At 36.3% G+C, this 61,787-nt stretch overlaps 3 protein-coding genes, 1 non-coding gene and 1 pseudogene across 5 annotated transcripts; 2 read left to right on the top strand and 3 right to left on the bottom strand.

The window, feature by feature from the left end:
* Positions 1 to 13,761: 13,761 nt before the first annotated feature.
* On the bottom strand, positions 13,762 to 14,154 carry LOC107636186 (uncharacterized). The gene has a single exon (XM_016339709.1). The coding sequence runs from the start codon at positions 14,152 to 14,154 to the stop codon at positions 13,762 to 13,764; it is 393 nt and encodes a 130-aa protein (XP_016195195.1).
* Positions 14,155 to 14,692: 538 nt separating this feature from the next.
* Positions 14,693 to 17,194, bottom strand: LOC148566835 (uncharacterized). Its single transcript, XM_088484451.1, has 4 exons — positions 16,205 to 17,194; positions 15,912 to 16,111; positions 15,063 to 15,286; positions 14,693 to 14,871 (listed from the first exon to the last, which is right to left on the bottom strand). Exons 1-4 carry the CDS (start codon positions 17,192 to 17,194, stop codon positions 14,693 to 14,695), a joined length of 1,593 nt encoding a protein of 530 aa, XP_088340577.1.
* A 19,193-nt stretch (positions 17,195 to 36,387) lies between these two features.
* On the top strand, positions 36,388 to 39,386 carry LOC107639063 (transcription initiation factor TFIID subunit 13). 2 transcript variants are annotated; one of them, XM_088484060.1, is made up of 8 exons: positions 36,388 to 36,464; positions 36,564 to 36,642; positions 37,077 to 37,105; positions 37,688 to 37,782; positions 37,934 to 37,971; positions 38,073 to 38,132; positions 38,260 to 38,334; positions 39,016 to 39,386. In XM_088484060.1, exons 1-8 carry the CDS (start codon positions 36,403 to 36,405, stop codon positions 39,145 to 39,147), a joined length of 570 nt encoding a protein of 189 aa, XP_088340186.1. In that variant the 5' UTR covers positions 36,388 to 36,402; the 3' UTR covers positions 39,148 to 39,386. The 2 variants fall into 2 exon arrangements, with proteins under 2 accessions (XP_088340186.1, XP_016197963.1); XM_016342477.2 differs by having other exon boundaries at positions 36,418 to 36,464; positions 37,679 to 37,782.
* Positions 39,387 to 46,126: 6,740 nt separating this feature from the next.
* On the top strand, positions 46,127 to 47,130 carry LOC148566834 (chloride channel protein CLC-f pseudogene; annotated as a pseudogene).
* A 6,066-nt stretch (positions 47,131 to 53,196) lies between these two features.
* Positions 53,197 to 53,304, bottom strand: LOC148566833 (small nucleolar RNA R71). Its single transcript, XR_015881775.1, has one exon. It is a non-coding gene; the product is annotated as a small nucleolar RNA R71 (small nucleolar RNA).
* Positions 53,305 to 61,787: the final 8,483 nt, after the last annotated feature.

Genomic DNA, 61,787 nt, shown 5'->3' with positions numbered 1-61,787 from the left:
CCTTGTTGGCTCTCTTTGTTCATGCTTTGCTTCCCTTTTGTTATCATTCACCTACAATTATCAAGAAATCAAAGCACTTAAAGTACCAATTGAATAATGTATAAAAGCACATAATTATCAAGCAAAAGTTATCAATTCTTTATAAAAAAAAACACCCAAGAAAAGTACTTAAAATGCTCATGCATCACAACACCAAACTTGAGATTTTGCTTGTTCTCAAACAAACAAAGAGTCATGATTTAACATTAAAGAGTTCAAGCTTAAAATTCAAGGGTGAATGGTAGCAATTCAAATGGTTTTGGTTAGCCTTTTCACTTATTCACAATTCAACCCAAATGGTTAAAATCTTTCAAGGCATCTATCCTGATTATATTATGGAACCCTTTCTTGAGGCACTACCTTGAAGCAAGCTTATTTCCTTTTCTTTCATAGCTTATTTTTTTATGGGATGCTTTGTACCTTGAGCTTAGCTTTGAATCTAAATGCTTTGTTTTCAAGCTTTGCTTGATACATAAGCCCCATAAACACTTGACTGAGAGGATCTTTGAGCTTATATTTCTTTTACTTTCCTTAATCAGTGGTGCTTAGAACCTTGGACTTCTCTTTCTTGGGGGTGCTTTGCATCTTGAGTGTAGCTGTGACTTCTAAATGCTTTATTTCAAACTTTGCTTAATACATAAACACCACAAGCACTTGACTAGGAGGCTCTTTGAGCTTATGTTTCTTTTCAACATTCCAGTTAGTGGTACTCAGAGCCTTTGGCTTCTCTTTTAACCTCTTTTTTATTAAGTGTTATTCAATATATTTTGCTTCGTCAAGGCTTTGTCAATTGTAAGGATTCTATAATAGTCCTCTAGATTAAAGCCTCAAGCAATTTTGCTCAGTTTGTGTTGAACATTCTGAGTTAGTTTGACCTTCCAAACTCAAATAGTCATGCTCTTTTTGTTCAACCCCTTTTTTCTTTTTATTTCATTCTTGGTACATGATCTTTGCTTGTTTTATGTAATAAGCACAATTACATTGATGGGTGGTAATAAACAAGACATAATAAGTAATTGAAGGAAAGAAATCACAAATGCATTAGATAAGACAAATAAAATAACATACATGCAAACAATTAAAAGGAAAGAAGCACATATAGCAAATAGAATAGAACTCAACCACCTTAATTGTTATTGCTATTATCTCTATCATCTTCCTCATCATCATCTTCATCTTAATCATCTTCATCATCCTCATCATCATTACCTTGGTGTGGTTCTTTGGCTTTCCACATCTCTTGTTGTGGGTCAAGAGATTGCTAATTGATGTTGACATTCTCATGGAAGAGTTAATTATGAATTCAATCACCAACCTTTGGATATGGTGCCATTGCTAGATTAGATACTTATATTTCCATACATAGCTAGGTAGTTCACTTTGCACTCCATGACTTGCTTGAAATTTTCGAGTATAGCCCATTGATTTTCTTGTTCATGTATGATATGATTGATAAGTCTCCCTTGGTTCAATTGTTCCATCCTAAGTTGCTCAAGTGATATGGTCAGTTGTTGCCAATATTTAGGAGGTGGTAGCGATAAGACTTGAGGGATAGAGGATTCTGCTTCTTGAGTTGGTTGCGGTGGAGGCAGTTGTTGAGCTTCCCTTCTTAGTGGCCTTGGCCTTTGCATACATGGGATGAGCATCACTCTTTTTATTTGTGTGTAATTGGGTGATCCAATCTGATTGAACACATCTTCATCAAACTCAACCCCTGCTTCTTCATAGAGTCTATGAATGAGGTTTGGGGATCTAAGTTTTACTTTCTTTAATACACTTTCAACCATGCGTTGGAGGGGAAATTATTTCCTCCACACTCACCTCCTCTTTGGTCATGATATAGTTGATTACAATGGCTCTTTCTTTAGCCACTTTAGAGTTGTTAGAAGAAAGGATAATGAACATCCTCACAAACTCAAACTAAGCTCTTGCTGCCAGAACAAGATAACTTCTTTTCAATTGGTTTGGGTTCCCTTCGACATCATTTTTTATTGGGTCCCAATATGCAAATATCATTTATGATATCATCGTACCTTGGATAGTTACTTAGTCTCTGCTCACAGCTCATTATAGAAAAAGAAGAAGAAGATGGATCTCCCAGTTTTAAAACTCTTCATATCGCATTGGGTCCAAAGTCCACAGGTTTACCTCTTACATAGCTCATATAAGAGGATTCTAGTTGTCCATCCATTGCAGGGTTTGCATAGAACTCTTGGACTAGCAAGAGTCCCACTTTATTAGGTGGGTTACACAGAGTTGTCCACTTTTGCCTTTGAATTTGTCTGCGGATGTCTGTATAGAGCACTCTTTCTATCTCAAATCCCACATCAGATATTACTATTTTATGGATGTCCACCCATAGAATTGATGTTCATGGAAGGGAGAGAGAAACCTTTTCTCTTCATGTTGAGATTTAGCAGGTGCCTTGCCCTTTCTTTTCTTTAATGAGAATGCATCGGATTTGGGAACCATGGAATGAATAAATATGAATGAAGTAGAACCACAACACCAAACTTAGAAAGTTTCTTGTCCTCAAGCAAGAATATGAGTGTAAGAAGGGAAGGGAGGAGTGAAGAGAGGGTGAGGTGGGGAAGAAGGATAGCTTGTGAATGTGAAGAATGATATGAAATAAAGAAAAGAGAGAGAAGTTTGGTGATGTTTCAATTGGTAAAAGAAGTAGAGAATGAGTGAGGAATGAAGAGTGTGAGTTGCATGAATTTATAAGAAAAATAGTAGTGTGGATCGTGTGGTAAGGGATGAGAGTAGAGATCTAATGGTGTGCATGTATGGGTTGTAATCGAAGATCTTTATAAGGAGTGTAAGATGATATAAGAGTGTATAAGAGAATGTTATTGGTTGTGGTTTTCGATGATAGTGAGTGGTGTATATATGTGAGAAGGCTAAAGGACAAAGTGTATAAATGGATGGAGGCTTTAGGATAAAATGTATAAGTATGAAGTGATGGTGAGTGATTGGCACAGTCAAAGAGGTATTAATGGAAGAGAACCTATGCATGTAGTTGTATGATGACAATGAAGGACTAATGCATATGTTCTTGGTAGATTAATTATCAATGCATGTGATGCATGAGGAATGCAATATAGAGATAGTAATGTGGCATGAAGTGAGTCAAGAGTTAGGTGCACCTAAGGAATGAAATAAGCCATGCATGCATGCAGGGGAGGGTATTGCATAACCTATCCTCTTTTGCAACAATTGCATATGAAAAATACTTAAATTGAATATAAAAATAGTTGAAGAAATATGGAAGATAAGATGCTGGTGCACAAATTGTGAATCACACGTTTCACAACTCGTACCACTAACCAGCAAGTGCACTGGGTCGTCCAAGTAATACCTTACGTGAGTAAGGGTCGAATCCCACGGAGATTGTTGGTTTGAAGCAAGCTATGGTTATTTTGTAACTCTTAGTCAGGATATAATATCAATAATAATTCTTAGTTTTAATTGTAAAAAGTTAAAGGGCATAAAACAAATACTTGTTACTCAATAATGGAGAATATGTTGGGGTTTTGGAGATGCTTTGTCTTCTTTATTTCAGTTTTTCTCTTGTACTCCTCTTCACACACGCAAGGCTCCGCCCATGGCAAGCTGTATGTAAGGTGTCACCGTTGTCAATGGCTACTTTCCGTCCTCTCAGTGAAAATGGTCCAGATACTCTGTCACAGCACGTCTAATCATCTGTTGGTTCTCGATCATGTCGGAATAGAATCCCTTGATTCTTTTGCGTTTGTCACTACGCCCAACAATCACGAGTTTGAATCTCGTCACAGCCATTCAATCCTTGAATCCTACTCGGAATACCACAGACAAGGTTTAGACTTTCCGGATTCTCATGAATGCCGCCATCAATTTTAGCTTATACCACGAAGATTTTGATTAAGAAATCTAAGAGATACTCATTCAATCTGAAGTAGAACGGAGGTGGTTGTCAGGCACATGTTCATGGATTGAGGAAGGTGATGAGTGTCATGGATCATCACCTTCTTCATAGTGAACCGCGAATGAACATCTTAGATAGGAACAAGCGTGTTTGAATGGAAAACAGAGATAATTGCATTAATTCATCAAGACGCTGCAGAGCTCCTCACCCCCAACAATGGAGTTTAGAGACTCATGCCATCAAAGAGTACAAAGTTCAGATCTAAAAATGTCATGAGGTACAAAATAAATCTCTAAAAGTTGTTTAAATACTAAACTAGTAACCTAGGTTTACAGAAAATAAGTAAACTATGATAGATAGTGCAGAAATCCACTTCTGGAGCCCACTTGGTGTGTGCTGGGGCTGAGACTTAAGCTTCTCACGTGCCTGGGCTGTTTTGGGCGTTCAACGCCAGGTTGTAACCTGTTTCTGGCGTTGAACTCCAACTTGTAACTTGTTTCTGGCGCTGGACGCCAGACTGCAACATGGAACTGGCGTTGAACGCCAGTTTACATCATCTATCCTTGAGCAAAGTATGGACTATTATATATTGCTAGAAAGCCCTGGATGTCTACTTTCCAACGCAATTGAGATCGCACCATTTGGAGTTCTGTATCTCCAGAAAATCTACTTTGAGTGCAGGAAGGTCAGAATCCAACAGCATCAGCAGTTCTTTTTTAGCCTGAATCAGATTTTTGCTCAGCTCCCTCAATTTCAGCCAGAAAATACCTGAAATCACAGAAAAATACACAAACTCATAGTAAAGTCCAGAACTGTGATTTTTAATTAAAAACTAATAAAAATATACTAAAAACCAACTAAATCACACTAAAAACTAAGTAAAAACAATGCCAAAAAGCGTATAAATTATCCGCTCATCACAACACCAAACTTAAATTGTTGCTTGTCCCCAAGCAACTAAAAATAAAGTAGGATAAAAAGAAGAGAATATACAATGAATTCCAAAAACATCTATGAAGATCAGTCTTAATTAGATGAGCGGGGCTATTAGCTTTTTGCTTCTGAACAGTTTTGGCATCTCACTTTATCCTTTGAAGTTCAGAATTATTGGTATCTATAGGAACTCAGAATTCAGATAGTGTTATTGATTCTCCTAGTTCAGTATGTTGATTCTTGAACACAGCTACTTTATGAGTCTTGGCCGTGGCCCTAAGCACTCTGTTTTCCAGTATTACCACCGGATACATACACGCCACAGACACATAACTGGGTGAACCTTTTCAGATTGTAACTCAGCTTTGCTAAAGTCCCCAATTAGAGGTGTCCAGGGTTCTTAAGCACACTCTGTTTTTTTGCTTTGGACCTCGACTTTAACCGCTCAGTCTCAAGTTTTCACTTGACACCTTCACGCCACAAGCACATGGTTAGGGACAGCTTGGTTTAGCCGCTAAGGCCAGGATTTTATTCCTTTAGGCCCTCCTATCCACTGATGCTCAAAGCCTTGGATCCTTTTTATTACCCTTGCCTTTTGGTTTTAAGGGCTATTGACTTTTTGCTCTTGCCTTTTGGTTTAAAGAGCTTTTGGCTTTTTCTGCTTGCTTTTTTTTTTCGCATTTTTTTTCTGCAAGCTTTGTTCTTCACTGTTTTTTCTTGATTCAAGAATCATTTTTATGATTTTTCAGATTATCAAATAACATTTCTCCTTTTTCATCATTCTTTCAAGAGCCAACAATTTTAACATTCATAAGCAACAAATTCAAAAGACATATACACTGTTCAAGCATTCATTCAGAAAACGAAAAGTATTGCCACCACATCAAAATAATTAAACTATTTTAAAATTCAAAATTCATGTACTTCTTTTTATTTTTCAGAAAATAATTTTCATTTAAGAAAGGTGATGGATTCATAGGACATTCATATCTTTAAGACATAGACACTTAGATACTAGTGATCATATAGTAAAGACACAAACATAATTAAACATGAAGCATAGTAAACGAAAAATAGGAAAATAAGAACAAGGAGATTAAGGAATGGGTCCACCTTAATGAGGGTGGCGTCTTCCTCTTCTTGAAGAACCAATGGTGCTCTTGAGCTCCTCTATATCTCTTCCTTGCCTTTGTTGCTCTTTCCTCATAGCTCTTTGATCTGCAGTCAATTGCTCTACCACTGAATTATGGAAAAACAAAAGCAATGCTTTTACCACACCAAACTTAAAAGGTTTGCTCGTCCTCGAGCAAAAGAAGAAAGAAGTGGAGAAGATGGAGGAGATGGAAGTGTGTGAATGGATGGGTTTGGGAGGGGAATGGTTTGAATTTGAATGGTGAGGTAGGTGGGGATCCTGTGGGGTCCACAGATCCAGTGGGGTCAAGGATTTAGCATCCCTGCTCCAATTAGGCGTACAAAATGCCCTTACTGTGCAATCCTGGCGTTTAACGCCAGACTGCTGCCTATTTCTGGCGTTAAACGCCCAAATGTAGCCTGTTTCTGGCGTTTAACGCCAGACTGATGCTTGTTTCTGGCATTAAACGCCAGCTTGGTGCTTGTTTCTGGCGTTAAACGCCAGACATATGCTTGTTTCTGGCGTTTAAACGCCAGAATGATCTTCCTCCGGGGTGTGCTATTTTTCATGCTGTTTTTCATTCTATTTTTGATTTTCCATTTGTTTTTGTGACTTCACATGATCATCAACCTAAAGAAAACATAAAATAGCAATGGAAAATAAATAGATATAATTAAATAACATTGGGTTGCCTCCCAACAAGCGCTTCTTTAATGTCAATAGCTTGACAGTGAGCTCTCATGGAGCCTCACAGATAATCAGAGCAAGGTTGGGACCTCCCAACACCAAACTTAGAGTTTGACTGTGGGGGCTTTGGTTGACTCTGCAGTGAGAGAAGCTTTTCATGCTTCCTCTCCATGGTTACAGAAGGAGAACCTTGTGTCTTATAGTTTGCAATGTCTTCAAACCACAGAGCTTCCTGAATAGCAAACAATTGCTCATCCGGAAAGGTTTCAGAGATCTCAGTAGGAGGGAGGGATGCTCCTGCTATTGGTTCTATCCGGGACAGGTGATCAGCTACTTGATTCTCTGTCCCTTTTCTGTCTCTTATTTCTATATCAAACTCTTGCAGAAGCAACACCCATCTTATGAGCCTGGGCTTTGAATCCTGCTTTGTGAGTAGATATTTAAGAGCAGCATGGTCAGTGTACACAATCACTTTTGATCCTACTAAATAGGATCTAAACTTGTCAATGGCATAAACCACTGCAAGTAATTCTTTTTCTGTGGTTGTGTAATTTTTCTGGGCATCATTTAAAACACTGCTAGCATAATAAATGACATGCAGAAGCTTGTTATGCCTCTGTCCCAATACTGCACCAATGGTATGGTCACTGGCATCACACATTAGTTCGAATGGTAATGTCCAGTCTGGTGCAGAAATAACTGGTGCTGTGACCAGCTTAGCTTTCAGGGTCTCAAACGCCTGCAGACACTTTGTGTCAAACACAAATGGCGTGTCAGCAGCTAGCAGATTGCTCAGAGGTTTTGCAATTTTTGAAAAATCCTTTATAAACCTCCTATAGAATCCTGCATGCCCCAGAAAGCTTCTAATTGCCTTAACATTGGCAGGTGGTGGTAATTTTTCAATTACTTCAACTTTAGCTTGATCCACCTCTATTCCCTTGTTTGAAATTTTATGCCCAAGGACAATCCCTTCAATCACCATAAAGTGACATTTTTCCCAGTTTAAAACTAGGTTGGTCTCTTGGCATCTTTTCAGAACAAGTGCTAAATGGTTAAGGCATGAGCTGAATGAGTCTCCAAATACTGAAAAGTCATCCATGAAGACTTCCAGAAACTTCTCTACCATATCAGAGAAGATAGAGAGCATGCATCTCTGAAAGGTTGCAGGTGCATTACACAGACCAAAAGGCATCCTTCTGTAGGCAAACACTCCAGAAGGACATGTGAATGCTGTTTTCTCTTGGTCCTGAGGATCTACTGCAATTTGGTTGTAACTGGAATAGCCATCCAAAAAGCAGTAATATTCATGACCTGCTAGTCTCTCTAGCATCTGGTCCATGAATGGTAAAGGAAAATGATCCTTCTTGGTGGCTGTATTGAGCCTTCTGTAGTCAATACACATACGCCATCCTGTAACTGTTCTTGTAGGAACCAGTTCATTCTTTTCATTATGAACCACTGTCATTCCTCCCTTCTTAGGGACAACATGGACAGGGCTCACCCAGGGGCTATCAGAAATAGGATAGATAATCCCAGCCTCTAGTAACTTAGTGACCTCTTTCTGCACCACCTCCTTCAAGGCGGGATTTAGCCGCCTCTGTCGTTGAACCACTGGCTTAGCATCATCTTCCAATAGGATCTTGTGCATGCATCTGGCTGGGCTAATGCCCTTAAGATCACTTATGGACCACCCAAGAGCTGTCTTGTGTGTCCTTAGCACTTGAATTAGTGCTTTCTCTTCCTGTGGCCCTAGCAGAGCTTATGATTACAGGAAAAGTGTCACCTTCTCCCAGAAATGCATATTTCAAGGATGGTGGTAGTGGTTTAAGCTCAGGTTTAGAAGGTTTCTCCTCTTCCTGAGGAGTTTTCAGAGGTTCTTTTATTTCCTCTGGTTCCTCCAGATCAGGCTGAACATCTTTAAAAATGTCCTCTAGCTCTGATTCGAGACTCTCAGTCATATGGACCTCTTCCACCAGAGAGTCAATAATATTAACGCCCAAGCAGTCGTCTGATGTGTCTGGATGTTGCATAGCTTTGACAACATTCAACTTAAACTCATCCTCATTGACTCTCAGGGTTATCTCCCCTTTTTGGACGTCAATGAGGGTTCGTCCAGTTGCTAGGAATGGTCTTCCTAGAATGAGAGTTGCACTCTTGTGCTCCTCCATTTCCAGCACTACAAAGTCAGTAGGGAAGGCAAATGGCCCAACCTTGACAATCATATCCTCAATTATGCCTGATGGGTATTTAATGGAGCCATCAGCAAGTTGAAGACAGATCCAGGTTGGTTTGACCTCTTCAGTCAAGCCAAGCTTTCTGATAGTGGATGCAGGGATTAGGTTGATGCTTGCCCCAAGATCACATAGAGCTGTCTTGGTGCAGTTACCCTCTAATATGCATGGTATCATAAAGCTCCCGGGATCTTTAAGCTTTTCTGGGAAGCTTTTTAGAATGACTGCACTGCATTCTTCAGTGAGGAGAACCCTTTCAGTTTCTCTCCAATCCTTCTTATGACTCAAGATATCTTTCATGAACTTGGCATAAGAGGGTATTTGCTCAAGTGCCTCTACAAACAGAATCTTTATTTCAAGAGTCCTGAGATAGTCTGCAAAGCGGGCAAATTGCTTATCCTGCTCCTCTTTGCGGAGTTTTTGAGGATAAGGCATCTTGGCTTTGTATTCCTCAACCTTAGTTGCTGCAGGTTTATTTCCTACAGAGGTAGGTTGGGAAGCCTTCTTGAGGGACTTATTATCAGCACTTGCAGGTGTCTGATCCCTCACTGGCATTTGAAAGCCAGGGTTGGAAGCTGGAGTGGCGTTAGACGCCAACTCCTCATCTGTTCCTGGTGTCTGAACGCCAGAACTGTGCTTCCTTTGGGCGTTCAACGCCAGTTCCTTGCTTGTTTCTGGCGTTGAACGCCAGTCCTGAGCATGGTTTGGCCGTTCAGCGCTAGCCTTCCACCCAATTTCTGGTGTTTTAGCGCCAGAATTATTTTTTCCTGGGCTCTTACTGTCCTTAGATGGAATTTGGGTAGTTTGCTCATTTCTTGGCTTCCTGCTGCCTTGAGGTGGGGTATTTAATATTTTCCCACTTCTTAATTGAACTGCTTGACATTCTTCTGTTATTTGTTTTGACAGCTGCTGCTTTGTTTGCTTTAATTGTTCTTCCATATTTATATTAGCCATCCTTGTCTCTTGTAGTCTCTCCTTGAATTCGGCTAACTGTTTTGTTAGAAAATCTAATTGCTGATTGAATTCAGTAGCTTGTTCAGCAGGACTGAGTTCAGTAGTCACTGTTTTAGCCTCTTCTTTCATGGAAGGTTCGTTGCTTAAGTACAGATGCTGATTTCTGGCAACTGTATCAATGAGCTCTTGAGCTTCTTCAATTGTATTCCTCATGTGGATAGATCCACCAGCTGAGTAGTCTAGAGACATCTGAGCTCTTTCTGTAAGCCCATAATAGAAGATGTCTAGCTGAAGCCACTTTGAAAACATCTCAGAGGGGCATTTTCTTAGCATCTCTCTGTATCTCTCCCAGGCATCATAAAGAGGTTCATTATCTCCTTGTTTAAAGCCTTGGATGTCCAGCCTTAGCTGTGTCATCCGTTTTGGAGGAAAGTATTGATTCAGGAATTTCTCTGTCAGCTGTTTCCATGTCTTTATGCTAGCCTTAGTTTGGTTATTTAACCACCTCTTGGCTTGGTCTTTTACAGCAAATGGAAACAGTAATAATCTGTAGACATCCTGATCTACTTCCTTATCATGTATTGTGTCAGCAATTTGTAAAAATTGTGCCAGAAACTCTGTAGGTTCTTCCTGTGGAAGACCGGAATACTGGCAACTTTGCTGCACCATGATAATGAGCTGAGGATTCAACTCAAAGTTACTGACTCCAATGGAGGGTATACTGATACTACTCCCATATGAAGCAGTAGAGGGGTTAGCATATGACCCCAGAGTCCTTTTGGACTGTTCATTTCCACTTAGATCCATGATGGAGAAAGGGAGATGATGTAAAAAAAAATTATTTTTATTTATTTAATTATTATTTATTTCGAAAATAAAATAAATTAAAATAAAATAAATAAAAATGGGTGAAGATTTTTGAAAAATGGAGAGAGGGAAAAGAAAAAAAAAGAAAAAAAATGGTTAGGGAGTTTTGAAAAAGATATGATTTGAAAAAGATTTTAAATTTTGAAATAAAAATCTGAATTTTAAAAATAAATTTCGAAAATTTGTTTTAAAATAGAGAGAAAAGATATTTTTGAATTTAAAGAGGAAAGAGAAAAACAATAAGATAGCACAAGATTTAAAATTTTTAGATCTAATGCTCCTTGTTTTCGAAAATTTTGGAGGGAAAACACCAAGGAACACCAAACTTAAAAATTTTAAGATCAAGACACAAGGAAAACTCAAGAACACTTTGAAGACTCACAAGAACACAAGAACATGAAGAAAGAACACCAAACTTAAAATTTTTAGTAAACCAAAATAAAATTTTCGAAAAACAAAAAAAAATCAACAAGAAAACACCAAACTTAAAGTTTGGCACAAGATTTGATAGAAAAATTATTTTTGAAAAAGAAGATTTTGAAAAGAATATAAAAGATTCTGACCCAATTGCCAAGAACACAGACTAACGCTCTAGCCAACTGAGTTATAAATGTAACACTTGTTTTGAAGAAGTATTTTTAAATAACTAAGAATGAAAAATTTATTTTTTTTGAAAACTAATGTTTTGAAAAGGCACAAGAAAAACAAGAAAAATCACAAAACAAGAAAAACTAAAGATCAAACAAGAAAAAAAAATTCAATTATAAAAATATAATTTAAAAAAAAAATTTTTTTGAAAAGAAAAAAATAAGGATTCTAAAATTTTAACCAAAAACAACATTAGAAGACTCTAAACCAAAAAGAAAAAATTTTCCTAATATAAGCAACAAGATTCACCGTCAGTTGTTCAAACTCAAACAATTCCCAGCAACGGCGCCAAAAACTTGGTGCACAAATTGTGAATCACACGTTTCACAACTCGTACCACTAACCAGCAAGTGCACTGGGTCGTCCAAGTAATACCTTACCTGAGTAAGGGTCGAATCCCACGGAGATTGTTGGTTTGAAGCAAGCTATGGTTATCTTGTAACTCTTAGTCAGGATATAATATCAATAATAATTCTTAGTTTTAATTGTAAAAAGTCAAAGGGCATAAAACAAATACTTGTTACTCAATAATGGAGAATATGTTGGGGTTTTGGAGATGCTTTGTCTTCTTTATTTCAGTTTTTCTCTTGTACTCCTCTTCACACACACAAGGCTCCACCCATGGCAAGCTGTATGTAAAGTGTCACTGTTGTCAATGGCTACTTCCCGTCCTCTCAGTGAAAATGGTCCAGATGCTCTGTCACAGCACGGCTAATCATCTGTTGGTTCTCGATCATGTCGGAATAGAATCCCTTGATTCTTTTGCGTCTGTCACTACGCCCAACAATCATGAGTTTGAATCTCGTCACAGCCATTCAATCCTTGAATCCTACTCGGAATACCACAGACAAGGTTTAGACTTTCTGGATTCTCATGAATGCCGCCATCAATTCTAGCTTATACCACGAAGATTCTGATTAAGAAATCTAAGAGATACTCATTCAATCTGAAGTAGAACGGAGGTGGTTGTCAGGCACATGTTCATAGATTGAGGAAGGTGATGAGTGTCACGGATCATCACCTTCTTCATAGTGAAGCGCGAATGAACATCTTAGATAGGAACACACATGTTTGAATGGAAAACAGAGATAATTGCATTAATTTATCAAGACGCTGCAGAGCTCCTCACCCCCAACAATGAAGTTTAGAGACTCATGCCATCAAAGAGTACAAAGTTCAGATCTAAAAATGTCATGAGGTACAAAATAAATCTCTAAAAGTTGTTTAAATACTAAACTAGTAACCTAGGTTTACAGAAAATAAGTAAACTATGATAGATAGTGTAGAAATCCACTTCTGGGGCCCACTTGGTGTGTGCTGGGGCCGAGACTTAAGCTTCTCACGTGCCTGGGCTGTTTTGGGCGTTCAACGCCAGGTTGTAACCTGTTTCTGGCATTGAACTCCAACTTGTAATTTGTTTCTGGCGCTGGACGCCAGACTGCAACATGGAACTGGCGTTGAACGCCAGTTTACGTCATCTATCCTTGAGCAAAGTATGGACTATTATATATTGCTGGAAAGCCCTGGATGTCTACTTTCCAACGCAATTGAGAGCGCGCCATTTGGAGTTTTGTAGCTCCAGAAAATCCACTTTGAATGTAGGAAGGTCAGAATCCAACAACATCAGCAGTCCTTTTTCAGCCTGAATCAGATTTTTGCTCAGCTCCCTCAATTTCAGCCAGAAAATATCTGAAATCACAGAAAAACACACAAACTCATAGTAAATTCCAGAAATGTGATTTTTAATTAAAAACTAATAAAAATATACTAAAAAACCAACTAAATCATACTAAAAACTAAGTAAAAACAATGCCAAAAAGCGTATAAATTATCCGCTCATTAGATGCCATGCATAGAATGCATTAAAAACTTCCTAAAGGAATAACTTAACTATTGTGATTGCATAGAAAAAATGTGGTGCAGCTAATGAATGCGCCTTGCATAAATGAAATGTGCCAACACCAAACTTAGTGTAGTAATACCAAATTTAATGTGGCACATTCACTATAGAGCTAGGCCAAGTATCCAGTCGAGTGAAATTCGATTAATCTTGGTGGGAGAACACCAAACTTACTCCATACAATACATACATACTAAAACAAAAAATAATTAAATGCTAAATGAAAAGAGCTAGAACAGAAATTACTAAATGATGGGTTGCCTCCCATTAAACGCTTCTTTAACATCACTAGCTTGACGGTGTAGCTTCTTCAAGTGAGGATTTGAGTGGTTCTCTGACAATCTATATCACCTCTAAGGTAGTGCTTCAATCTCTGGCCATTGACAGTGAATTTCCTCCCAGAATTCTCTTCCATAACCTCAATATGACCATATGGTGACACTTTGATGATAGTGAAAGGCCCAGACTATCTAGACTTCAACTTTCCTAGGAAGAGCTTTAACCTTGAATTGAAAAGAAGCACCATTTGTCTAGGATCAAATGTTCTTGTGGAGATCCTCTTGTCATGCCACATTTTAGTCTTCTTCTTGTAAAGCTTAGCATTTTTATAAGCCTTCACTCTAAACTCATCAAGCTCATTTAGTTGAAGCAACCTCTTCTCTCCCACAGTCTTTGTATCAAAGTTAAGAAACTTTGTTGTCCAATATGTTGTATGCTCCAGTTCCACTAGCAAGTAACAAGCCTTGCCATAGACAAGTTGATAACGTGGAATCCCAATGGATATTTTGAATGCCGTTTTGAAAGCACAGAGAGCGTCATCAATCTTCTTCGCCCATTCTTTCCTTGAAACTCTCACCATCTTCTTAAGGATTCTCTTGAGTTCTCTATTTGAGATCTTCACTTGGCCACTAGTTTGAGGATGGTAGGGGTGGCCACCTTATGCTTGACTTCATATCTTTGGAGAAGTGTGTCCAATTGTTTTTTACAAAAGTGGCTACCTCTATCACTAATCAAGGTTCTTGGAATACCAAACCTACTGAATATATACTTCTTGAGGAAGCTAAACACCACTTTAGCATCAATGGTAGGCAAAGGTACGGCCTCTACCCACTTAGAAACATAATCAACAATCACTAAGATATAATTATTGGAGTAAGAGGAAGGGAATGGTCCCATGAAATCTATTCCCCACACATCAAACAACTCCACTTTCAGAATAGAATTTTGTGGCATTTTATTCTTTTTGGGCAAACTCCCAACTCTTTGGCATTAGTCACAATTTTTCACAAATTTTCTAGTATCTTTGAAAAGTGTGGGACAATAAAAATCACATTGGAGGACCATTGTTGCAGTCCTTTCTCCACCAAAATGTCCACATATTCAGAACCATGGTAATGTCAGAGAACTTCTTTAGTCTCTTCATCTGAGATGCATATCTGGATTATGCCATCTAAACCCCTCTTGAACAAGTAAGGAACATCCCATAAGAAGTATTTAACATCATGATGTAACTTCTTTGCTTGTTGCTTAGTGAACTCCTTTGGAATGATCCTCCCAGCCTTATAATTTGCTATGTCTGCAAACCAAAGTGTATTGTGTATTACAAAGAGTTTCTCATCAGGAAATCCTTCATTTAAGGGGATTTGATGAGCTTGAGATTCCACTGGTTCAAGTCTAGAAAGATGGTCAGCTACTTGATTTTCAAAACTCTTTCGGTCTCTAATTTCAATATCAAATTCTTGAAATAGGAGCATTAATCTAATCAACCTTGGTTAGCATCTTGTTTGGTCAAAAGATACTTAAGAGTATAGTGATCAGTGTAGACAATTACTTTTGAACCAATTAAATAGGACCTAAACTTATCAAATGCGAAAATCACAGCTAGAAGTTCTTTCTCTGTTATGGTATAATTCTTTTGGGCATCATTAAGAACACGCTTGCATAATATATTACATGCAATAGCTTCTCTTGTCTTTGCTCCAAAACTACTCCTATTGCAAAATCACTTGCATCACACATTAACTCAAAGGTGAAGTCCAATTTGGGGGAGCAATAATGGGTGCAGAGACAAGCTAAGCTTTAAGAGTTTCAAAAGTATGCAAGCATTCATGATCAAAGATAAAAGAAACATCAGCAACCAAGATATTGATAAATGATTTAGCAATTTTTGAAAAGTCCTTTATAAATCTCCTATAAAATCTAGCATGATCGAGGAAACTCCTTATTGCTTTCACATTCACACGGGGTGGTAATTTCTCAATTACCTCCACCTTGGCTTTGTCAACTTCTATCCCTTTGTTTGAGATGCGGTATCCAAGATCAATAACTTAATTTACCATAAAATGACATTTCTCCTAATTCAAAATAAGATTTATTTCTTGGTACCTTCTCAAAACTAAAGCTAGATGTTGTAAGCAAGCTTCAAAAGAATCACCAAAAATAGAGAAATCATCCATAAATACCTCAATGAATTTTTCAACTATGTTAGAAAAAACCTTTAAAAGTAGTAGGAGCATTGAAAAGTCCAAAAGACATGCGGCGGTAGGCAAAGACACCAAATAGGCAAGTGAATACCGTCTTCTCTTGATCTTAGGGTCTACTATAATTTGATTATACCTCGAATAACCATCCAAGAAGCAATAAAATGCATGTCCAGCTAATTTCTCAATCATTTGGTCAATGAAGGGTAATGAGAAGTGGTCATTCCTTATAGCGGTATTGAGCCTTCTATAGTCAATACACATCCTCCAACCGGTTATGGTTCTAGTGGGGATGAGTTCATTATTCTCATTGGCAACCACTATGACTCCTCCTTTCTTGGAAATAACTTACACCGGACTCACCCAAAGACTATAAAAAATTGGGTAAATGATTTTGGCTTCCCATAGCTTCATGACCTATTTTCAAACCACCTCTTTCATGATCAGGTTGAGCTGCTTCTGTGCTTGCACCACTGGTTTGGAGTCTTCTTCAAGTAAGATTTTATGCATGTACATTATTGGGCTTATTCCCGTAAGATCACCAATGGTCCACCCAAGAGAACTTTTGTGATCTCTCAACACCTTGAGCAAATCTTTTTCCTCATTCAAGCCTAGAGAAGAGCTTATAATCATTGGATATGTATTGTTGTCACCAAAGAAAGCATATTTAAGATTGGGAGGCAGAGGCTTTAGCTTAAGCTTGGGTGCCTCCTCCTCCTTTGCTGGAACATGTGAGGCTTCAAATTCCTTAGGTATTGGGGACTTCTCATTTTTGGCTAAGTCTTTTTCTTTAAGGGGTTCAAGAGAATTGTTGATCTCCTCCTCTTCTAGAGTCTCTTGTAACAAGGGGTCGATTATATCAATCTTCATACACCCTTCAGAATTATTGGGATGTTGCACGGCCTTCAATATATTGAATACAATATGATCATCATGCACTCTTAATATCAACTCACCTTTTTGTACATCAATTAAAGCTTTCCCAGTGTCAAGGAATGGTCTTCCCAAGATAATGGAGGTATTGGTATTTTCTTTCATGTCAAGAATTACAAAATCAGCAGGGAGTATGAATTTACCCACTTTCACCAACAAGTTCTCAACTACTCCATGTGGGAACTTAATGGAATGATCTGCAAGTTGAAGAGAGATCCTTGTGGACTTCAATTCATCAATTTGCATCTTCTTCATCAAGGAGAATGGCATGAGATTATTGCTAGCCCCCAAGTCACAAAGAGCTCTTTCAATAGTAATCTCACCAATGGTGCAAGGAATCAAGAAACTCCCGGGATCCTTCAACTTTTGGGGTAAATTATTTTGTATGATTGCACTACACTCCTTATTAAGGACCACTGTTTCATCCTCCCTCCATTTCTTCTTTTTTGCTAGCAACTCCTTCATAAACTTTGCATAGAGAGGCATTTATTCCAAGGCTTCAGCAAAAAGAGTATTAACTTGTAGCTTTCTGAAAACCTTCAAGAACTTAGAGAATTGCTTGTTCTTGGTCTTCTTTTGTAGTCTTTGAGGGTATGAAATTTTAGACTTGTATTCTACCACTTTAACCTCCTCTATTGGTTTCTCTTTTGAAGCTTGAATTGGTTGTGTAGGGGAGTTTGTAGGGACGTATTTTCCTTGAAGAATGACCTCTTCCGTGGCTTTTCCATCTTTCTTGTCATTGCTTGTGGCTTATTTACCCACCATTTTTTCACTCTTCAAATTGATAGCCTTACATTCTTCTTTTGGGTTTGAAATTGTGTCACTGAAAAAGGAATTTGTGGGTATTTCAGCAATTTGTTGGTAAGCTAGCCTATTTGAGCTTCCAAGTTTCGGATGGAGGCCTTGGACTCATGCATAAAATTTATGGTAGATTGGACAAAAGTGGAGGTGTGGTGGGAGAGTTTTTCTAGGGCAATTTCAAGAGAGGAAGGCTTTTGAGGAATTTGAGATGGTTTTGTTGATTGTTGTAGTGGTGATGGTTAGTAGGGAGTGTTGAAATTATTTTGATGAGGGTTGTTGTTGAAGTTATTTTGTCTCTGTCCTTGATTACCTCATCCAAAGGTAGGGTGATTTCTCCATCCAGAATTGTAGGTCTGACAAACCCCAATTTGACGGTTTGTTTTGTATTGATTTTTTGGGATTTTATCACCTTTTACCCACATTTATTCAATGAAATAGCATGGTTCTATAACTTCTCCCTTAATTGTGCTTAAGAGTGAAAACATGCTTTTTAGGACTCAAAATAGCTAAATTTAATTCACCTTGATTCTATTGGATGCCTTGATATGTTTGTTAAGTGATTTAAAGTTCAGGAGGCAAAGATTGGATCAAGGGAATGAAGAAAGAAAGCATGAAAAGTTGGAGAACTCATGAAGAAATGGAAGAACCGGAAAGCTGTCAAGCCGACCTCTTCGCACTTAATCGACCATAACCTGAGCTACAGAGGTCCAAATGATGCGATTCTAGTTGGGTTGGAAAGCTAACATCCGGGGCTTCGAAACGATATAAGATTTGCCATAGTTTCTACACGTATGGTGGCGCGCACGCGCAAAGTACGCGCACGCGCCGTTGCTGCCACCTAGTCACTTAAAGCAAAACGTGGCCAGCGAATTCTGAAGCCTTGTGGGCCCAATCTAACTCATTTCTGATGCTATTTAAGTCAAGGATTGAAGGGGGAATGCATAGACTTTTCATACTTTTCATACTTTAGATGTTAGTTATCATTAGTTTAGTTTTAGCTTAGTTTAGCTTTGTAGTTAGTTTCTAGAGAGAGAAGCTCTCACTTCTCTCTAGAATTAGGATTAGGTTTAGTTCTTAGATCTAGATTTTAATTCATCTTCTTCTACTTCTATCTTCTCAATTCCTTGTTGTTACATTCATTCTTCTTCCATCCTTTTGTTGTAATTTCCTTTATGTTGTTCTTGCATTTTGTTGTAGATCTACTTTTGTTCCTTCCTTTCTCTTTCAATTCAATTCAAGGTAAATCATAATAATTGTGTTCATTTGATTTGTTGTTGTTTAATTCCTTGAAAATTGAGTAGTGTAGATTTACTTTTCTTGCAATTTTACTATGCTTTCCTTTTATGCCTTCCAAGTGTTTGATGAAATGCTTGGTTGGATTTTAGAGTAGAGTTTTATGTTCTTGGCTTGGAAAGGTAACTTAGGAACTCTTGAGTTACTAATGTCCAAGTAATTGATGATTGGGATTCATTGACTCTAGTTCTCACTAATTGAATTAGTGGAGAGTTAGGACTTGTGGACTAGGATTGATATAGCTCATTTGACTTTCCTTTACTACTAGTTAGAGGATGATTTAATGAGATTAATCCTTGCCAATTCTCATATTGTGGTTAGTGATTAGGATAGAGATCTTCGACCACCAACCCTTGCCAAGACCTTTTTTAGCCATTAGTTTACTTTCTTACCATTTATCTTTCATGCTTCATATCAAAACCCCAAATATAACTCACAACCAATAACAAAACACTTCATTACAATTCCTAGGGAGAACGACCTGAGGTTTGAATACTTCGGTTATTAATTTTAGGGGTTTGTTACTTGTGACAAACAATCTTTTGTATGAAAGGATTATTGTTTGGTTTAGGAACTATACTTGCAACGAGAATTCATTTGTGAAATTCTAAACCATCAAAAATCCGTTCATCAAAATGGCGCCGTTGCCGGGGAATTGCAATGGTGTTATGTTATTGGTTATTGTACATATGTGAATAGTGTGAATATCTTCCTTTTTTTGCTTTATTTGCTAGTTGTAGAATTTTATTTCTCTTATTTTCCATTATCTTTTGATTTTTGTTTTCTCTTTCCATTATGAATTCTCATTTTGGCTATGAGTGTGATTACAACTATGTTGTAGGTGATGAGGGCTATAATGGAGATGTGTATCAAGGATGGGACAATCAAAGGTGGGAAGAGCCATATGCTTATGATCAATCATCATGGCAACAACCCCCACCAATGCACTATGAGGAAGAGCCATTCTTTGATGCATATCAATCAAATGGCTATGGTGGATCTCCTTGTGATTTCCAAGAACCACCACTATATGCCTATGAGTCATATCCTCAACATGACCCTCAACCACACTCACAAGCCTATTTTCAACAAACACCTCCATATGACCATGATCCTTACCCACCATACCAACCTCCTTTTGAACCATATGAGCCATACATGGAACCACAATTCCAAGATTACTACTCCCAAGAACCACTTCAATACACACCACCACCTCACCAAGAAGAACTACCTTCCTATAATGAACCCTTTCTCCAAGACAATGAACTTTCTTATCCACTCCAACCTCTAATGGATGGAACCCTTGGTGTTCTTCTTCAAGGACATGAGGAGATGACAAGGGATGTGCAACAATTCATGACCGCCTTGGATGCGGTGGTAAACCGGTTAGCATCCCAACTTTTGGACACTCAAGGAACTCCCATGGCTCAAGAAGAGCATAGCATGAAGGAGAGATTGGAAACTCCGGTGGAAAAGGAGGAAGGCTACTTTGTGTTAGAACAATTGGAGGAACCTATGACCATTGAAGAAGAGGAAGAAGTGGTTGAAGACTTAGGAGATGCGGAACTTCCATGGGAAGCTAAAATCAAAGAAAATCCCTCCAAGAAGAGTAAATTTGATGTTGAGGAAGAATGTGCACAACCTCCAAGGCATATTCTATATGAAGACTTGGAGAGAATGAAGCAAGAATTGAGTTCCCTTGGTGATGAAGATCATGCATCCAACCATCTTGGTGGTGAATCCTTTGAATTTGAAGAACCTTCTCCCAATGAGATAGAAAGCAATGTGGAGGTAGATTTCTCTCAACCTCCCATTTATGATTTGAGTGATGAGGAAGAGTTAGATGAAATTGATGAACAAAGGATTGGAAGTGAAGAAGCTTATGAAGAGGTGGTGATTAATAAGGAAGAACACAAGGGAGTAAAGCTTGCTAGCACGTTGGAGATACCTCTCCCCAAGCCACCACTATCCATTCTTTCATTCAAGTGGGTAAATTCCTTATACTCAAGCTTTATTATTCCCCTTGAATTTGGTTTGCTTGAGACGGATGGTCAACTTAGACATATTTGTGGCTTTAAAAGCAAAAAGGAAATGGCTAGTGGTTGGAAATATTATTCTAGGCTCATTATGGTTGCATGTTCAAAGCTTAATTGCACGGTTTGGCATAGAGCTAGATTGTTTGGGTCTAGGAGAATGTTTGGTCACTTTATTGAGAATTCTAAGGTCATGCCACCCAAATGGAATAATGATAATCAACTTGAAGATGGGTGTGGAAATAAGATATGGGATCCGGGAATATATGAGGATCAATTTTGGGAGCCCATGGTTTGTGAAGAACTCCATCAAGGCTTGAAGATATTAAAATTGAAGAATGGAGCTTATTGGAGATTCAAGCATTGGTGGATGTTCAAGGATAGCTTCAAGCACAAGCCACCTTGAGAGGAGCTCCCCATAAGTCCAACTTAAGGACAATAAACAAAAGTGCTAGGTGGGAGACAACCCACCATGGTAAAATCCTTTCATTTTCTCTTTTGTATATATTGGTAGAATTAGTTTAATTTCATATTTTGTTTAGTTAGTTAAGTATGTTTGGTAGTTTAAGTATGTTAAATAGGGTTTTATGGTGTTTTGGTAGCTGTTTGGAGGTTTGGAATGCTTGGATTGGTGCAAAAACATAGAAAATTTTTTTGAAAAACAGAGCACCATCCACGCGTACGCGTACATGGCGCGTACGCGCACTTCCAGCATTTTCGACCATCCACGCGCGCGCGCCATGCGTGCGTACGCGCGGATTGAGAAGTTCCAACCTCCATACATTTTCCAGAGAGTTGTGCTTGCGCCGCGCCAACGTTGTGCCTCTGGCACAAACCCTACTTGCGCACACGCGCACATGACGCGTACGCGCCACTCTCGAAATAAGCTAACGACGCGCGCGCGCCATGTGTGCGTACGCGCGGATTTCTTTTTCCCATCCACTTTTCTTTTCTTCTCCTCTTTCCAATTCTTTCCTTCTCCTTTCTTCTTCCCTTCTCCTATCCCTTATCCAACACTTCCAAACACCATGGATAACCATTTATTTTAGTTAGTTAATTAGTTAGTTGGTTAGTTAATTAGTTAGTTTTAGTTTAGCTTTCATTTTATTTTCTCTCTTTTCATTATACGTGTTGGATCATTGACTTTGTTTATTATACGTTGCTGCCCTTATTGCCTAAATGCTATTTTAGCATGAATATTTTTAGATAATCTTTGTTGGATTCTATGATTGAGGTTATATTTTGTTACTTGGTTTTGAGTTCTTCATGCTTACCTTTTGAAAAATACCAAGTGATGAGAATTGTCTTCGAGCTTATAACTCTTTTGAATTGCATGTTGTAGCTAGCCATCATGTGATTTGAACCGTATTCTTTGATTAGGCAATCTCTTGATGGATGATGTTGAGCATTTACCTTAATGCATTGTATTTCATGATTATATCCATCCATATGTTTGACTTGAATGCTTTCATGCTTCTCTAATGCTTGTCTTACCTTACAAGCTTACTTAAAGCATCTCAAGCATACTAGGATAAGTGACGTGCATGCTTCTTTTGTGACATAGCTTTTCTGCTAATGTGTATTCTAAACCGCACAATTTAGAATTCACACACCTAATATTTCTTAATGTCACACTAATTCACTCACCTCATTCTAGTGATTTACCTCATTCCAACAATGTATGCTTCCTTGCTTTTATATCTTCTCATCTTATGGTGTTATATTTTTGTTTTTCATAACGAATGCACCACAAGCAACCATGGAAGCGGAAGACAGAACACATAGCAATCCGAAGAGTCGCCGTACCCCCTTGCTCATCTTTGAGTGCACCGAGGACGGTGCAAACTTTTAAGTGTGGGGAGGTCGTCCGACCAGTCGGCGATTTTGGGTGACAAATTTCTAATCCCAACACTTTTGCATTTCATTTTAGGATTTTAGGACTTTTACTTGCATTTTCTTATTTTTGCATATGTATACACAATAAGCTTAGTCAAAATAATGAAATTTTTCAAGGATTTCTATCTATAGGGCACCAATTGATTTGAGTGGAAAACTTTTCATAGAACTTGCTTGAATTATATATTTTGTGGAACATGATTTATGAGCTAAGAACACAAGCTTGTGAGATTTGAGCCTAACGGTGTGGTTACATCTTATAACCACTTATTTTTCCTTCTTGTGTGTATTATTCTCTTTCTATGATTGTAATCTTTGATTTGTTTGATTCTTTATGTCCATTATTTTGTGTATTCATGCATTTATATGATTGAGGCCATCATTTCATTTAGCTCACTTACCCAAATAGCCTACCTTTTATCTTCCTTTGTTAGCCAAATTTGAGCCTACGCTTAACCCACTTATTCTTATTTTAGCACATTACAAGCCTTAAAGCGAAAAACAATAATTGGCCCTTAATTTGGATCTTTGATTAGCTTAGGCTAGTGTGTGCGAGTATCATTCAAGTGTGGGAACCTTGGGACATTGGGTGAATAAAAGGGTAGTTTTGTATTATTATTGTAAATATTGGGAATTGGGTACATACTCATGTATTGATCAAATGTAAAACCTTATGCATTGAGGTTCTTGTATATAAAAAGAAAAAAAAATAAGAGAAACAAAAGAAAAATAAAAAGAAAAAAAACAATATGGAAAAGAAAAGAAAAAAATAGAAAAAGAAAGAAAAGAAAAAGAAAGAAATAAAAAGGGGACAAAATGCCCCAAAGTGAAGCTCAATAAGATCAATGCATATGAGTTGTGAAATGAAAAGAAAATGCATGAGTATGTGAAAAAGTGAAAAATGGGTAGCTAGATTAGAACTTAATTGTATAGGATGTCATAGGTTAGGTGGGAAGTTTAAGCTTATCAAAGATTCAAATTTCAAGCTCACTTGACCAAATATGCATCCTACCTTGACCCTAGCCCCATTACAACCAATGAAAAGACCTCATGATACTTGTATGCATGCATGAAATAAATGTTGATTGTTAGAAGAAAAACAAATCTTGGAAAGCATGAAATAGAGGAGAATTGAGTGAATCAACCCTAAACACTTGAGCGAATAGAGTGCAAACACTACCGGTAAGGGTTTGATGCTCAATTACATGTTTTCACCTATGATCATAATTTTCATGCAAGTTTGTAAAAATATTTAATAACTCAATTCAATTGTGGAATTAGACTTGCTAGTCCTTAGCCCTTGTGCATATATGTTCCTTGGGAATTGATTTATTTTGACCAAGCACTTGCATTCATTTAGATAGTTGCATATAGGTAGATTGCATTTAGTTAGTTTCCATTGAATAAATGCCATACCCTTACTTCATTCTTGGTTTAAGCATGAGGACATGCTTGGTTTAAGTGTGGGGAGGTTGACAAACCCCAATTTGACGGTTTGTTTTGTATTGATTTTTGGGGATTTTATCACCTTTTACCCACATTTATTCAATGAAATAGCATGGTTCTATAACTTCTCCCTTAATTGTGCTTAAGAGTGAAAACATGCTTTTTAGGACTCAAAATAGCTAAATTTAATTCACCTTGATTCTATTGGATGCCTTGATATGTTTGTTAAGTGATTTAAGGTTCAGGAGGCAAAGATTGGATCAAGGGAATGAAGAAAGAAAGCATGAAAAGTTGGAAAACTCATGAAGAAATGGAAGAACCGGAAAGCTGTCAAGCCGACCTCTTCGCACTTAATTGACCATAACTTGAGCTACAGAGGTCCAAATGATGCGGTTTCAGTTGGGTTGGAAAGCTAACATCCGGGACTTCGAAACGATATAAGATTTGCCATAGTTGCTACACGTATGGTGGCGCGCACGCGCAAAGTACGCGCACGCGCCGTTGCTGCCACCTAGTCACTTAAAGCAAAACGTGGCCAGCGAATTCTGAAGCCTTGTGGGCCCAATCCAACTCATTTCTGATGCTATTTAAGTCAAGGATTGAAGGGGGAATGCATAGACTTTTCATACTTTTCATACTTTAGATGCTAGTTATCATTAGTTTAGTTTTAGCTTAGTTTAGCTTTGTAGTTAGTTTCTAGAGAGAGAAGCTCTCACTTCTCTCTAGAATTAGGATTAGGTTTAGTTCTTAGATCTAGATTTTAATTCATCTTCTTCTACTTCTATCTTCTCAATTCCTTGTTGTTACATTCATTCTTCTTCCATCCTTTTGTTGTAATTTCCTTTATGTTGTTCTTGCATTTTGTTGTAGATCTACTTTTCTTCCTTCCTTTCTCTTTCAATTCAATTCAAGGTAAATCATAATAATTGTGTTCATTTGATTTGTTGTTGTTTAATTCCTTGCAAATTGAGTAGTGTAGATTTACTTTTCTTGCAATTTTACTATGCTTTCCTTTTATGCCTTCCAAGTGTTTGATGAAATGCTTGGTTGGATTTTAGAGTAGAGTTTTATGTTCTTGGCTTGGAAAGGTAACTTAGGAACTCTTGAGTTACTAATGTCCAAGTAATTGATGATTGGGATTCATTGACTCTAGTTCTCACTAATTGAATTAGTGGAGAGTTAGGACTTGTGGACTAGGATTGATATAGCTCATTTGACTTTCCTTTACTACTAGTTAGAGGATGATTTAATGAGATTAATCCTTGCCAATTCTCATATTGTGGTTAGTGATTAGGATAGAGATCTTCGACCACCAACCCTTGCCAAGACCTTTTTTAGCCATTAGTTTACTTTCTTACCATTTATCTTTCATGCTTCATATCAAAACCCCAAATATAACTCACAACCAATAACAAAACACTTCATTACAATTCCTAGGGAGAATGACCCGAGGTTTGAATACTTCGGTTATTAATTTTAGGAGTTTGTTACTTGTGACAAACAATATTTTGTATGAAAGGATTATTGTTTGGTTTAGGAACTATACTTGCAACGAGAATTTATTTGTGAAATTCTAAACCATCAAAAATCCGTTCATCAAGGTCTTAGAGAAAGGGTCATTCTAAGGTGGCCTAGAAGAGTTTCCCATGTAATTCACTTGTTCAACATAGGATTGGCCAAGTTCATAACCTTCACCTTGAGGGACTTCTCCACTCATGTCATAGGAAAAACCTTGTGTACTCACTGCTGAGACTTGCATATGTCCTAGTTGCTGAGGGATTGCTTTGATTTATTGAGACATAGTCTTACTTTGTATTAGAATAGTATCCAGTGTTTCCAACTCCATCACTCCTTTTCTCATTGTTCTTTTTAAGGAATATAAGTATTAATTGTTGGCCACTATCTCAATTAACTCCAAGGCTTTGTCAGTGGTCTTCTTCATGTGCAGAGATCCTTCAGCCGAGTTATCCAGTGAGTTTCTTGAAGCAGATAGAGATAATCCTATCATAGAAAATCTGGAGTTGCACCCAGTCAGAGAACATATAAAAGACACTTTCTCAGCATTTCTTTGTATCTCTCCCAAGCTTCATAAAGAGATTCTTCATCTTGTTGTCTGGATATTCATTCTCAACTTTGTCAACCTTTAAGGTGAAAAAAATTTGGTTAAGAACTTGCTGAGCAAATCATCCCATGTTGCTATGCTCTCTTTTGGTTGAGTTTAAAGCTAATGCTTGCCCCATTCCGTTACAGAGAATGGGAATAACAACCACTAAATTTCAGCAAGGACTCCATTAATTTTGACCGTGTCATAGATTTGGAGGAAGTTGGAGATGTGCTGGTTAGGATCTTCTTGAGAACTCCCACCAAATTGGCAATTTTGTTGTACCAAGGTGATGAGTTGGGACTTCAATTCAAAGTTGTTGGCATTTACATTAGGTGTTACAGTACTACTTCCACAATTTCCAGGATTGGGAGTAGTGAAAGACCCAAGAGTCCTCCTAGCTAGCTAGGCATTAATGACATTGTGGACAATGGTATTATTGTTGTTCTCTGCCATGTTAATTTCAATTTCTTCTTCAATGTCTTCTTCAATTCTCTAGTCTCTGATTTGTTTTATCTGTCGCCGGAGGGTCCTTTCCATTTTAGGATCGTATTGAAGAGGCTCTTTATCCTTATTGCTCTGCATAAACACTAAGAAAACAAGGAAAATTGGAATTTTCTACGTCAAAGTGAAGGGAATTCCCAGTGAGGTAAATAACAAAAAATAAACAAAAAGAAAAAAAGTCTAATCTAGGTAATAAATTAATTGGTTTGTTGTTAATTTCAATTAATCCACGGCAACAACACCAAAAACTTGATGCAGATTGTCGCAAACTACTATCGACAAGTGCACCGAGTCATATCAAATAATACTACGGGAGTGGGTTATCATTTTCATGAGGATTAACGGACTAAGCAAGCAATGGTCAATTGGTTAATCTAGTCAGGCAATCAAAATTTAGAATTTTAGAATTCGTTAACACAAAATTAGTGAATAAAATAAGGCAAACAGTAAATGATTAAAAGAGTAATATGATTAAAAGAGTTAACATTTTAGAGATGTTGAACTTCAGGAAGAATGTTTTTCACTCTCTACTTTAATCATGCAAGATATATCTATGGCAAATCATTAGTAATCAAATCACAATCCCTTGATAATTCAATTTCTCTTAACTTAATAAACCATTAATTCCTTGATTAATTGATTATGAAAAGAGGTGAAGTACGTTCACTAATTTATAAACCCTACAATTCACAAGAGTTAACCATAGTAAATTCGATGTCACTTATCAAGTCTAATTTCAAAACTTAAAAAGAATTGTGAGAAGGAATTTTCAAGCTTAATTCCAAAACCAAGTTTTCCAATATGATAATTAGAATTCAGTTAAGATTAGAACTATTTCCCAATATCTTCAAATTCTTGTGATGAAAAACGAAAACTCTTTCTTAAAAAACATCAATGTATTAATCAAAAATAGAAAAGCTATAACATTAATCCATTAGAATCAATAGAGTTCCTAATCTTGACCAAAGAGATTAATGACTCATGCTAAGCTTCAAAACCAAAAACAATATCTGAAAAATAGCCAAAAGGTCATGTTCAAGTTTTTCAGGAGCCTTTTATACTAAACCTAAAACAAAACCTAAAATTCAAATTCAAAATTCATTAAAAAAAATTAGATCAAATATTCTGCAATTAATATTCAATTCTCATTGTGATTCAGGTCCAAAACTTAGTAATTTAATCCTTCTGCATGCAATGTGGGCATGGGTGATACATGAAGTACTTGTGGATTCTTGGGTCTTGGACGTGTGGCACACCCACCCATTGGCTTGTTGCACGCCACTCTTTCTAAGTCCCTAGGAAGCAACTTCTTGGGTATGTGGCACGCCCACTCCAACACGCTAACTTTTAACACTGGATGAGGCTTCGAAGGCGTGTAGAAACAACACGCCCTTATAGTGAATTATTTGTTACTGATCCAGCACCTAAAGCATAAAATCAGTTTCCTCACACTTCTTTAGTGTTTCCACTAAGCACTCCCTCTACTTATACCCTTTCCAATAACTCTACTCAAAACCAAATTGTCACCATTCTTCAATCCATCTCTACTCATAATCTTCATCATACCAATTCTACATCATCACATTGTCATTCACAGTATGCAGAATAACCTCAGACACCTACTCCCCCTACCTCACTTTCACAAAATCAAACTACTCTTGTACATACTCAGTTTTATTCTGATAGCATTCCAATATTAGGAATAGAAATCCAGTTTGGTAGTACACCGAAAACTCAAATTATTTCAAATAAGCACCTATGCAAACCTGGTTGAAATCGAGTATTAAAAAACCAAAATTATACACTGCCTTGACCTACACACAACCAGATTTAATTAATAATGTTCCTACTAGTATTAATCAGGGTTTAAAATCTTTACATTGGCGTCAAGCCATGATTTAAGAACTTACTGCTCTCTTTAAAACAAAAACATGGAGTATTGTTACTACTCCTGCTCCCAAAAACTCCAAAGTCATTAGCTGTCGATGGATTTATGCCATCAAATGCCACCCTAGGGCACTACAAGAAAAACTCTGAATACCGTCGAATTTAGCATCGCAAATTAACGTTGACTTTACTGGCGGATTTACTGACAGTTTAGGTGTCAAATATGTAAGGTCAAATCATTACTAGTGGATTTTCGTTTCTGACGATAAATTTGCCGGCAATAATTGGAGAGAAAATGGGAAAAATAGGTGCAAAATTAAGCATAGGATTTACCGGCGGATGTTTCTTCCGGTAAACCCAATTAGTGGAACGCTGCATTTTTTTGACCTGCAATGCATGCCAGATTTATCCGCCAGTAAATCTGACGGTAACGAGCCCTAAAATTTGAAGTATGAACCATCTCCCACTTCATTTCGAATCGCCGCCTCCTCTCTACTCACCATTTATTGCCCACTTTCTCTCTAACCCTCTCCCACTTTCGCCGGCCCACTAACATTCTCCCGTTGCTGCTATCGTCGGTACTGCCGCCGCCCCCTTCTCTATTCTCTTCTCTACTCTTGCATTCTAGGTTCTTCTTTATTTTAATATTAATCTCAATCTTTGTTTTAGTTATCCTTAGTATTATTATAGGTTTTAGTTGTTAATTAGTATTATGCTCGAGTTAGATTTAATTTTTACTTTTAGGGGGATTTAGGTTGTTAAGATAGGTTAAATTTAAAGTATTATATTTTAAGTTGTTGAAAAGTGTTTAGAATTATGAATGAATTAATCAATTAAAATTGTTTGTTTGGATATTCTGTTGGAAATATTGTGAATTATTGTAGCTAGTATATTGTTAATGTTGACTTCTTGTCAATTAGAGTTGAAAGAATGCTTGGTTGTGCTATTTGATATGTTTAATGCTTTTGAATACCAAGTATTTGATAATATGTCTCTTGTAATAATTGAGTTTTTGATTGTATGTAGTGATATAATGCCACATTAGTTTGTTTGTGAACTTACTTTCAATCACTACATATCACACTTAAAAACTTTACTTTTGCACAAATTCACCATGAATTATTGTTGTCTTTTGTATATGTATTAATATTTTTAGATTTGGTGAATTTAATTGAGTTTTAACTGATATTGTGGATTGAGATTGGTTGAATTTGTGGGAGCCGTAAAGGTGGATATATGTCAAATTTTAGGGGAGGTTATGTCAAAATTTTTTTGAAACAATATAGATGTTGAAGGATTTGTATTGTATATGCTGATTAGTGTTAGACAACAGGTAGCAGATGTATCACGAGTCGGCCTCGTGGTCGTGGTTGAGAGAGGGTTTCCACTAGTATCCCAGGGAGTTCTCAGTCATCGCCCTCTATCCCGACTACTCCGTCGACCCCTGTAACGTCATAGGAAGGTCAACCAGACCAGCAGTTCATCATGATCCTGAACCCCAACTGTGTGGCTCCTTCTGCTACTCCCCCCTCCAAATCCAACGATAGAAACCGTAGCGCTGGAATCCTCTAATGTGTCCCAATCAGATGCCCCTCCACCACCGCCCGTTATACGGATGACGATTTGGCCTAATGTTATGTCGGCGTGAGTACTACTTTAATGTCTTTCATTTTACAATCTATTCTGAATTTGTTAAGTTTTATGTGTTTGCTAATCTTAAGTTTTTCATTGATAGGTTTGCACCAAACAACAATGCATATACACAGGAGCTATCCAATGTGATTAAGTCCATGTACGACAACCCATGACCAAGCTATACGAAGATCCTTGCTGAGACCAGATAGCGATGGTTTCAAAAGTGGGTAGTAAGAACCCAATGTTTTTGAATTAACTGTATTTTAATGTTGTTGAATTACTTTGTACATGAGAAATTTATATAGGATAGGAAACATGATTAGGAAGATCTACGACTACTAAATAGCTAGACAACTTCAGCATATGATGTAGGATGTTCGTGAGGGGCGCAACTGCCTCACAATTTGGATCCGTCCAGATATTAAAAGGGCACTGGACAACCATTTTAGTACTAATGAGGGATTCAGGCGTCACCGTATGACGAATAGAGCTAACAGGGCATTGCTGTGGTTGTCGAAGTATACCGGTGAGTCGACAACTTTCATGAAAACGAAGAGCAGTTTGGTATGTACTTTGCTAATCTTTGTTAATTATTACTTGAATTCGTTGTTACTTGATTTATTTTATTACTTGGTTTCAATATGTGTAGTCTAAGTCATTGGAACATGAGGCGACATTGGCAGAGACCTTCAAATATACTCATACATTGAAGACCACAAGAAAGATTTGCTGATGAGCAGTCTGTGGCTCATTATGTAAGTTTTCAATTAATTATATGTTTGAAATGTATCCGGTTTAAAGTCAATTAACTGTCATCCTAATCACAATGTGCGTTACACAGGAGGACTATACGCAGAGATTGGAGACCGTGACCCAGCAATCTCAGCCTAGGGGGACAACCCCAGGTCTGTTGCCTAAACCGTCGATCCTGATAGGGTTTGGCGTGACTCCACCTTTGAGCTCTACAAGAATCGTGTCTACAGGTTGGGGTCGTTCTTCGCCAGCATCTTCCGCACCTCCACATTGGCGGCTTCGTCTGCCTCTGCCTTTGCCACCAGCCCTGCCGATCCCGAGGAAGTCATCGATTTGAGGGATTAGGTGCAGAAGCTCACATAGGAGATTCACCAACAAGCTCAGCAGTCTGACGAGAGGTACAACGAGCTTCTTACATGCGTGGGAGCCACCGATTCCCTCGGGCTATAGCTAAAGGAGGACCTGGAGCGGCTAGAATATTTGCGAGCTGAGAGCAGATGGCGGTATACAACGAGCAGATGTGTGCTAGAGGCAGCGTCGCTGCTGGTGGGGCACCGACGTCACCACCTAATCCGCCGCCTCAATAGGGTGAAGATGATGACGACGATTATTGGGATCTGTAGAGTTTAGGAATTTTATTTGTTTTATGTGTATGTCATTGTATTTTACTTCTTTCACTTCAAACCCTTGATATTTAAAATCATTAGTTGATTTCTGGTATTAGAATTTGTACACTAATTTTGTAAAAAAAAGAAATTAAATTTGACTACTAATTGTGCATTAATTGTAAAAAAAAAAATTTGCTTACCTATAGATTTATCGGCAAGCAAATCCAACAATAAATGGGCGCCACAAAACATAATATACACCAAAAATTACCGTTGAAAATATTCGACAATAATGAACCGCTTATTTTGTCGTATTTATTGCAAATTCCAATGCAAAATCTACTAGTAATTACCATCGGACAAAATAATTTGTCAATAATTTTTTTGACATCATTTATACCGTTAGATACATTCCGTTGATAAATCTAACTATATTCATCATTTTTTTATAGTGATAGTGATATATTGAAATATAAAACCCGCTTGATTGCCAAAGACAATCATCAAATTAAGAGCATTGATTATGATCAGGTTTTTTCCCCTGTTATTAAATCCACAACAATTCGGATTGTGCTTACTATTGCATTGAAAAATTATTGGCAAATTCACCAATTTGATTTCAACAATGTATTTTTAAATGGGGACTTGCAAGAACTTGTTTTGATGAAACAACCACTAGCTAGACTCTTGTACAAGATGCTAATATTCAAGTCTATCGATTACATAAGTTTTATATGGACTTAAGCAAGCACCAAGGTCAAGAATGCTTAACTTATCCACCACATTGGCTTAATTTGATTTTCTAAAAGTCAAGTTAGATCATTCTTTATTTGTTAAACATGATAATCAGCTTATTTTATATATTCTTGTGTAATGTTTATATTTTAATAACTGAAAATTATTCTATAGTTATATACTATAGAATAATAACTGATAATTTATTTACTATCACTCAATTAAATAATATTTTTTTTCTCAAGGATTTTGGTGAATTTAATTACTTCTTAGGAACTGAAGCACACAAGTTAAGTTAGGTTATTTCTCTCCCTTTTCTGTTGTAAATTCTTGATCCATTTATGTGTAATTAATTCTGCCCAATGCGTTATTAGTGCAAGAGTATAAATGCTGTAACTTTAATCATGATAGACACAATAATAGCAATTCATGCAAATACAGAATTTTATTATCTCAAATTACTCTTCTCTGTCTCATTCAAACTTCATCAATATTGGATTAGTTGACCTTGTATTTTTCATTTAATTAAGTGGATCAAATTTGACTCACAATAACTCAAAATATTTTTCGTACAAATTAATTAAGATATTTGCTACGGTACATTAATAAATTCATATGTATCGATACGTTAAAAATAAAGACAAATAGTAACAAGCCACGTGAAATTTATTTTTCACATCAGCATTTAATTTTTTTTAAATATATATTATATCACCACTTTTACTAATACACCCCTTTAATTAAATAAAAATAAAAATATATTTTTTATTTAATTTTATAAAAAATCTTAAACTTCCTTCTTTTATTTGATTAGACAAAAATACCCTTTTAAATTAATCAAAATTTAAAATTAAATAATAAAACAAAAAAAACAAAATAAAAAATTATTTCTGAAATTTGATTTCAAAAACCCTCTTCATCTTCTCAAGTTCTTCTCTCCTCTTCGTATCACTATCTCTCTTTCCCTGGAGCTCGGTCTCTCTCATCTCTCTCACCGTGGCGTCGCCGTCGCTATCTGTCTCGTCATCGTCTTGCACATAGTCGCGCGCCTTCGTTGCGCTCTTCGTCGCCGGCGGCAGAAGCAGCAGGTCCTGGGGCTCGTCGTCTTCTTGCTTCGAGTGTCGCCGTCAGCCTCCTTCGCGCAATCAGAAGCTGCTTCATGATTTGGTGAGTTCTAACAAAGGTAGGATTTTATTGTTCCAAGTTAGTTGAAACTTGAAACCGTGACGCTGATGTTTTCTTCCCTTTTCATTGGAATCATCGAAACCAAAGCCACACACTGTTAAAACCAGTGTTCCTCCTTCGTAGTTTCCATCATTCATTGCAAGTTTTTCTCCATTTCCTCGCACACCATTCTCCATTCCTTCTTCGACCTCATCGCCACAAAGAATCCTTATATTCTCGCTCACCCACTTCGCTAGATCACACTGTGATTTGAGCTCAGCAGCTAAAAAAATCGGTTTTTGATTTGTGGGGTTTGTTCAAAATGACGTCTTTCACCATCCCTTGACCCAAGTGTCTCTCTTTTTCACATTTGGGATTGAACTCTCAGACCACACAACGGAACATGCACGTGGCTGGGTTGGGATTGAAGAAATCCCAGTCATTTGGATCTTTGGTTTGTGATTCAAACTCAATTGGGGTTCAGGTGTGTGTGATTTGTTCTGATTCCAAATGTGATTGTTTTTTTTTGTTCCTTTGTCGTGCTGGTTTATGTAGATTACATGTTTGAGATTTTGATTCTATGGTTTTGAAGCTGAAAATGTCGCTATAGAATGTTCAATTTTGATTATATTCTATCACCTTCAATTTCGATAGTGAAGGTTTGAAGCCTTGATTTGAAGGTAAGAAGAGATAGTTTTCAAATTTATTGGCTGGATTAAGAAATTTGGGTGCCGTGCTGGTAACTTGTTTCTTTTTTAGCATTTATCAGTTGCTAATTATTGTCTATGTTCTCATTTTAGCAATTCTATTGAAAAGTAGCAAAACCAGAAATGAGCACTGTCTACAAAAGCAAAGCATTTACAAAGTACTTAGTTGGAACATGCATAATATAAACACTAAACAACAAGAAACTCTCTCAGCTCATATTTGCTTGCATTTGCATGTCGGTTTTATCTCAATCAATATCTAAAAGGTAAAAACATCATGGTCTGGATCTTCAGTGGTAAACATAACAAGGTTGTTTTATCTAAGTGGTAGTTTTAATTTTACTATATATTTGTAGGACTTGTGGCTTTTTGAGACTGAAAATCGCAGTAACAATAACTTCAACGCTGCCAGAAAACAGAATATAACACTGGAAAATTGTTACACTAGACAATATAAAATTAGAATGGAAAAACATCTTAGGTGGTTTGGCCATGCGTAAAAAGAAAAGTATGTAAAGTCATGAACTCCGTCGGGTACACTAAAACAAAACTACTGCTGAATCCATATAAAAAAGATATAGATTAAAAATATTTATCTATATACATAGTTCTAATAAAATGTCATTTATTTGTTTGTATAACTCGCCCACTTAGTAGGGAAAGAGTTGATTGTTGTTTTATTTATACTACATAAGTTGATGCTTTGCCAGAGATAAAGGGCAATTCTACACCCAAAGTCCTCCTTAGATATAGAAGTATATAATAACAAGACTATGTACTTAGTCATGTCATCATAATCATTAATTAAGAACGAGAAACCAGCTTTACAATGACATTCTGCAAGTAATAAGGTGCAAGCGACCCAACTAATGGTAATGAATGAGAAGCTTAATTTTACCTAGCATAGCGAATAAGCAGATTATCAGGCTTAAAATCACCATAAAATGCTAAAAAATGAGAACATAGACAATAATTGAAGAAATCCCAATCATTCGGATCTTTGGTTTGTGATTCAAACTCAATTGGGGTTCAGGTGTGTGTGATTTGTTCTGATTCCAAATGTGATTGTTTTTTTTTTGTTCCTTTATCGTGCCTGGTTTATGTAGATTACATGTTTGAAATTTTGATTCTATGGTTTTGAAGCTGAAAATGTCGCATAGAATGTTCAATTTTGATTATATTCTATCACCTTCAATTTCGATAGTGAAGGTTTGAAGCCTTGATTCGAAGGTAAGAAGCGATAGTTTTCAAGTTTATTGGCTGAATTAAGAAATTTGGGTGCCGTGCAGTTAACTTGTTTCTTTTTTAGTATTTATCAGTTGTTAATTATTGTCTGTGTTCTTATTTTAGCAATTCTATTGAAAAGTATTCCAAAGTGCATATTTTTTTGAACTACACTGTAAGCGCATCTGTTCAATCAGGTCCTATTTTTTTTAATACTTTGATATCTGATTTCTTGGCTGTCATTGGGATATGACCCGGTCATTTTATAAACACAGGTTTTGCTTGTTGTCAGCTCAATAAATTCTTATATGAATCAGATAAGATATTAACTGATTGATGAAACTGTCCTGTATGAACCACAATGATAGAAATAAAATTTCCTTGGAGATGAATATACTTTGTTTTAAATTAAGGTTTCTTTTATATTGCATTCTTTCTCTTTTTTTTGCCAAAAATTTAATTTATTCAGTTAGAAATCAAAGTAACAAAGTCACTCCATTAAAGTCAAAACTTACTTATTTATTTGATGTAATTCCTAGGATACATGTGATTATTGTTTCATGCTCACTGAGAACTTGTATGGATATCTCCCTTTTTCAAGTTGGTGAAAAACAGATGCACAGGCCGAATTTGCCTCTTTAATTGCAAAGATAATTTATAACAATGAAATTAAAGGATTGGTTGTCATGGTTAAATTTATAGTTTACCTATTAGGTCCTAGATATCTTAGTATGCTATGTCTTATGTTTCTCAAATTCATCTGTTACATGAACGATTCATATATGTATCTTTCCATATATCTCATTATCTATCTTCTTAAAGGTGTTGTTTCTTTGATGATTCCATCAATATCATTGTTTATTTAGTTGTTAATCCAACACTATGTTAATGTAAAATAAATTGAATGCTTCTAGGTTTGGGTAAAGTGGGGATAGAGACGCCAGTTCATTCCCTAGAACAAGCTAGGTAATATAATTGATAATTTTTTATAATAGATCAGTTGTTCATTCCTTCAAGTTTTTCACTGTATGCTAATTTGTTTTTCTTTTTCAATGTTCATCTCAGGTGCAAGATTTACACTTTATTATTCCTAACTATTTCTTTTGAGTGGAGCAGTGATACACACCCGCTTTCTTATCAGCAGGTTAGTATTATGTACATTAAAATTGCACTTTCATAGATATTCTGATATTTTGGAAACCATGAGAGTAGACTGTTAATTATTTTTTTATTTTGCATATATATCAATTTTATAGATAACAAGTAATAACAAGCTACGTAGAATTTATTTTCCACATCAGCATTTAATTTTTTCTTTTTTAAATATGTACTATATCACCACTTTTACTAATACACCCCTTTAAAATAGCTGTGGCTTGGTCATACCGGCTTCAAATAGAAGGTTTTCTTTAAGACTTATTATTTTTACCTCCAATTGTATTTGACTTTTTTTTTATTGCATTCTTGAATATATTAAATGCTTAAAATCATAGACACGTCTAGTGCATCAGTGAATTCTTTACTATAGTTGATGATTTACAGTGCCTGTTTCTTATCTTCCTTACCTTTTGTATTCAGGCTAAGGGAGGGGACTTGCGTTTTGAAAGGTGATCTGTCCGAACGTTTTTCTTTTTTTCATTAACCTGTTTTTTTTTTGTGTACGTAAACAATAGTATAGTATAGCATCGGGATTTAGGAATATAGTTTGGGGATAAAAGCAATAATAGATGCAGCATACAGGTAAGAGGTTCAATAAATAGTTACGAAAGTGGTTATGAAGTTAGGTATTTGTGGTTAAGGCTTAAGGAAAGGTTCGTTACAATTTAATGAGTTTTATGCCAACCGTCGCCCAATTCAGCCTAACCAAAAAATGGTTGTGAAGTGTTTGAACTAGAATCAGTAAAATCATCATAAAATAAATTAAAGGCTACAGGTGAAAAACATCATTAATTCATTATCCTACTAATGTGAGCCATCCGTTTCACCTTGGCCGAAGTTGGATTTATAAAAAAACTGGACTTCTAGGTGCTATCCTAGTAATCCCAAGAATATCAGAAGCCCAAACATAAAATCTAGGCCCAAAATGTCACACACACACACAAAAAAGAAAAACCGGCTTGTGAAGTGGAAAGAAAGAAACTCATCGTCGTTCATTCCTTCTTCTTCTTCTTGTGCGGAAGAATGAGCAGTTACGGTGGTGGAAGCTCGTCGAAACCAAGAATTGCTTCTTCTCAACCTTCCGAAACTTCTTCAAAGCGCAAAAGAGGAGTTTTCCAAAAAGAACGTCAGTAATCACCCCTATCCAACCTTCTTTTTTCGTTGCAATTTTCTGTTTTCTTTTTCCTTTTCTTTGAAGAGAAAGGAAAAAAAAAAAGTTCTTTGCAAGTTATGCATGTAACTGTCACTAATAATTTTCTCTATGCTTGCTAATACAGTGCAGCATATGATGTACGGCTTTGGAGATGATCCCAATGTAAGTGACCTAAACCATTTTCTTTAATTTCTTAATTACTTTTTGGGATGTGAATTTAATGGCTATTAAACTTTGAACTATTTTATGTTTTGCACAATTAGCCTCTTCCTGAAAGTGTGGCGCTTATGGAGGATATTATTGTGGAATATGTCACGGAATTGGTAACCAAATTTATTTATTTATTTTTTCAACCTAATTTTTCATTGTTCTTGTTCAACTGAATTACGGTGTTCTGGATTAATTTGAATTTTTTGTTGTTATTGTGCTTTGAAATTTTTTCTTACGAAGGTACATAAAGCTCAAGATATTGGATCACAGAGAGGGAAACTATCAGTTGAGGATTTCCTTTATTTGATTCGCAAGGTACTTCTTTGTTCATAAAAGAATTTCAAATAATTATCATGAAGAATTGAAGATTATGTTCTATTCTCGAACTCTCTGGAGTTCTTTTAGCTTCTGCGTTGAATGAAATATCTCAAAGGAAATCACTCATTGAAATCTTGTCCCATTTGCTCTTCAATTGCTTTGAGGCATGATATATGAAGCTGTACTGTCATGGATTAAGAGGCTAAATGGCTAATTCTTCATAATTTGTTCAAACTTTCAAGTATCCATAAAATTAATCCAATTCAGTTTTTTATGCTAGATTTTTAAAGTTTTTGTCAACCAATCCGCAAGTTGAAACTAAACTAAAAGTCAAGTGTGTGAAACATGCAAGAAGGTGCATTTAATGTAGCCGTGTTTCTTAAATTATTTTTAACCCTAAATATATCTATCAAAACAGGTTAAGGCTCATACAATCTTCACTCTTTACCATTAAAGGATCATTGTGACATTGTGTAATACAACACAGTAACTGTTAAGAAATATAAAAAATTATTGGTATATCTGAAATTGTGTGACTCCATACTACAAAATATTTGTATTGTGACCATTCTGATACACGATAGCTTGATTTAGGCCAGTGCACCTTACATTATAATACATGATTGAACATTTTTGTTCAGGATTAATCCCAACTTTTTTACTGCTGCTGTGCTGCAGGATTTGCCAAAACTTAATCGATGTACAGAATTGTTGTCTATGAATGAAGAGCTGAAACAGGCAAGAAAGGTTTTCGAATCAGATGAAGAGAAATTGAGGAAGGTTTTTGAAGTGGACGAACCAGTTGAATGATGAATGAGAAAAAGATCATTGAATTGCACCGAATACACCATTCCTGTTCTGACATCTCTAGATCAAATTTTTGGAATTTGAGTATGTCTTACATTTGAAAATAGCCAACCTAGATATTTAAATAGTTGAATTGTAACTTCCTAATATATTTGTTCTCCTATTTATTGTGTCCATGATCTTGTGATTAGAAGAAAATAATTTTTAACACCCTAGAGTAACTATCTTAAACCAAAAAGAAATTATTTGGTCTTAGCAGGATATTTTTTGTTATGATGTATATTGTATTCTTAATGTAGTTGAACAGAGAATTAGCTAGGAAATTAAAAGGTTATCCAACATTTATCAAAATCAATTTTGGTATAGAATTGTTAAACATAAATTATATTGACACAAACTAGAATTGGAAGTAAGTCAAACCAGTTCATAAGCCAGTTCGAGTTCGAGCTCGACAAGTTGAACTGGTGAGCCGAGCTTGAGCTTGGAATTGAGCTCACAAATTAAATGAGCCAAACTTGAACTTGGATAAACTTAACAACCCCGCTACGTTACCAAGAAGGAGTCTGCCAACTTTTGCCAATTTCTATTGGGCTGGATCCAAAGCCCATAAATCATAAATTAACACACCCCTAATTACACATGGTTAACCCAATTTACCAAATAGTAAACCTAATTCACATTGATTTTCACCGTGCAAAACACCTTCCCCCACCCAAAACCCGTGACGGCTGCGTCTTCGGACAGTCAACCTCCGACGCATTCCCGTCGCCGGCGTCAATCCAGGTCAGCGCTGCCAACGATTCCACCCGCAATTGCATCACCCATTATAGCCTCCGCCGGCAAGCTTCCATCAGTGGTGACACAAGTCTTCCATCGGCGAGCTTTGATTGAAGGTCACCACCTAGCCGTCCAGACGACGGCACCTTACCCGTGCTCGGATCTGTACGCATGCTGCTCCGGTTCACCTTGTACTGCCGTGAATCTGCTATTGAGTGACCTCCTTGGTTAGTACTTATTTATGTATCTTGCATGATCTTATTATAAGTATAGTATCATATGGATTTCAATTGATGAAATTAGAATCTCTGGCTAGAACATGTTTAGGTCTTTAAGTTAAATTTGTTTTTATGCTATGTTCCGTTGTTCATGTTATATGGATATTTGTCAGTTACTAAATATGATTTATTTTGTTCATATTAAGTATGCTAATTATCACTTATTGTTTTTGCTGGATTAGTATATGTTGATGTTGAAATATTTCATGGGTGTGTCTTTTGAGTGAATACCCATTTAGAAGTGTCTTTGCTAGATTAATGTGTCTAATCTTAAAATTGCTTGTCATGAACTGAATTTAATTGTGATTTGGTCAATGTTTCATCATTTTTGTGTGACTAATAGAGGCTGCTATTGAAAGAATGTTTCTCTTCTTATGTTTATACCTTGGGTTTAGTCGACGCTTCCTCAAAGATATGGGGTTTTTGGTAAGGAAAAAGTTGAAACCTATACTATTTTTCGATGTGGATTGTGTCTTTTGACTAATAATTTCTTAGATGTGTCTTTGTTAGACTAATGTGTGTTATCTGTATAAACTTAGTTGGATGTGTCTTCCAAGTAAAGTTTTGTGCTCTTCACTTTTCTATGGTTCAGATTATATGTAACGCTTTCAGTAACCAAATTCAATTGGTTTAGTTCAATGTTCCATAGTTTTCGTTTGATTAATGGGGGTTGCTATTAGGCCACTTTATCTCTTCTTATCTTTGTACCTTTGATTTAGTTGATGCTTCCTAATTTGTGATTCTATTTCCCTCTCATGGTCGCTTCATATGCTGACAGAAACAATTGGAGTCAAGGTGCTCATCCTGTTATATTGCTGACATGATGAGAGATCTGGAAAAAAACCAGGCTCAAGCGAGGATAGCAAAAATAGAAGTGTCATTTTATTTCCGACATACAGTTGGTTTGTTTTAACGAGTTACTATTCTGAAGCAACTTTTATGGAAGTGTATTCCCTTTATAACTTCATTGGACGCGTCTACTTTAATGCATGTGTGATTATATGACAGTGCCTTTTAGTAAATGTGACTTCAGAGGATATGTCTTTACATGTGTCTTTTTATGGAGGTGTCTTTTTTGAATGTGTAATCAAAGAATATGTCTTTTTAAATGAGATGTCTTTTTAATGGATATGTCTTCTATTGGAAGTGTCTTCAAGTGGTAAATTTTATCAATGGAAGTGTCTTTTTATGCATGTTTTATTAAAAGGATGTGTCTTTTTTATACATGTGTCTTTTAATAGACTTGTCTTCTAGAAATGTGTCTTCTTTAACGGAAGTGTCTTTTGTGAATATATCTTCAGAAGATATATCTTTTTAATGGAGGTGTCTTCTATTAGAAGTGTGTTCAAATGATATGTCTTTTTAATGGAAGTGTCTTTGTTATACATCTATTTATGGAAGTGTCTTTTGTAGATGTGTCTTAATAGGTAGTGTCTTGAGAGGATATGATTTTTGTGCATTGTCTTCCTAATAATTTCTTTTAGTAAACCAAAAAAAATATATATATATTTCTTTAAAAACTTGTCAATATAAACTTGGAAAATTGACTTTTACTAACCAGAAGCTCCCAAGTTGTTTCCTCCACAAATAGAACTTATATAACTAGTGTTGATTCAAAATTTTCTAAAAGTGTAGAGTGAATCAAATAAAAAATACCAATTATTACTTTTTGATCCAACATAATAAACAAAAAAACTTCCACTGGTTTATATAAAAAAAGCTACTACTATACTGCGGAAGATCAAATAATGCTCACCATTAAATAATAAAAAAATGAGAAAATATTAAAGAACTCATTAGATTGTTTATTTAAGTTAAAATGCAAATATTTAATCTTCAATTATTAATCGCAATTGTGAAAATTTATTCCCAAATTAACAATTGAAATGTGCGCCCAAAGGATAAGAAATAATATACAAATAGCAATATTTAATTTGGAAGCATTTACCCCACACATTCAAAATTTGCATGCCTTTTTTTATTAGGTGAAACTCTTCCATAGTATATACATTTGAACAAAAAGAAAGCAAGCAAATTAAAGAGAGTAGTAATATTCAATTTGAAAAGAATAATGTGTATCAATGCATGCGCCGCGATGAATTGAAGCATAAATAATGTAAAATTATTAATTAAGCACACAAGTTTAATGTGAATCATATTGCTGTGGAGCCATATATGTATATTTCATCAAGCTAATTAAGCAACTAGCAAAACTCAAGTTGATAATCATCAACTAATTTACATAAAAATTCCACTACTAATTTGCAAAAGATAAAAAAAATGCACAAAATTATCACTGTTGCTACCTATCAAGACAAAAATTAGAACAAATTTAAAAGGAAACATACAACTTGCATAAAAGAATTCCACCAAAAACAAATCATATATCATAGTTAGAACATCCGATTTGCATTAAAAAATAATCCACACCAAATCATATATCTTTCCTCTCTTGAAGCTTCTTCAGAGCCTCGGTTGCCAAACAACATGTAGTCACTGAAAAACAAGAGATCGGATTCAGAGTAAGATATATAAGATATGCTTGTTTTATTTGTAATACGAGTCACTTGTATAAACACGTAGCAGCAATAAGAAATTGTAACTATTCTAAAATAGAAAAGAAAAGGAAAGAAAACATCATCCCTTATTATATTAACAATTGGACCCTAATAATATCAACAAACCATAGCAATGATATGATGAGTAAAAGAAATAGTTACTAATTACCTTGGTAAGAGCATTTCTTGAGCATCTTTTTAAGGATCTTGAGCCATGTTGGATCATCATCAACAACCAGAACTCTCATGTAAAGACTATTTTCGGATGTCGTCATCTTCTTCTTGTATGTTTTTTACTTTGCAAATGTACAATAACAAAAATAATTCAAAATCTTTAACAAAAAAAATTCAAAACATAAAAAAAATTGAAACTTACGAAATAGAAACATTCAGAATATATAAAAAAGAAACATGTAAAATAATAGAAAAAGACACATCTGAAACCTCAAAAAATGAAAAATCCACAGCTTAAGGGAGTAAGATTACAAACATATTCAGTGCATTATAGAATGAAGTTTAAGTTAGAAATATTCCTGTTGAAGCAACAACACTCATAGGCTTTCCTTAGACAAATTTTGTTCTTTAGTAGGTGATACAAGTTGAAATCTTTACTGACTAGTCAAGATTTTAATTTATCCACAAAATAATTCATGACTTTCAACGAGTCAAATAAATGGCTCTACTTATTATTCCATGAACACACACAACAGATCAAATTTCCTAAATTGCAAAATCAGAATCCTACTTATGGGATACACAATCATTGGAAATTTGGAAATTGCCCATATATTGGATTGGAACACCCTCTTCTCCCTTTCCTCAAATATTTAATATCAAATCAAATAACAAGAAAAGCAATTCTTCAATGCCATTGAGATGGAATTTACCTAAAAAAAACACAGCTTCTCCATGATTGCATTTATTGCATTTATTGCATTTTATTTGATTAGACAAAAATACCCTTTTAAATTAATCAAATTTTAGAATTCAATTAATCCTAATTTTATAGTTTCCAATAATTTAAACAACAAAACAAAAATATATAAAAAAAACAAAAAATCAAAATTATTCTTTCATTTTCTCCAATTCCCTCCTAATCATTTGTGCTCCTAAAGCAAAACAAAACATAAAAAACAAAAAAAAACAAAAAATCAATCGTTCTTCATCTTCTCCAATTCTCCTAATCATTCATGCCTCCTCTAAAGTCCCAAACCAAGACATCAAAACCCTAGTCCTAGCTTCTTTGCCGCCGGCGTCCCCAGGCTCAGCGCTTCCGCTTCTTCCTCTTCCCTCTGTCCGGAACCTAGGTAGCTCGGCACGTCGTCCCCATCCTCGCTGGCTTCTCTGTCCGTGGCCAGGGGAAAAGTTAATATCTTCCCCTCCTTCCTTGTTTTCCTAGTTCCCAAAATTTAAAATCTACTTTGCGACTTGAGCTGGAGTTTGTAGTTATTTATGTTCTTCTCTCGCTTTTGCAGTGCGGAATCAAAGTCCAATCGCAAGTTAGATAAAAAGGTTCAATTTTACTCTAGTAAGTTTCGAATCAATTTTTCTGTTTCTTTCAACTATTGAATTATTACATACCAAAACTGTATATATTTTAACTGCATCCAATCCTTGGTGTTACTGCAGAGGTGAAAGATGTTGTGGCTTGCTTGAGTGCTCAAAAGTCTATTACTAAGGTAATGATCTTATTTCAAACGGCATTGTTCTTAAGATGGATTATGAAAATACTTCATTGTGCTTGTAATATGTTTAATGGCTAGTTAGATGTACTTTGCACTGTTATTATGTTCATTTTGCATTCTTGCAAGAGAAGAAGATATTAGTCTGCAAATACAATTATAAGTATGCCTTGGTCTGTTTCAGAAACCTGAATTCATTTAACATTTTGCCAATGTGAAATATTGCAATTGATCACATGATATTTAAGCAGAAGTCTAACTCAAATTGATGCATAAATCAATAAGACCCCTTTGCTGGGTTTATTGCAGACAACAACAATAGAAAAAAATTAGTTTGCTTTCATGCTATCCTAATTAAATGTATCTTAAATAGAACAAGATAAAAATCCAAGGTAGAATCCTTGATTCTGAATGGTTCCCAAGTTGCAATTGTTAATGTTATCTTGAAGTTGACAAATCATGGGTTGTACCCTCATCACTAGAAGTGCCTTCATTGACCCTTCTGCTTGTATCCCTCTTCTTGCCCCACTCATGCAGCCTGAGGTGTAGTTCTGCAGCTGCAATCAAGAAGTGAATGCACTGTTTTGTCAAATTAACCTTTCTATTAAAATCATCCTTACAAACAGCACCTACAAGCATTTTTTGATATCTTAAACAGCAAACACATAATCTGAACTAATGTAATAATACCAGTGCCTACTTGGTCATGTACCATCTAATTTACATAAATATTTCATATCAAATTTAGAAGCCTATTGCTGTATTGCCACTTGTTACTACAAGAAAAACCAAATTATGCAGCAGCATAACACAAATTGTAGTTTTCTTTTGTCATGCATAGACCAATTGCTAAGCATATGATATATCAGACATTCAGAAATTATTCAATCCAATATACATATGGCTTGGCATTTTTGGCAAAATTGACTAGATTTTATTTTATGTTATTTGCCATCAAGGCCTATTTAAGAAGCACACACGATTTTTTATTTTTACTCTTTTTCATGGATAGACAAGATTAAATATCAAACTGCATTCATTTCATATTTTCTAAAGCACTCTCAAAATCCCAGAGATGTACGTAGGATGATGTGCTCTAATTGCAGTCCTTGTCAAGATTTATGGTCACCTAGGTCTTTTGAAAAGTGCTTCCCTTATCTAATAGAGAGATTAAGAATTTGATATCATCACCTTGAATGTGATCAACTCACTCCAATAGTCCAATGGGCAAAGCCGCAAAGGGATCATTCTTGCATAAACTTTTAATCCGGTAAAGCAGCTACGCAAGATAGATCACAAAGTTCAAATCACCACTAAAATTTGACACACAATCCAACTTGCTACCTCACCATAGACATAGTTTATGATTTTCATCTTGAGTCTTGCTTCCTTGACTTCCCCTTTGTATAGTATACTCATGTTCTGCTGCATTCCTAATTTATCATTCATCGTATGTACTTTATCTTAACAGGCTCATTTTCTTGGACTAAAACGGAATCTCATTCCTCAAGCAACTCCGATTTCTTTTGTGGAGCTGATTTTAACTATCATAAAATTTCTCTCAGGTAATGATCGCACAAAGGGGTAACCTCTTCCTTTTGCTGGTTTGTCTTTTTATTTCTCTTTTGTTGTCATGCTATTTTACTTTTATTTCTTTCTCTTTTGTCTTTCTTTTTGGCTCAATGCAATGAAAAACAATGAAGTGTTAGCTGAAGAGGTTAGTTGGTTCTATCAATAGTAACTCCTTTTTTTTTAAATGTTTATTTTATGTCTTGCATGTGCAGTTTTCTGCTGTTCTCCTATTCTTATGTTTAACAAAATGAAAAATTTCCAAACTGCATTCTTTTACCTCGACTGAACAAGAGAAGATGTTTGGTATATTCTTACATGCTCATTTTCTCATTGGTTGTTTCCCTGTATCTTATGTTAAAGCAAGGCAGAAGAAAATTGTTTCTCTATGGCATAATATTTTATTGATTTTACATAATATTTTTATTATAAAGGGAGTACTTTGTCCTATTGTAATTCTTATTGATTACAGTTGTCGTACTGTGTTACTGTAAACTTTGTACCTAGGGGGCTGTTGGATTAGCAATATGGGTTCCCTCTGTGACAAACCGGAAGAAGGAAATTGACAACAAATCTGATACAAGAAACTCACCTAAAGGATATTCTCCAGTTTCACCTGCTGATGAAAATGAAGATAACTGGAGACAGGCAAATGCTGCTGATGGTTTAGAACTCTCTGTTGTTGGTGATGCTGCTGATCATGAAGCAATTGACGAGGAACTTCATCTCGAAAATCTTAAGGTTGATAAAAGCTTTTAATCAATAAAAATAATCCTTCTCTTGTTAACTCTCCAGCAGAATGCTGACATGTGATCCTTTTTTTTTTGTCCATCAACTTTATGCCTTCATTAATGTCATTATTGCTCTTTTCAGGTTTCTCAGGCCATGTCTGACAGCTATCTGAAGGTTTCATCATCTGCAACCCTGAAAGATGCAATCCAATGCATTCATGATGGCCACCAGAACTGTGTGCTAGTGGTCGATCAAGAAGGTTTTCTGGAAGGAATACTGACATATGGTGACATCAGAAGGTGTCTTCCCGAGAAGTCTAGTGACACTTCTATGAGGGATTTAGGATTTGTGGATGTATGTAGAAAGTGCTTCTGCTCTTTATATATTTAAAAATCATTCTGCAAATTATTCTGGGATTAGTATATTTCCCCCCTGTTCTTTCCTTTTACAATACATGATAATAGAAAATAAGTGAGGGTTCCAATTTCAGAATAAAATCATAACACAAATGGTTTCTATGTTTTGGTTCGGTAGGGATACAATTGCTAAGATGAGATATTAAAGCTTTGATGAATGGGTTTTAAATGTAGTGATGAACAAATACATTAGTGAAATTCATGCCTGGATCTTCCTGTTATGCTACTGTGATAAAAATGTCAATTGATTTATTCTTGAAAAATCCCAGTTATACTGTCTACAATGGTGACAAGTTAAGCTGAGATTCTTTTGCATAATTTAACAAAGTGCATATTGTAAAGTAACTATAAGAAAGAAGCAAATGAATATCGAATGCAATGGGATTTGAAAAGCATATTCTTGTGTCGGTTAATAATCAATCTGTTACTCACCTAACCATTTAACATGTATGATTATAAGGCTTCTTTCAACTACTAAGAAAGGAGAAAAAGAAAAAAATTTCTAATTTGGAATTGTCAAACACAGCTTGAATTATATCGTCACTAATATTCCCATAATTACAGTGTAGCAAAAAGTTTTGGATCCCATTCTTTGTGAAATTCATGTATCTATCTATATCTTCACTTTAAAATATGTTTACTTTATCTACTCTTCTCTCTCCCCACTTCACTATATGCTCTCCTCTTCCTCTTTCTCTTGACCTACAATGGTTTCACAGTGTTCTGGATTCATGTCCCTCTCTTGTTTCCCCTCCAACACACCACACCAAGCAGTGTCTGCGACATTTTTCCATCAATAACTGCTCGTTCAGACAGATCACCTTTCAAAACGCAAGTCCCCCTCCCTTAGCCTGAATACAAAAGGTAAGGAAGACAAGAAACAGGCACTGTAAATCATCAACTATAGTAAAGAATTCACTGATGCACTAGACGTGTCTATGATTTTAAGCATCTAATATATTCAAGAATGCAATAAAAAAAAGTCAAATACAATTGGAGGTAAAAATAATAAGTCTTAAAGAAAACCTTCTATTTGAAGCCGGTATGACCAAGCCACAGCTATTTTAAAGGGGTGTATTAGTAAAAGTGGTGATATAGTACATATTTAAAAAAGAAAAAATTAAATACTGATGTGGAAAATAAATTCTACGTAGCTTGTTATTACTATAAAATTGATATATATGCAAAATAAAAAAATAATTAACAGTCTACTCTCATGGTTTCCAAAATATCAGAATATCTATGAAAGTACAATTTTAATGTACATAATACTAACCTGCTGATAAGAAAGCGGGTGTGTATCACTGCTCCACTCAAAAAAAATAGTCAGGAATAATAAAGTGTAAATCTTGCACCTGAGATGAACATTGAAAAAGAAAAACAAATTAGCATACAATGAAAAACTTGAAGGAATGAACAACTGATCTATTATAAAAAATTATCAATTACGTTACCTAGCTTGTTCTAGGGAATGAACTGGCGTCTCTATCCCCACTTTACCCAAACCTAGAAGCATTCAATTTATTTTACATTAACATAGTGTTGGATTAACAACTAAATAAACAATGATATTGATGGAATCATCAAAGAAACAACACCTTTAAGAAGATAGATAATGAGATATATGGAAAGATACATATATGAATCGTTCATGCAACAGATGAATTTGAGAAACATAAGACATAGCATACTAAGATATCTAGGACCTAATAGGTAAACTATAAATTTAACCATGACAACCAATCCTTTAATTTCATTGTTATAAATTATCTTTGCAATTAAAGAGGCAAATTCGGCCTGTGCATCTGTTTTTCACCAACTTGAAAAAGGGAGATATCCATACAAGTTCTCAGTGAGCATGAAACAATAATCACATGTATCTGATGAGCGGATAATTTATACGCTTTTTGGCATTGTTTTTAGTATGTTTTTAGTAGGATCTAGTTACTTTTAGGGATGTTTTCATTAGTTTTTATGTTAAATTCACATTTCTGGACTTTACTATGAGTTTGTGTGTTTTTCTGTGATTTCAGATATTTTCTGGCTGAAATTGAGGGACTTGAGCAAAAATCAGATTCAGAGGTTGAAAATGGACTGCTGATGCTGTTGGATTCTGACCTCCTTGCACTCAAAATGGATTTTCTAGAGCTACAAAACTAGAAATGGCGCGCTTCCAATTGCGTTGGAAAGTAGACATCCAGGGCTTTCCAGAAATGTATAATAGTCCATACTTTGGCCAAGAATAGACAATGTAAACTGGCGTTCAACGCCAGCTTTCTACCCAAATCTGGCGTCCAGCGCCAGAAAAGGAGCCAAAACCAGAGTTGAACGCCCAAACTGGCACTAAAACTGGCGTTCAACCCCAAGGAGGACCTCTACACGTGCCACACTCAAGCTCAGCCCAAACATACACCAAGTGGGCCCCGGAAGTGGATTTATGCATCAATTACTTACTCATGTAAACCCTAGTGACTAGTTTATTATAAATAGGACCATTTACTATTGTATTTGGCATCTTTGGATTACCTTATGATCCTTTGATCACGTTTTGGGGGCTGGTCATCTCGGCCATGCCTGGACCTTCACTTATGTATTTTCAACGGTAGAGTTTCTACACTCCATAGATTAAGGTGTGGAGCTCTGCTGTTCCTCAAAGATTAATGAAAGTACTACTGTTTTCTATTCAATTCATCTTATTTCGCTTCTAAGATATCCATTCGCACCCAAGAACTTGATGAAGGTGATGATTATGTGTGACGTTCATCACCATCTCCCCTATGAACACGTGCCTGACAAACACTTCCGTTCTACATGAAATAAGCTAGAATGAATATCTCTTAGATCTCTTAACCGGAATCTTCGTGGTGTAAGCTAGAATGATGACGGCATTCAAGAGAATCCGGAAAGTCTAAACCTTGTCTGTGGTATTCCGAGTAGGATTCAATGATTGAATGACTGTGACGAGCTCCTAACTCGCGATTGCAGGGCGTTAGTGACAGACGCAAAAGGATAGTAAATCCTATTCCAGCATGATCGAGAACCGACAGATGAATAGCCGTGCCGTGACAGGGTGCGTGAGCATATTATTCACTGAGAGGATAAGATGAAGCCATTGGCAAGGGTGATGCCTCCAGACGATTAGCCGTGCCGTGACAGGGCATTGGATCATTTTCCCGAGAGATGACCGAAAGTAGCCATTGACAGTGGTGATGTATCACATAAAGCCAACCATGGAAAGGAGTGAGACTGATTGGATGAAGATAGCAGGAAAGCAGAGGTTCAGAGGAACAAAAAGCATCTCCATTCGCTTATCTGAAATTCCTACCAATGATTTACATGAGTACCTCTATCCCTATTCTATTATTTATTATTCGAAAACTCCATGATTATTTTATATCCGCCTGACTGAGATTTGCAAGGTGACCATAGCTTGCTTCATACCAACAATCTCCGTGGGATTCGACCCTTACTCACGTAAGGTATTACTTGGACGACCCAGTGCACTTGCTGGTTAGTTGTATCGAAGTTGTGACAAATTATGAATGTATAATCACGATTACGCGTACCAAGTTGCTCACGTGCCAGGAATAGTTTGAGCCTGGACATCACAATTTCGTGCACCAAGTTTTTGGCGCTGTTGCCGGGGATTGTTTGAGTTTGGACAACTGACGGTTCATCGTGTTGCTCAGATTAGGTAATTTTCTTTTTTTTTTGTTTTCAAAAATTTTTCAAAAATCTTTCAAAAATTTTTCTTTTGTTTTCGAAAAAAAAATGTTTTCAAAAATAAATTATTCTATGGCTTCAGAATTTTTAAGAATGAATTCTAGTGTTTCATGAAGCATGTTGAAGCCTGGCTGGCTGTAAAGCCATGTCTCAATTCTTATACTCAAGAGAAGAGCTTCTTTATCTTTCTTAGCCAATTGGCTGTTGAATGTAAGGAATGCCAGGCGTGTCATGTCTGAGTTACATACTAAAGCTTGGCTGGCTATTGAGCCAAGCCTGACCCTTTGATTGGAGCTTTAGAGCATAAGATTCCTTGAATTCATATTAAAAAATTTTGGAATCCTTATTTTTGTTTTTCAAATAATTTTCGAAAAAATACAAAAAAATTTAGAAAATCATAAAAATCAAAAATATCTTTGTGTTCTTGTTTGAGTCTTGAGTCATGTTATAAGTTTGGTGTCAATTGCATATGCATCTTGCATTTTTTCGAAAATATCATGCAGTCATAGTGTTCTTCATGATCTTCAAGTTGTTCTTGGTAAGTCTTCTTGTTTGATCTTGATGATTTTTTTTGTGTCTTTTCATGTTTATCATATGCATTCTTGAATTCTTAGTGCGTAAGCATTAAAGAATTCTAAGTTTGGTGTCTTGCATGTTTTCTTTGCATTAAAAATTTTTCAAAATTGTGTCTATGATGTTCATCTTGACATCCAAAGTGTTCTTGGTGTTCATCTTGACATTCATAGCATTCTTGCATGCATTCATTGTTTTGATCCATAACTTTCATGCATTGCATCTTTTTAGTGTTTTTCTCTCTCATCATAAAAAATTCAAAAAAAAAATATATCTTTCCCTTTTTCTCTCATCAAATTCGAAAATTTGAGTTGACTTTTTCAAAAAATTTTAAAATCAAGTTGTTTCTTATGAGTCAAATCAAATTTTCAATTTGAAAATCTTATCTTTTTTCAAAATCTTTTTCAAAAATCAAATCTTTTTCAAATTTCTTAGTTATTTTCGAAAATTCTAAAAATATCTTTCAAAAATATTTTTCTTATTTTTATATCAAATTTTCGAAAATAACATAATCAATTAATGTTTTGATTCAAAAATTTGAAGTTTGTTACTTGCTTGTTAAGAAAGATTCAAACTTTAAGTTCTAGAATCATATCTTGTGATTTCTTATGAATCAAGTCATTAATTGTGATTTTAAAAATCAAATCTTTTTCAAAACTAATTTCAATCATATCTTTTCAAAAATATCTTTTTATCTTATCTTTTTCAAAAATATCTTTTCAAAATATCTTTTCTAACTTCCTAACTTCTTATCTTTTCAAAATTTGTTTCAACTAACTAACTAACTTTTTGTTTGTTTCTTAACTTTTTCAATACTACCTAACTAACTCTCTCTCTCTCTAATTTTTGAAAATATCTTCCCTCTTTTTCAAAAATTTCTTTTTAATTAACTAATTATTCTTATTTTTGTTTTTAATTTTAAAAATTTTTTCGAAAATTACTAACATTTTTCAAAAACCATTTTCGAAAATCACTAACTCTTTTTCAAAAATATTTTCGAAAATTCTCCCTCTCCCATCTCATTCTATTTATTCATTCATATCCTAACATCTCATCTCACATATCTAGCCTCTTCACAGTTGTGTTTCTTCCATTATATTACATTCTTTGTCTCCCCCTCTTCTTCTACTCACACAGGGATCCCTATACTGTGGTATAAAGGATCTCTATTATTATTATTATTATTTTTCTGTGCCTTCTTCTTTGTCATATGAGCAGGAGCAAGGATAAGAACATTCTTGTGGAAGCAGATCCAGAACCTGAAAGGACTCTGAAGAGAAAATTAAGAGAAGCTAAAATACAACAATCCAGAGATAACTGTTCAGAAATTTTCAAACAGGAGAAGGAGATGGCAGCCGAAAATAATAATAATGTAAGGAAGATGCTTGGTGACTTTACTGCACCTAATTCCAATCTACATGGAAGAAGCATCTCCATTCCTGCCATTGGAGCAAACAACTTTGAGCTGAAACCTCAATTAGTTTCTCTGATGCAGCAGAACTGCAAGTTTCATGGACTTCCATCTGAAGATCCTTTTCAGTTCTTAACTGAATTCTTGCAGATATGTGATACTGTTAAGACTAATGGAGTAGATCCTGAAGTCTACAGGCTCATGCTTTTCCCTTTTGCTGTAAGAGACAGAGCTAGATTATGGTTGGATTCTCAACCTAAAGACAGCCTGAACTCTTGGAATAAGCTGGTCACGGCTTTCTTAGCCAAGTACTTTCCTCCTCAAAAGCTGAGCAAGCTTAGAGCTGATGTTCAAACCTTCAGACAGAAAGAAGGTGAATCCCTCTATGAAGCTTGGGAAAGATACAAACAGTTGACCAAAAAGTGTCCTTCTGACATGCTTTCAGAATGGACCATCCTGGATATATTCTATGATGATTTATCTGAGCTATCAAAAATGTCACTGGACACTTCTGCAGGTGGATCCATTCACCTAAAGAAAACGCCTGCAGAAGCTCAAGAACTCATTGACATGATTGCTAATAACCAGTTCATGTACACTTCTGAAAGGAATCCTGTGAGTAATGGGACGCCTATGAAGAAGGGAGTTCTTGAAGTTGATACTCTGAATGCCATATTGGCTCAGAATAAAATATTGACTCAGCAAGTCAATATGATCTCTCAGAGTCTGCATGGAATGCAAGCTGCATCCAACAGTACTCAAGAGGCTTCTTATGAAGAAGAAGCTTATGATCCTGAGAACCCTGCAATAGCAGAGGTGAATTACTTAGGTGAACCTTATGGAAACACCTATAACTCATCATGGAGAAATCATCCAAATTTCTCATGGAAGGATCAAAAGCCCTAACAAGGCTTTAATAATGGTGGAAGAAACAGGTTTAACAATAATAAACCTTTTCCATCATCCACTCAGCAACAGTCAGAGAACTCTGAACAAAATGCTTCTAATTTAGCAAATCTAGTCTCTGATCTATCCAAGGCCACTGTGAGTTTCATGAATGAAACAAGATCTTCCATTAGAAATTTGGAAGCACAAGTGGGCCAGCTGAGTAAAAGGATCACTGAAATCCCTCCCAGTACTCTCCCAAGCAATACAGAAGAGAATCCAAAAGGAGAGTGCAAGGCCATTGACATAAGCAAAATGGCCGAACCCAATGAGGGAGAGGAGGACGTGAATCCCAAGGAGGAAGACCTCCTGGGACGTCCAGTGACCAATAAGGAGCTTCCCTCTGAGGAACCAAAAGAATCTGAGACTCATCTAGAGACCATGGAGATTCCACTGAACCTCCTTATGCCCTTCATGAGCTCTGATAAGTATTCCTCTTCTGAAGAGAATGAGGATGTTACTGAAGAGCAAACTGCCAAGTTTCTTGGTGCAATCATGAAGCTGAATGCCAAATTATTTGGCATTGATACTTGGGAAGTTGAACCTCCCTTGTTCATCAATGAACTAAGTGATCTGGATCAACTGACATTGCCTCAGAAGAGACAGGATCCTGGAAAGTTCATAATACCTTGTACCATAGGCACCATGATCTTTAAGGCTCTATGTGACCTTGGTTCAGGAATAAACCTCATGCCCCTCTCTGTAATAGAGAAACTGGGAATCTATGGGGTGCAAGCTGCTAAAATCTCATTAGAGATGGCAGACAGTTCAAGAAAACAGGCTTATGGACAAGTAGAGGACGTGTTAGTAAAGGTTGAAGGCCTTTACATCCCTACTGATTTCATAGTCCTGGATACTGGAAAGGAAGAGGATGAATCCATCATCCTAGGAAGACCTTTCCTGGCCACAGCAAGAGCTGTGATTGATGTTGACAGAGGTGAAATAGTCCTTCAATGGAATGAGGACTCCCTTGTGTTTAAAACTCAAGGATCTCCCTCTGCAACCATGGAGAGGAAGCATGAAAAGCTTCTCTCAAAGCAGAGTCAACCAGAGCCCCCACAGTCAAACTCTAAGTTTGGTGTTGAACTCCCATATCCAAACTCTAAGTTTGGTGTTGGAGAGTTTCAACAATGCTCTGAACATCCGTGAGGCTCCATGAGAGCCCACTGTCAAGCTATTGACATGAAAGAAGCACTTGTTGGGAGGCAACCCAATTTTTATTTATCTAACTATATTTTTCTTAGTTATATGTCTTTGTAGGTTCATGATCATGTGGAGTCACAAAATAAATATAAAAATTGAAAACGGAATCAAAAACAGCAAAAGAAAAATCACACCCTGGAGGAGCATCTGTCTGGCGTTCAAACGCCAGAACAGAGCATGGTTCTGGCGCTGAACGCCCAGAACAAGCATGGTTCTGGCGTTCAACGCCAGAAATGGCAGCAAATGGGCGTTGAACGCCCAAAATGGGCACCAACCTGGCGCTGAACGCCCAAAGTTGTGTGCAAGGGCATTTTACATGCCTAAATTGGTGCAGGGATGTAAATGCCTTGACACCTCAAGATCTGTGGACCTCACAGGATCATCTCAGGATCTGTGGACACCACAGGATCCCCACCTACCTCCACTCACTCTCTTCTCTCTTCTCAATCATCCTCTATTCCCAACAAACACTCTTCCCTATTAACCCTTTACCACTCACATCCATACACCCACTACCTTCAAAATTCAACATCTCTCTCCTACCCAATCCCACCCATATGGCCGAATACACACTCCCATCCATCTCCTCCATATCTTCTTCTTCTATTCTTTCTTCTTTTGCTCGAGGGAGAGCAACATTCTAAGTTTGGTGTGGTAAAAGCATAGCTTTTTTGTTTTTTCCATAACCATTGATGGCACCTAAGGCCAGAGAAACCTCTAGAAAGAGGAAAGGGAAGACAAAAGCTTCCATCAAGGGTCTATAGCTCAGTGGTAGAACATTTGACTGCAAATCAAGAGATCCCTGAGATACCTCAGGGGATACATTTTCTTCCACACAATTATTAGAAGCAACTAAGGGTGGAACATCAAGAGCACTCCATCATCCTTCATGAAATCAGAGAAGATCAAAAAGCAATGAGGGAGGAGCAACAAAGACAAGGAAGAGACATAGAAGAGCTCAAGGACATCATTGGTTCCTCAAGAAGGAAACGCCACCATCACTAAGGTGGATTCATTCCTTGTTCTTCTTTCTTCTGTTTTTCGTTTTCTATGTTATGTGCTTATCTATGTTTGTGTCTTCATTACATGATCATTAGTAGTTAGTAACTATGTCTTAAAGTTATGAATGTCCTATGAATCCATCACCTCTCTTAAATGAAAAAATGTTTTAATTCAAAAGAACAAGAAGTACATGAGTTTCGAATTTATCCTTGAACTTAGCTTAATTATATTGATGTGGTGACAATGCTTCTTGTTTTCTGAATGTATGCTTGAACAGTGCATATGTCTTTTGAAGTTGTTGTTTAAGAATGTTAAATATGTTGGCTCTTGAAAGAATGATGACTAGGAGACATGTTATTTGATAATCTGGAAAATCATAAAAATGTTTCTTGAAGCAAGAAAAAGCAGCAAAGAACAAAGCTTGCAGAAAAAAAAAGGGCAAAAAAAAAATAGAAAGAAAAAGAAAAAGCAAGCAGAAAAAGCCAAAAGCTCTTAAAACCAAGAGGCAAGAGCAAAAAGCCAATAACCCTTAAAACCAAAAGGCAAGGGCAAATAAAAAGGATCCCAAGGCTTTGAGCATCAGTGGATAGGAGGGCCTAAAGGAATAAAATCCTGGTCTAAGCGGCTAAACCAAGCTGTCCCTAACCATGTGCTTGTGGCGTGTAGGTGTCAAGTGAAAACTTGAGACTGAGCGGTTAAAGTCAAGGTCCAAAGCAAAAACAAAGAGTGTGCTTAAGAACTCTGGACACCTCTAATTGGGGACTTTAGCAAAGCTGAGTCACAATCTGAAAAGGTTCACCCAATTATGTGTCTGTGGCATTTATGTATCCGGTGGTAATACTGGAAAACAAAGTGCTTAGGGCCACGGCCAAGACTCATAAAAAAGCTGTGTTCAAGAATCATCATACTGAACTAGGAGAGTCAATAACACTATTCGAAATCTAAAGTTGCTATAGATGCCAATCATTCTGAACCTCAATGGATAAAGTGAGATGCCAAAACTATTCAAGAGGCAAAAAGCTATAAGTCCCGCTCATATGATTGAAGCTCTGTTTCATTGATAGTTTGGAATTTGTAGTATATTCTCTTCTTTTTATCCTATTTGATTTTCAGTTGCTTGGGGACAAGCAACAATTTAAGTTTGGTGTTGTGATGAGCGGATAATTTATACGCTTTTTGGCATTGTTTTTAGTATGTTTTTAGTAGGATCTAGTTACTTTTAGGGATGTTTTCATTAGTTTTTATGTTAAATTCACATTTCTGGACTTTACTATGAGTTTGTGTGTTTTTCTATGATTTCAGGTATTTTCTGGCTGAAATTGAGGGACTTGAGCAGAAATCAGATTCAGAGGTTGAAAATGGACTGCTGATGCTGTTGGATTCTGACCTCCCTGCACTCAAAATGGATTTTCTGGAGCTACAGAACTCGAAATGGCGCGCTTCCAATTGTGTTGGAAAGTATACATCCAGGGCTTTCCATCAATGTATAATAGTTCATACTTTGGCCAAGAATAGACGACGTAAACTGGCGTTCAACGCCAGCTTTCTACGCAAATCTGGCGTCCAGCGCCAGAAAAGGAGCCAAAACCAGAGTTGAACGCCCAAACTGGCACTAAAACTGGCGTTCAATCCCAAGGAGGACCTCTACACGTGCCACACTCAAGCTCAGCCCAAACACACACCAAGTGGGCCCCGGAAGTGGATTTATGCATCAATTACTTACTCATGTAAACCCTAGTGACTAGTTTATTATAAATAGGACCATTTACTATTGTATTTGGCATCTTTGGATTACCTTATGATCCTTTGATCACGTTTTGGGGACTGGCCATCTCGGCCATACCTGGACCTTCACTTATGTATTTTCAACGGTAGAGTTTCTACACTCCATAGATTAAGGTGTGGAGCTCTGCTGTTCCTCAAAGATTAATGCAAGTACTACTGTTTTCTATTCAATTCATCTTATTTCGCTTCTAAGATATCCATTCGCACCCAAGAACGTGATGAAGGTGATGATTATGTGTGACGCTCATCACCATCTCCCCTATGAACACGTGCCTGACAAACACTTCCGTTCTACATGAAATAAGCTAGAATGAATATCTTTTAGATCTCTTAACCGGAATCTTCGTGGCGTAAGCTAGAATGATGGCGGCATTCAACAGAATCCGGAAAGTCTAAACCTTGTCTGTGGTATTCCGAGTAGGATTCAATGATTGAATGACTGTGACGAGCTCCTAACTCGCGATTGCAGGGCGTTAGTGACAGACGCAAAAGGATAGTAAATCCTATTCCAGCATGATCGAGAACCGACAGATGAATAGCCGTGCCGTGACAGGGTGCGTGAGCATATTATTCACTGAGAGGATAAGATGAAGCCATTGGCAAGGGTGATGCCTCCAGACGATTAGCCGTGCCGTGACAGGGCATTGGATCATTTTCCCGAGAGATGACCGAAAGTAGCCATTGACAGTGGTGATGTATCACATAAAGCCAGCCATGGAAAGGAGTGAGACTGATTGGATGAAGATAGCAGGAAAGCAGAGGTTCAGAGGAACGAAAAACATCTCCATTCGCTTATCTGAAATTCCTACCAATGATTTACATGAGTACCTCTATCCTTATTCTATTATTTATTATTCGAAAACTCCATGATTATTTTATATCCGCCTGACTGAGATTTGCAAGGTGACCATAGCTTGCTTCATACCAACAATCTCCGTGGGATTCAACCCTTACTCACGTAAGGTATTACTTGGACGACCCAGTGCACTTGCTGGTTAGTTGTATCGAAGTTGTGACAAATTATGAATGTGTAATCACGATTACGCGTACCAAGTTGCTCACGTGCCAGGAATAGTTTGAGCCTGGACATCACAATTTCGTGCACCAGTATCCTAGGAATTACATCAAATAAATAAGTAAGTTTTGACTTTAATAGAATGACTTTGTTACCTTGATTTCTAACTGAATAAATTAAATTTTTGGCAAAAAAAAGAGAAAGAATGCAATATAAAAGAAACCTTAATTTAAAACAAAGTATATTCATCTCCAAGGAAATTTTTATTTCTATCATTGTGGTTCATACAGGACAGTTTCATCAATCAGTTAATATCTTATCTGATTCATATAAGAATTTATTGAGCTGACAACAAGCAAAACCTGTGTTTATAAAATGACCGGGTCATATCCCAATGACAGCCAAGAAATCAGATATCAAAGTATTAAAAAAAATAGGACCTGATTGAACAGATGCGCTTACAGTGTAGTTCAAAAAAATATGCACTTTGGAATACTTTTCAATAGAATTGCTAAAATAAGAACACAGACAATAATTAACAACTGATAAATGCTAAAAAAGAAACAAGTTAACTGCACGGCACCCAAATTTCTTAATTCAGCCAATAAACTTGAAAACTATCGCTTCTTACCTTCGAATCAAGGCTTCAAACCTTCACTATCGAAATTGAAGGTGATAGAATATAATCAAAATTGAACATTCTATGCGACATTTTCAGCTTCAAAACCATAGAATCAAAATCTCAAACATGTAATCTACATAAACCAGGCACGATAAAGGAACAAAAAAAAAACAATCACATTTGGAATCAGAACAAATCACACACACCTGAACCCCAATTGAGTTTGAATCACAAACCAAAGATCCGAATGATTGGGATTTCTTCAATTATTGTCTATGTTCTCATTTTTTAGCATTTCATGGTGATTTTAAGCCTGATAATCTGCTTATTCACTATGCTAGGTAAAATTAAGCTTCTCATTCATTACCATTAGTTGGGTCGCTTGCACCTTATTACTTGCAGAATGTCATTGTAAAGCTGGTTTCTCGTTCTTAATTAATGATTATGATGACATGACTAAGTACATAGTCTTGTTATTATATACTTCTATATCTAAGGAGGACTTTGGGTGTAGAATTGCCCTTTATTTCTGGCAAAGCATCAACTTATGTAGTATAAATAAAACAACAATCAACTCTTTTCCTACTAAGTGGGCGAGTTATACAAACAAATAAATGACATTTTATTAGAACTATGTATATAGATAAATATTTTTAATCTATATCTTTTTTATATGGATTCAGCAGTAGTTTTGTTTTAGTGTACCCGACGGAGTTCATGACTTTACATACTTTTCTTTTTACGCATGGCCAAACCACCTAAGATGTTTTTCCATTCTAATTTTATATTGTCTAGTGTAACACTTTTCCAGTGTTATATTTTGTTTTGTGGCAGCGTTGAAGTTATTGTTATTGCGATTTTCAGTCTCAAAAAACCACAAGTCCTACAAATATATAGTAAAATTAAAACTACCACTTAGATAAAACAACCTTGTTATGTTTACCACTGAAGATCCAGACTATGATGTTTTTACTTTTTAGATATTGATTGAGATAAAACCGACATGCAAATGCAAGCAAATATGAGCTGAGAGAGTTTCTTGTTGTTTAGTGTTTATATTATGCATGTTCCAACTAAGTACTTTGTAAATGCTTTGCTTTTGTAGACAGTGCTCATTTCTGGTTTTGCTACTTTTCAATAGAATTGCTAAAATGAGAACATAGACAATAATTAACAACTGATAAATGCTAAAAAAGAAACAAGTTACCAGCATGGCACCCAAATTTCTTAATCCAGCCAATAAACTTGAAAACTATCTCTTCTTACCTTCAAATCAAGGCTTCAAACCTTCACTATCGAAATTGAAGGTGATAGAATATAATCAAAATTGAACATTCTATAGCGACATTTTCAGCTTCAAAACCATAGAATCAAAATCTCAAACATGTAATCTACATAATCCAGCACGACAAAGGAACAAAAAAAAACAATCACATTTGGAATCAGAACAAATCATACACACCTAAACCCCAATTGAATTTGAATCACAAACCAAAGATCCAAATGACTGGGATTTCTTCAATCCCAACCCAGCCACATGCATGTTCCGTTGTGTGGTCTGAGAGTTCAATCCCAAATGTGAAAAAGAGAGACACTTGGGTCAAAGGATGGTGAAAGACGTCATTTTGAACAAACCCCACAAATCAAAAACCGATTTTTTTAGCTGCTGAGCTCAAATCACAGTGTGATCTAGCGAAGTGGGTGAGCGCGAATATAAGTATTCTTTGTGGCGATGAGGTCGAAGAAGGAATGGAGAATGGTGTGCGAGGAAATGGAGAAAAACTTGCAATGAATGATGGAAACTACGAAGGAGGAACACTGGTTTTAACAGTGTGTGGCTTTGGTTTCGATGATTCCAATGAAAAGGAAAGAAAACATCAGCGTCACGGTTTCAAGTTTCAACTAACTTGGAACGATAAAATCCTACCTTTGTTAGAACTCACCAAATCATGAAGCAGCTTCTGATTGCGCGAAGGAGGCTGACGGCGACACTCGAAGCAAGAAGACGACGAGCCCCAGGACCTGCTGCTTCTGCCGCCGGCGACGAAGAGCGCAACGAAGGCGCGCGACTATGTGCAAGACGATGACGAGACAGAGAGCGACGGCGACGCCACGGTGAGAGAGATGAGAGAGACCTCGCTCCAGGGAAAGAGAGATAGTGATACGAAGAGGAGAGAAGAACTTGAGAAGATGAAGAGGGTTTTTGAAATCAGATTTTAGAAATAATTTTTTATTTTGTTTTTTTTTGTTTTATTGTTTAATTTTAAATTTTGATTAATTTAAAATGGTATTTTTTTCTAATTAAATAAAAGAAGGATGTTTAAGATTTTTTATAAAATTAAATAAAAAATA

The sequence above is a fragment of the Arachis ipaensis genome, chromosome B4, assembly GCF_059453495.1.
Source record: "Arachis ipaensis isolate K30076 ecotype BB chromosome B4, ASM5945349v1, whole genome shotgun sequence".
Lineage (NCBI taxonomy): Eukaryota > Viridiplantae > Streptophyta > Magnoliopsida > Fabales > Fabaceae > Arachis > Arachis ipaensis.
Note: the sequence above shows the minus strand (reverse complement) of the source record. Positions and strands in the feature narration are given on the sequence as shown.

What these genes read in the sequence shown, in the direction of transcription:
- LOC107636186 (XM_016339709.1), bottom strand. Translation starts at nt 14,154, where the DNA reads ATGGTGAGAGTTTCAAGGAAAGAATGGGCGAAGAAGATTGATGACGCT.
- LOC148566835 (XM_088484451.1), bottom strand. Translation starts at nt 17,194, where the DNA reads ATGCCTCTCTATGCAAAGTTTATGAAGGAGTTGCTAGCAAAAAAGAAG. An exon ending in TTCTTGGATGGTTATTCGAG is followed by an intron (nt 15,287 to 15,911) that starts GTATAATCAAAT and finishes ATTTTGCAATAG; the next exon opens with GAGTAGTTTTGGAGCAAAGA. An exon ending in CAAACAAGATGCTAACCAAG is followed by an intron (nt 14,872 to 15,062) that starts GTTGATTAGATT and finishes TTTGGTTTGCAG; the next exon opens with ACATAGCAAATTATAAGGCT.
- LOC107639063 (XM_088484060.1), top strand. Translation starts at nt 36,403, where the DNA reads ATGCTTCTAGGTTTGGGTAAAGTGGGGATAGAGACGCCAGTTCATTCC. An exon ending in CATTCCCTAGAACAAGCTAG is followed by an intron (nt 36,465 to 36,563) that starts GTAATATAATTG and finishes TGTTCATCTCAG; the next exon opens with GTGCAAGATTTACACTTTAT. An exon ending in TCCTTTATTTGATTCGCAAG is followed by an intron (nt 38,335 to 39,015) that starts GTACTTCTTTGT and finishes GCTGTGCTGCAG; the next exon opens with GATTTGCCAAAACTTAATCG.